The following is a 72,089-nucleotide window of genomic DNA, read 5'->3' on the forward strand; positions in this document are numbered from 1 at the left end:
ATAAATGATAGACGTCTATTAATGAGAGGTCTATAAGTGACTATTACTAATATTCATGTAAGATATTATTGGAGTTGATGCCCTAAATCTCGTGGGTTTCGTAGTTTGTAAATTATTTATACACAAATTATTTATTTAATAAAACAAATTGTTATTTTATTTAACATTTAGTCTACAATAACGTAATCTAATAAATTAAGATCTAATGTTATTTAATGTAACTTAAACATGTATGTTGAAGAGACTCCAAGTGGTGGTGTCCTGTTTGTTAAAGAGTTTTTCTAGTCGGGTTTTTTCAGTGTTCGTATAGAAGAGTTCGTGTATGGTTCCTTTAGAGAGGAAAATCAAGAAGAAGATTTCTACAAGGGTAAGTAATTGTACTTTTCTTCCTCTCATTAGAAAGCATGGTGTTTATCCTCTAAATACATCTTTAAATGTTTGCTTCGTTGTATTTTGAGTGTTTCAAAATTTAATTATGATTGTATAGTGTTCACGTGCTTCCACAAATGAATTATATTCCTTCAATTGGTAGCAGAGCTCAGTTGTGTATTTTGTCTTCTAATTTGAAAAGAAAATCAAAGAAATATGAGTGTACTACATTATGAATTTTTGGTTCGCAAAAATGGATGGTTTTTAATTTAGCACTTAGTTTACTGCTTTAGTTTTGATTAAAGATGTAAGGGCTCGTTGTTTTAGATATTTATTTTATGCAATTGAGTCTGTAAGCCCGTATCGATCGAGGAGCAAGTGTTGCTGTGAAGATCAGTGGAAAGCGAAGCAGAAATAGGCCAAGAATGAGGTAGAAAATTGCATTCTAGGCTAGAGTGTAAAGCGGGAGCATCGCAATGCTAGGCTTTACATTGCGACATAGAAGCCCAGTGCCGCGGAGCTATTGCTGAGCATTGCGACACCGAAAACAGTGTAGTAGTACGCTACGACACAAGCATTATAGTGCTCTCCAATAGCGTCATGACATTTTGAGCCCTGCACGCGCACGTTCTAGGTAGTTGAGATCGTGGGTACGAGGCTCTGGGCAGTTTTAGCTACAATTTTTTTGTAATTTCAAATTATATGTATCTTTTGTTATTTTAATTAATTAAACTGATAAAATATGATTAGATTTATTTAACTAATTTTTAAGGTGCCGAAATTTGGTCCATTTTTTGTTGTTTATTTTGTTAAAATTGGTGTCCTGAATCTCTTTGTTCTCGTAGTTTATGTAAACTTGTATAAACAAATTATTATTAATAAAATTTTAGTTATTCTATTTTGTGCATTAACTTCATCCAATAAACTAATGTCCAAGGTTATTTTATGTGGCTTGAACAATATGTGGTAGACATACAAGTGGATTATGTTCAAGTAATAACCTAAATAGTCTTTAGTATATGGATAAAGTTTGGTGCCTAATCCTTGTGACACTATGGATATGACCCACTATGTAAATGTTACAAATGATTTTGATCCAAATTCTTCATGTGGAGACATGCGAGTGGGGTATCCTGTACAAATAGTTTGTATAAGACTAGACCGCGAAATGATCAATCTCTCTTTTTAACACTATTGATTAAAGAGATTAACATTTCTTAGAATGACTATATGTAACTCGACTTTAATCTTGAGTGAGTTATATTTATAAGGGCAATCTTTAATCTGTATGGGTGAGAATGGTCAATTTCGTTGATTATACTTGTCTATAAATAATCGGGATATTTTGACTAATTTGTTGATACATGTAGTGTGTTTGTATGTTATTGATGAATATACGTATAGAATGATATCCTTTTACATTGATAGCTATTGTCAATGATATCTTTCTGTTGCTATCAATATAGAAGAATATCATAGAATGATATTATTTATGTATTATGTAATGTAATATTTGAGATGAATTGGCTCCTAGAGAGATTGTTTAATTGTGTTTAACATGTTATCAGTGATACAAGCTATCACTGATAGCATAATATCAGTGAGATATGATAACATGTTACTAGTGATAGATAGAAGTTATTACTGATATCATGCAATCATTGGTATAGTTGATAGTATATCCCTGATCACATACTATCAATGATAACTTCCACCACTGATAGTATGCTATCAATGGTATAACTAGTAGTGTCACTTGGCATACTATCATGTAATCATTTAGTCTTCAATAAAATTTGAAATTATTAACATTATGCTTATTTTTATTTGAAGGGTTATTTTTACTTTTTATCAAGTTTGATATATATATATATATATATATTTTAAATGTGATAAAAATTAACTTCAAACCAACAAAAATTTGGATATTTGAAAGAAAATATTAAAATTGAATGGGACCAAAATGATATTTTGATCAAACTATTATTATAAGTCAGGATAAAAAAAAATTAACTTCAAAGTTCAAACTAATAAGGATGATTACTTTTGATATTCACAGGTTGTACAAAATCTACATTTAATATTTACAAATATATGGATTGAAATGAAATTAGTCTAAAAGTATAATGATTAAAATGATATTTTTAAACTATATATTTATTTAAAAGATAAATACAAAGAATTAAGGAGTAGACTAATTTCACCAATGTTGCATAGTTATCAGATAAGACACCAATGACTATTTTAAAAAGTTGATAATCCGATTATTGTGTCTTCGCCATTATTGGACGAATAAAAGAGGAACAAGTAACTCCTAATAAGAAATCAAAGATTCTCTCTCTCCACGTGTTGTCAAACAAATAAATAATAAATAAATAAAGAGACATCAAATCACGACATAGCAACATCTATCTATGAGTTGATATTCAAGCGAGACATCATATACATATGGGCAATAGAATTATAGATTTGTGGACAAAAAGAAAACCCCAAAACAATGTCTTTTTGATGAAAAGCTTGAATGTCATCACAAAGTCTTGGACTTTAATAGTTGAAACAGTCTCGACCTGTAAAAAATTCCAAAGAATCATCAAATCAATTTCAACCGATAAATGATCAATCCCTGCTTTCTTAGATGTAATAATTTTGTCTAAGAGAGTAGCTACTTCGATAAGCTTAACAATATTAATGAACTTCATAGCTTTTTGCATTGAAATCATAGGTCCACTATTAGAATTACGAACGATGGCTCCAAAGCTCATTGCGCCCATAGTGAAAGAAGCATTAGAGTTAAGCTTATACAACTACAGGGACTTCCATGGTTGATACAAACATCATCAATAATAGAAAGAGAGGGTGTTCGAGGCTCTGAGAGACTCGAATACTCGATCTACTTGAGTATCATATGTATCCATCTCTTCAACAAATTCCTAAGCCTATTGGATAGGATCAAATTGAATCTTCATAGTCATATCAAACATCATCAAGTTATGTTGGTTCTAGATGGTAATAGCAATCAATGTGAAAATTTGCATTTCTATTGAACTCAAATCACTCGAGACCCCATAAAAAAGAGAAGCAAAATTAGCACATATTTTTGGTTCATAAGTTTTAAGTATACTTTCTATTTGACAATTCTATTTCCAAACGTTACGTTTTTACTCTTAATTTTGAAATTAGTTTCTATTTAATTTATAGATTTCTATATTTTAGATTTACCATGTAGTAAGTAATGTTTGCTTTGAGATTCAAGTGTTAACTTTCAATTAACTAATTTTAAATAATTAGGATGAAACTTTTCAATTAACGTTAGTAGTGATAGAAATTTATGAAAACTAATTTAATTACAGTTTATTTAATTGTTTTAAATTAATCAATAGAAAATTAACATAAATGACTAAAAGTGAATATAGGTGAAAATTAAAGGATAAAAATGTAATATCATTATGAACCAAAATCCAAATGAAAATCAAAATCTAAACTAAATAATAGGAATGCAATATTTAAAACTTAGACCCCTTTAAATAACTATTTTATTTTTGGATTTTGGTTTTTGAAAATTAAGCTTTAAAACTCTCATTTCACCAATAAATTTCTATATTGTGTACTCTACTTTCTAATTATGTTTTCAAAACGCCGAACCAAAATTTGAAAACTAAAAAAAATAATTTTTGAAAAACCTATTTTTATTTTTGCAACTTGACTAAAAATTTAAATATTTCTTTAAGAAAAGTGAAAATCATGGTAAGATACCTGGCTAAAAACAAACATAAATTTAAAAAGAATAGAAAATAAAAAATAGTCTTCGAAAACTTTTTTTTATTTTTTATTTTTAGATTTTCATTCTTTAAAAATGAAAATCTTGGTAAAAATTTAAGAAATTTAGATACAAACATACATTTCAAAACCAAAAATTAAAAACAAAATAGTCAAAAAAAAAAAAAAAAAAAAAATCAAACTAAACTCAAATTCACAATTTAAAGGGTAATATTTTAAAATCTAGGGGTCAAGCTATAAATATTCTAAACCTGAGGTACCAAAACCAAAAACTGGTTGAGTTCCTTCCATGGTCCGACGCCATATCTCATTTTAACCTTCCTCAAAGCACTCGTCTCCCATCTCTTTTCCCCCTCGCGCTTTCCCAATTCCATCTTCCATCTTCATCTTCCATCTTCTCGACCTCCATAGCTGCACAAACTGAACTTGATTTCCACAATCGACTCCAATACATATACTGTCGACCCGCGATCCCACCGTCGTCTTATTCACGGCGGTCGATTCTGGCCTGTCTAACCGATGCAATTTCTGGTATTCTACTAACTACCCTTTTCTTTTCTTGGTGTTTTCAATCGTGGGTTGGACTTAATGTGATGCCCAGCAATTTGATTTTTATTGGGTGAATCTATTTTGATGATCTTTATCGTTATCTTGATTGTTAGGGTTGAGAATAATTGAAAACTCTGAGGGGATTCAATGGCGTTGCAAGAACAACTAGATAGGTTTAAGAAACAGCAAGAAAGATGTCAGACTACTTTGTCTGGCATTGCTGCAGCCAAGTCTGCATCCAAGTCTACACCCAAGTTTACGCCTGCACCAGCTGCTTCCAGACCTCCGGCTCCTGCTGTAAAATTTTCAAATGATACTGAGAGACTTCAACACATTAACAGCATAAGGAAATCCCCAGTTGGGGCTCAGATCAAGAGGGTTATTGACCTGCTGCTGGAGGTTCACACCCATCACTTATTTTTCTTATTTTCCCCTTTTGTTTCTTCCTTTTACCTCATTTGAGTTACTTGGTTTCTTTTGTTTGATTGATTGGTTTCTTGTGTGTGTTTGAATTCTTCAATGTAAGGCTTTGTATAAGACAGGATTTGAACTGTGTAGAGCTTATGCTGAAATTTTATAAATTCAATTTGTGTTTTTTTAACTGGGAAATTTGGCTGGGATGAGGACTTTTTAAGGTATCGAGGCCTGTGATGGGCATTTGATGGCAAGAGGAGCTAGGATCTCCTTCAGTGGCTTTTGGGTGGTCGTTTTCCTTACTTTTTGTTGGTGAAAAAATGTATTTTTACAGGCAAATTACATATGTTAATTCCCTCCCCGTACTCTCCAGATTTTGAATTGGCTGTGAAAAAGCTAAATAAAAGGCATTCTGAAATGCATTTTTCTCTATTGATAGTAAAAACTGGAACCTTAGGGGTATGTTACAATCTTACACCTTGCTTATTGTGCATGTTAACAGACAAGGCAAGCCTTTACACCTGAGCAAATCAATGAAGCATGTTATGTTGATATAAATTCCAACAAGGCTGTCTTTGACAGTCTGCGGAATAACCCAAAGGTGCACTATGATGGCAGGCGTTTCTCATATAAGGTAATTTATATTCTCAAACACCTGTATAATTTGCATCAACTTGTACTTATTTGGTTTAAAAGTTTGAACCTTCAGAATGACATTCCCCCCCTCTGTTTTCTGTTTTTGGTGTACTCAGTCCAAGCATGACCTGAAGGATAAGAATCAACTTCTTTACTTGATTCGGAAATTTCCAGAAGGCATTGCTGTCATTGATCTCAAGGATGCTTATCCAAGCGTTATGGAGGACTTGCAAGTATGTATGTTAAAGAATTTTTTAATGTGCCTTTTCCATTTTTAATGCAAAAAAGTGCAAAATAACAAATGATTTTTGAATGCTATCCTTATTTGAACTGCTTGGGCAAAATAACCTTTGTGAAGTTCAATATATTGGCTACTTTGGACATCAAATTTCTTATATAATTCTTGAGCTTTGAAGGTTGTGTATTTTATTTGCACCTATACCGGAATTATAGTTCGTTTAGCATTCTAATTACCTTGGATATTAGTACAAGAATCTGTTTAGAGCAAGCTCATTCCTTTCTGCAGAAATTTGATTGATGCCTATATAACTTGCTCACTATACATGTTGACGTTCAGGGTTTTTGGTCATGCTATACCTCACAAGTCAGTCTGTTTAATTCTCTTCCTGGTTAAACTGCGGTGTCTCCTTGTAGACTAGAAGGATTTGATCATCCAACAATTCCTGTCCCAAAAGTTGTAGAGAATAGTGTTATTGATTAGCAGCTGAAATTTAAATTGAAGGATTTAACCCTATGATTTAAAGTCCTTGCCAAAACAAATTGTTTTTCTAACAAGGAGCAAAGCTTCCGTTGAGAAACATGCAATAATTCAGAAGAGGAAACATAAAGAAAATTCAACAACAGGAGCCAATCCGAGACTAATCATACGAAAAGGGTCAAATCTAAAACTATAAGTTATAACAAATGATTACAATTCTTGGATAGCAATGTTACACAAGGAATCATTGAACTTAGGGTTGTTGCATCTAAGTTAAGTTGTAGTTGAGAATTTGCAAAAATCTACAGGAAAAGTTTGGTTTTAGTATAAAACCTATACATTAAGCTTGAAAAAGAATGGGTTGTAGGGTCTAAACATCCAAGTCATCCACAACGTCAATTCCTCCAAGTAATCTTGGTAACCATGATAAAATAATTGAGGCCAGTCTGAAGATGGAGAACTTGAAGATAACATGTTATTGAGCATGAAGACCTTGATGAGACGACCTTACCTGAACAGGATCTGTTCTATAGGTTGTACATCTATGTCCTTGAGTTCCAATGAAGATGTTGATGGGGGATTCAGAGATTCATAATGACTTGAGTAATGTCAACTTCCCAGGTGTATCGTGAGATCTTGGGAGCTTTCAAGTCTACGAGTTATTCAATTTGTGATCTAAAATAGGGTTTGAAAAATCTACAACACAAGCATTCTTCATGCTATAAGTCAAAAAAGATGAACTTTCCTTTTGCTTGATGAGGAGTTTATCAGGTTTGGAGAGAATTATTTTATTTCACTAATAGATTACTTTAGGAGTTCTGTTAGAATTCGGTTCTTTTCATTATAAATATCTATGGCCATATGTAATATATAAAAGAATATAATATCTCATATGCTAGGAATTTTATCTATAATGCTTTTGGGTTGTGCATCTAATTTAATGAAGATGTGGGGAGTGATTCGTGGGAATTTTACATTGAACTTAGTACTCCTGTATTTTTTTGGGTAATGGCATGATATTCAGCTGCAGTAGGATGAACGGCTTGGAGGTTTGTTTCTTGTGAAGTTATGTCTATTTCTTTCCATATCGTGTTGATCGCCACTTCTTTTGGGCCTAAACTATTTAAAATTCTGTTTCGACGGAACCGTCCCTTATATTATTAACACTCCTTTGCTAAATATAATGAATGGAAAGCACATGGCTGTACTCTTCTTTGATTATATAATGAATGGAAAAAACAGTCCATTACCTTTTTACTTTTTAGCTTACATTATATTTCCCCCCTCTTGTTTAGGCCCTAAAAGCCTCAGGCCAGGTCTGGCTTCTCTCAAACTTTGATTCACAAGAAGATATCGCATACCCAAATGACCCTCGGATTCAAATCAAGGTAGACGATGATCTGAAGCAACTCTTTCGGGAGATCGAATTACCTCGTGACATGCTTGATGTCGAAAAGGATCTGCAGAAGAATGGGATGAAGCCTGCGACCAACACTGCAAAGAGGCGAGCCAATGCACAACATGTTGCATCCTCGAAACCGAAGCCGAAGAAAAAGAAGCAAGAGATCAGCAAGAGGACTAAGCTTACCAATGCACATCTTCCCGAGCTCTTCAAAAACTAGAGAACCATTTAGGTTGGGATGCAACAATATTGTTTTCATGGACTTTGTAGATAGGATTCAACCATACCTTCTGTTTGGTGTATTGCCTTTTCTTTTCCATGATATTATCATAGAATGAAATGCTCCTGTGGTTTACTTTGTATGTCTGCGCTTTTACATCAATTAATTGAACAAATGAAATGTAAGATATAGGTTCAATTAAACTGGATATATGATTTTAGAAGTTTAGCATATATACCAACTTTTGAATTCTATTATTTCAAGTTGATTTGATTTTAAAAGAAATTGATATCAGCAGCGCATCACTTCTATTCCCTACTTTGCCGCGAGTGTGTTTGCGTGAAGGAGGTTGTACCGCTGAATGCTGGTGCTTTCCTGTTTAGTCTGGTTTGGTTTTTGTGCTTCTAATTATCACATTGATATATATGTACTTTGGTTTGAAATGACTTAAAGAAAAAAAATATTTTTCAAAAATGTATTTTCATTTAAACACACGTATTTTTTGCAACTCTTTTAAATTATTTTTTTTATGTAAAAGTTTGTTTGATTTGTTGAATATTAAAAATGTTTTTATTAATTTTAAATTACCATAAAAGAATCTTTTGGTGGAAGTGATGGCTAATGTTGATCGGTGGGCGTCGAAAATGGTGGTTGGAAGCAGCGGTGATCGGTAGAGATGGTGGTTGGAGTTTGGCTGGTGGAGGTCACTAGAAGTGGTGGTCGGAGGTTGGTCTGTAGAAGTCATTGAAAGCGGTGACTGAAGGTGGTTGTGTAGGTTGTCGGAAATAGTGATAAGAGGTTGGTCACTGGCGGTCGAAAACAGTGATAAGATGTTGGTCATTGACGACAATTTTATCTAAAAGTTGGTTTCAATTGTTTATCTTAAACCAATTTATTTTATAAACTCATTTTTTTTCAAAATTCATTTTAGGTGTTTGTCAAACATAATTTTTTTTTCAAAGTAACTTATTTTTTAATTTAATTACTTAGAAATATATTCCAAATATACTCATAATCTTTCAAATTTTTACTCAAGAAAGTAATTACTTTCGATTTCTATTTTCTAAGTCAAGAAACATTAAAAACATCAAGACTGATAAAAAAAAAATCAAATTTGGATGAAATTCAAAGTTTAGATGGAAATTAATGCGACCTACCAAATTTAGAGTAGAATTTAATTTTCTTTCCAAAAAAAAAAAATCGAGATCTTTTCTTTTTGTTCATGTTTTATTTTTAGTAATATTCATACTTCTTAGGTTAATTTGCTATAATTTTAAGGCTTAATTTTAAAAAATGCATTTGAACTTACTCTTGAAATTTTTTAAAATTTCAAAAATACCTTTTGAATTTTCTAAAAGAGTTTATTGTTAGTTTTGGAGGTAAATTGTTAGTATTTTATTTTTACCGTACCTCTAAACTTTCAAAAGTATAAAAAATATCCTTAAACTTAAAAAAATTAAAAAAAAAACACCCTACTTAGTATATAAACAGAAACTCTTTGTAAAAATAACTCTATTTTTTTTTAAAAAAATTAAAAGTATAACAACTATTAGTATAGTGATGAATTTGTTCAGAGTTTTTTTTTTTTAATTTGAAAAAAATTCAATTTTATAGCAAATTATATATATATACACTCAAATATTCTCATTTTTCTCTCATTTATCCAATTATTTCATCAATTTTCTGAGCAACCAAAATAAAAACATAAAATCCCACAAAATTCTAAAATCAAAATCTTCTCCATAAAACATAAAAAAAAAAAAAATTGGAAAATAAAAAAAATCAAAGGGTCCTGATTTGATGAGCATTGTGTTGGGTTAGTGTCAAAAACTCAACTGAAGGCGCCAATTTGTTGTTGCGATGATTGATCTTCGTAGTCCACCCATTCTTGTGCTCCACAGCTTCTCATCAATGTCCATGAAATGAAATGGAGGAGGTTGATTCTTGAGGCTCAAACTCCAACTAATCCAACGAATTTCAGATACAGAGACTCCTAATTCACCATCGCAATGCTGATTCAAGCTCACTCCCAAAACCCCCATTTCTTCTTTCTTCCCCAAAACCCTTCAATTTCCCCCCACTTCTCCTTCCATGGTCAGATACATCCCTTCAACAATCATGGGTTTCTTTTTTCTTGCTCTGGGAATTAACTCTTCTGTATTGAATTTTCTGCTTCCTCCTGCAGTTTCTCATTCACGTGAACTCAAATCGCCGATGGGTCGACGAAATGAATCAATGTCTAGGATTTCAGCTTCCGGGGAGCACACTCCCACCATCATTTTGGGCAAAAAAAGGTTCAAGCTTTTCAAATTGCTCTTCCCCTAAATTTGATATCCCATTTTCATTCTTTGTGATGCATCGCCCTAGGATTTTAATATACAAATTTTTATATTTTTTCTTATTGTACGTAGAAAGGTTTTCGAACACATTTCTTTGCTCAAAGCGAAGGAAAATATTTCTGAAGAAGAAGAGAATGATATGCTTGATTATCTCTATACCACGCAGTATCAAATGAAGGGCATTGTTGCCGTTTCATTAGGCGAGTTTCTGCCCTTTCTGCTTTCTATAAATATGGAATGTTCAGAACTTCGTGTGAAGTTTACTTTCCTTTTAATTCTGCAGGACGTGCTTGTGATCAAAATAATGAAAGCTATACCCATGGTGTGTATATGCGTTTCCAAAGAAAGGAAGACCTTGAAAAATTCTATGTGAACCCTTTCTACTTGCGAGTACTAAATGAGCATGTGATGCCTTATTGTCATGTATGCCTCAACATGTAACTACCAATACTCTCAATCTAACTTTTTTTTTTTCCTTCCCACAACAGTCTCGCTATATCTGGCCAACTTATGGATGGGTTTTACTGTCTATGACAGGGACTGATTCATGTGGATTATGAATCAGAGGTGGAAGATGACATGCTCCCCATATTTCGGAAAGGAGAGGTTTGGACCCTATTTAACTTTCTTCCCATGATTTTTGGTAAAATGCAGATCTCTAGGTTCCATTGTGATGTATGTCATTATTTAGTTATTTGATGAATGTTGGTTAGGTTGGTATGATATCATATTTTTTTCTTTTAGCTTTTATTTCTTAAAAATCTGGATTTTTGGGGGCTTGAAATCACGTATTTTAGAGTGAGAATTTATTTTAGGGTTGGGGAAGGGGAGTATCATAATCTTTGGAGAGGGGAGAGCCTCAATCTTGAAATACCGAGCTGAATTGGGTTGCTGAGACTTCTTCAGGAAAAATGTATAATGAAGTTAGTTCGTTGATTTTTCTTTTCTTATTATTGTGTTCTTTGTCATATATCATACGCCAAATTTGGAATGGGTGTTTGAAGGAACTGCTAGTGTGGTAATGCCTGGCAGAATATCAAGTTGAGGTCTTGTAAAGTTGTTGTTTTGAGAAGTTGACTAAGTCAAGCTTATGGGTAATTTGGCTTCCTGGGCAACTTGGTGTTGAAAAGTTGACTCTGTTTCCCTATCAGTTCTAAGTCTTCTAATGATCTTTGGAAATTCGGACTTGGTAATATCTTAAAAAAAATTTGTAGTCACAAACAGCTTTGATGTCAGGAGTTCAACTACGGTGTGGAGTTTGTGCTTCTCATTAAATTTCTTCAAGATTCATTTGGCAAACCTTTAGAAGATGCACTAAATTCTCTCGAGAGACTAACAATTGATAATCCTTCCTTAATTGTCCAGGTTACACAAGGTATGCTTCTATATTGAATTATTCATTCTGAAACTTAGAGAGGTACATCAACGTGTATTATTATAGCTGTCGAGATTGAATTTGATGTAAATTACTAATGGCATGCATCCCAATATACGTGATGAGATCATCTTTGGCTCATCTGTATGAATAAGTTATTCTTTTCAGATACCAGGTAGTGGGGTTCTTATGTTTTGAATTCATATCAGGTTTAAATTTTAATCCCAGTTGTAAGGAGTTCACACATGGTGTAGTTATACGATTTCGGTCAAGTAAGCACTTGTATGACTTTGTGTTCTTTTATGTCCATTAACTGGTCCTTTAATGGCCTCACCTCAATGTAACTTCTTTTGCAGTCAAAGCCTTTGAGATATTTACAGGCAGCTCAGATTACAAAGATGTAAGAAACCCCATGGATTAAATCATCATATTTGCTGATTTAGTTTTCTGTTTAACTCAAAATGTTAGTGAAACCATCTGTTTATGCTTTTAAAATACATTCCTTCATTGTTGAATTCTAATACACCCGAAGGGTTTTATATCTGCTCCTGCCTCCTGATTCTACATACTAACAATTCTTTTATTTCAAATTTTTTTGAAAAATTTAGCTGTATTCACTGGAATTTATGAATGTTTTGACATCGAATTATGAATGTACATTTGCTATGTTTTTCTCTGAATCATCTGAGAAGTTTCTTGAATATGACAACGTAGCTATTGTATTTATAGTGGATATCCTAATCAGTTTTCATTTCGAAAGTAGATGTGGAAGTCGAAATTCCAACCAATCATCCAGAAAACAGTGTCTCTTCACTTCTCTGTTGACCCAGTAGGGACGGAGATCATGTAGCAAGGAGTATTCTTGGTTTGTTCCCTGTACATCATCCATCCCAAGTCACCTGTAGAAGATGGTAGGCTCAATATGATTTGAGTGAACTCTTTGTTGCAGGTTTTGGCACCAGAGTTGGTTTTATATCTTACAAGCGCAAGGCATGTATATTGTCTTGTATTTTTTACTTTTGAGATCTGATGTCATAGTCCACTCTATTTTACCTTTCTTCATCTCGCATTCAGTTAATTCTTATGCATTTCAATTTGATAGGGGTATTTGGATTTCTGAAATTGAATGGTAGCTTCCTCCCATAGAATGCATCCTAAAATTACTCGCTGGTTTGTTGAGTCTCTAAAAGAGTTTAGGATATTCTGATGATTCATATTCGGTCTGGAAAATAGGTTAGACTTTATGAAATTCTAAATATTTTTCTATGTTTGTGGAAACCTGAAATAGGTTCTGGACTTGGATTTGTCACTAACCAATATGACAACTTAGGTGAAAATAACGAATGATGAAAAACCTCCCTAATTGTTTGCATATAGACAATCAAATTTGAAGAGGAGCTTTTACTGATGTTGAATGCTTGGTAAAGTGCAATGAATGCAGAAGTGCAACTCATTTTGTTAACTACTTAACTATTTATCATCTTATTAACTCTTCTAAATCAACATTTAAATGACCTGAACTCCATCTTATTGTCCAGGCTTGGCTACCATTAATCTGACATGAATGCGGAATCAGGAGGTACAGATTCTTGCGTTTGATTTCTAGCTTGTAACGTTCTCTGCACCCACTCACTTGGATGGTGCGGCCATTTTATACATGTTCTGGATGCTATTTTTCTATTTTGTACAACTCATATGATAGGAACTTGAGATATTTAATTCGCATTGAGAAAAATCTGTATACCGAATCTTATGCAATCTGATATTTGTATTTATTCTTACTGTTACCTTTATTGGTACACATTTTCCCCGCTGAGTGAGAGCTAAGGCTTTCAACTTAATTTTTGTGCAAAGACAGAGAATCACCCAGGGAACATATGCTCTTAGTTATTGTCTGGACTAATGAGACGACCAAAGTAGCTGAAAGAGGCAGTTTCCTTCAATACTCAGGATGCTGCAAAATCTTGAATGGGTTCTATCAGTTTTCTTATCATTAAATGCAACTCTTTGAAGTAACTTCATGCAAATATGAAATATATTTCATATACCTGAAAGGAAATCACATGCTTTTGGATTTACCATTTTAGTTTAGTGCAGGATTGGTCGTCAATAACATTTCATTTTTTGTTCTGTTAAGATTTCCCTGAATCTGTAGGCTTAACTTCCAAAAATTGGCATCTACATGGTCATTGGTAAATGCTGTTACACAATTTCTTTTACTGCATCATTTATATGAAGACGTTTAGGATTTACCTGGGATCAAATAATGCTCAAAATCCAACAATCGAAAAACAAGACATTCCCAGCCTAAATCTCTATATTGTTTAAGCTCCTTCCGAAAATTGACTCGACTATCATTTTAATTGTGATTCTAAATTCAGGTTAGAATATAAACAGCTTAATGAGAACAACTTGCTATCAATTGGTCAAGAAACTTCAACTGCCCCACCCCCACAAACACTGAAAAACCTTTCCTTTTTCCATTAATTAACCACCCCATGCCCATATGGCTCTTGTCAGTCGTTTTCTCCTTCCTCTTCATCTAAAAAGCAGCGGATAAATTCCATTTTCCTACTGATTTTGTTCTTCTACACATGGTGCACGCCCAAAAAGTTTCTGCTACATTGAATTTCCTTGTTTCTTTTTGTTCAACTCCCGAAACAGATCCAACACCCATATGTTTTCTGCAGATTGATTATGAAATTTCGTTATGTTCCGAGTTATTCAGGAACCCTTTTTCTCTTTACATCCAAGAACAGGTAAAAAAAGTGTAAGGGGTGAAGTCTAAGATTTCATTGATTTCCACGTGAGAGATGTACACTTTTTGGCTGTCAAAGCATATGAATTCTTTATTTCATTGTTGTTATTTTCAGTAGATATTTTATCTTCTCTCTCTCTCTTATTGTTTTCTGTTTGGTCAGTATGATGTGTTATAATTTTCTTAGCTGGCATTTAGGATAAATCTCTCTCAACGTCTTTCTCTCTTTGGATGGAAGCAAAACAAAAAGGGCCTAAAACAAATCCAGATGGGAGTGTCTGAGGAAGCTCACAAGTAAGTTTCTTTGGGACCCTTTTCTCTGATCACTCTCTGTCTTTCAGTCTTTCTTCACATAGAACTTATTATGAGATGAGGGCCGACCATTTCCACACACATTGCCCACCTTCCACTGTCCCTTCCCTTCATCATCTTCTGTTGGCCCATTTTCCAGCTCTCTCTCGTCTGTCACCACTCAGTTCTGAGTAAGAAGATGAAATGAGAACAACGATAAAATAGTAAACCAAAGATAGAAAAAGACTATGAAAAAGAAAGATATGTTGTCTTTATCATCTTTTTAGATCAACAAGCTAACTAGTAAGACAGACTATATTTATGTTACTTTTTCATTTTTCATCAGTTATTAAGAAGGTCACGTTAAAGTGAAGAAAAGAAAAGAAAAAAATGTCTAAAGTGGCCATCGTCACGAGACTTTAATTATAGCAATAACTAGCATATTAACTAGATAAAGGTAGATGTAAGTTTTGGGTTGCCAAGTGTCCATATAAATCTGTAAAGTTCCTAGAGACAATAAATGGTTGAAGTTATTAAAATTTCTTGGTGTTCATAAAAGAACAAAGGAAAAACAATAAGAGTTTTCACATGTCACAGAATCAAGAGCAAATAAAGGGTTTTTCGTAAGGAATCTAAGGTTATTTTGATCTATAAGACGGCATGCATTTGCTTTCACACACCCTATATCTAAAATTCTAACCTTAAAAGAGGACTCAGCCCCAATATAGGTGCCATAACTAGTATCCACTATTTTTTATTGCATTCTTAACAATCTTCTCTAGAACAAAGAATTATTAGGCCTCCCCTTGACGATATTTCCATTAAATCATGTAACTTGTTGGGATGAATAAGCTCACCCTATTTGTTCAATGTTTGAAGGATTTCATCCAAACAATGAAATTGTCTAAGGCGGCTCATTTATCTCCTTGTTCATATAAAATTCCTTGAGACTCAGACTTCATAACCTAACCAATAGAGATGCAGCCTTTCCAATGAACTAAGGAGGTTCCTCACTTCGAATATTCAATATGGGCTCTAATAACCACATGATCCTTAATCTAAAATTTCTCCATTGATGTCAACAAAAACATCTTAATCTTTGTGAGTGAAAAAATGAAAAAATTCTTATTTGGTCAAAGAGTAAACAACATTATGAGATGAAATGTCTGCATTAATAAGATCTTCTCTCATGGTATCCAAGCTTTAACGTGAAGAAGAGACCACACAAAACAGATAGAGAACAGGGAAATGTAAAGAAAACTCCATATGTAACAGCCTGAATGGGACAGATGCAGTTGAAAAACACAGTCCCAAGCTACCAATAAACGTTCTGAACTTAATTTTAAAGTTTCAGTCTCTCCTCTTTTGACAAACAGAACTCCCAAGTAATAATTGAAGTTTGATCTGCCAAAAGGAGAGGAAAAAAAAAAGGCAAATTGCAATAACCACTTGAGTGGTAGTTGCAATTACATTCTTAAACTTTTAATTGTTAAAATTGAGTCCTCAAACGTAAAATAATGGTAGAATTTGGACTTCCGAATGATAAAAATTGAATCCTTAAATGGCTCAAACTTATATAATTGTTCCAATTTCTACTATTACGAGGGTTCAATATTAACACTTTTATAAGTTTGAGGGTTCGATTTTACAATTGAAAGTTTGAGGGTATAATTGCAATTACCATCCAATTGAGGATGGTTTTTGCAATTTGTCAAAAAAAAAAAAAAAAAAAAAAAAAAAAAAAAGAAAAAGTAAGAAAGAAAGAATAAAGGGGAAAAAACATTTGGTGGTATATCTTTTCTTTTGGGTTTTGCGAGCTGCTATCTACTTCCATTTTATGTCAAATTTTAGGTTATAATTTTAGTGGGTTTTGGTGTACCCGAAAAAGGCTGTAATAATCTTCATCTTTCAGATAAAGAGATCATCATCATTCTTTGAGTTTGATATATTAGCTTCATGATAAGAGCGTAGAAAGGGAGTTTTTTTTTTTTCCATCTTCTAACTTTGAACTTCATATAATTAAACTAATATTCTAATCCAATTGCAATGGGTCATATTTGGAAAAGTTAGTATTTGATTTTGAGAGAAAGTTTTGTTAAAGTGAAATGATAATAATTAATTGGTTTAAATCACCTTTTAATCCTTCAAGTTTCAAGTATCTTTTATTTTGATCCTTACTATATTATTTATTTAGCTAATATCTACTTGTTTAGTGAATGTTTTTACTCAAGGTTTGAAATTAACTAATTTTAAGATGCTAGTACCCGTATTCAAAACTATGTCATTATTTCATTAAAATAAATGAAAGGATGAAAATAGTTTTTATTATTATTATTTTTAAAATTTAGAGAAAATGAAACAAACTTGAAAGTTTAGAAACTAAAATGAAATTTCAAGCAGTTACGAATTGATTAAAGAACCATCTATCATGTCCCACAAAGTTCAATAGGCCCAAGTGCCAAAAGGGGAAGGAAAATGTCTCAAGACTTTCATAGTCGAGTTCAACTCAACCCTCAAAAGAAGTAATAAACCTTGCTATGTGCCCAATTGTACCATTTACCTCACTCCACTAACACGAACAAAGTTCACTTATGAATGCCAAGAGATCTCAAACAACTTTGCTCGATATTAACTAAAATTGAGCAAGTAGATATAGAACTTAGGACACATGTTATTGGAATCACGCATCAACAAAAGCTAATTTACAGATAGATAACATTACTTCGTCATCGATTTCACACTTCATTTAATATTATAAAGAAATGGTGTAGGGTTTTGGATGCATAGATTGAGTATTAATTAAGTTGTTGAAAGGGACCATGTAGCAATTGATAATGGGTATCATATCTTCCTTATGGTTCCCACTTAATCTTTCATGCAGATAGAGAGGCTGCATGAAACCAACCATCTTTCTCTTTCTCATCCATTTTCATTTATTCTTCTTAGCGTTTTCATGTAACTATTTATACCATATATAAATGTCATTCTTATTCATTACACCTTTTTCTCTTATTCATCTATTTATTACATTTATTCATTTAAATTAAATTAATACTGAATTCCTTTTAATTTTCTATCCCAGAAATTTATTGCAGGGCACATCTTTTTGTAATTTAAATGCAACATTTCTATCTCAAGGAAGGCAAAGTAATTAATTGGGAAACTGTGATTTTTTTTTTTTTTTAATTTTAATATCACATGCATAGGAGAAAATGTGTGTGATTTTTCTTTTTTTGCCATTTGATAACATGTAAGGTGGAGAATTTGAACATCTTACCTCTTGGTTGAGAGCATATACCTTAACTAGTTAAGTAATCCCTAGTTTTTTTAGAACAACAGTAACAAGAAAAAAATTAAAAATAGAAAGAATCAAAATGAATGGTAGAATCTGCTCAAGGAGGATGGTTTTCAAGCTAGATAAGCTGAGAAACCAACACTTCGAGCGTGAGAATTATTTAGAAAAGTAGCATCGAAGTTCAAAGTGATCACGAATAGACTCAACGAATGCTTGAATCTCATTAGCAGAACTGGATTTTCCAACCAAAAACTTCCAAAGAATAAAACAATCAATTTCCACACAAAGCAGAGTTATACCATCCTCAAGAGCTCTAAAAAGGTCCTTCAACATGACAATGGCTTCAGAGAGCTCAACAGAACCGCTATCAAATGAAAGTGATTCTCCAAGACCAACTTAACATCTCCATTCGAGTCGCGAACAATAGCGTCAATCCTAACATCATCATTTAGAAAAGTAGCATTGAAGTTCAACTTGAATGAGCATTGAGGAGGGGCCGACTAGCGAGAAACCTCATCAATAATCAGGAGAGGAAAAGGTAGTTGCATCGGGACTTGTCCCACAAGACGATCCATAGATTCCACCACGTTTACCACCCAACAAATGGATTAAGGTTAGGTGAGATATGGCCGTTAAAAACTAGAAGATTGTGCCTTTACCAGATGGCTGAAGCAATAAGTATGAAGATTCTAATGTCCAATGAGTTCAAAATTTCGTAACCCTGCAAAGAAGAGAAACAACATCAGAGTAGTGTATGTCAATAAGATGGACCATAACATGATAGATCGGCTAGCCAAGATAGAATAGGATGGAAGAGAGTTAAGACAAGTGAAAATTTGAACATATAACTCGATAAAAAAGTTGTGCTATTGTTGATAGCTAATAATGATGATTTTTTATTCCTATTATGTGAGTGTCCAAGCTAGTTTACGCGCACGTCGATTAATCTCAAGGGACAACTCATTTGATCCTACGACATTTGAGTGTCAAGAAAACTCATAGGATATTAAGTCCTAGATAGGTGGCCACCACGAATTGAACCTATAACCCTCTCAATTCTTTATCAAGATCATCCCTTTTACACCACTAGGTCAATCTTTGATTGTTGACTTTCAATGTTTTTTTAGTCTAAACGATTGTGAAGAAACATAAATGAATCAACTTTTGAGATGATAATTTGTATATTAAGGAAAAGAAATAATAATAATTTTTTTTTAACAAAAGTGAAAGGGTTAGGGGCAGCTATGTGTGGGGGCGTTTTGTATAGAATTATGAAAGTGAGAAGTGAGGGTGAGAGGGAGACATTGATTAAGTTTATTCAACTTTAATATTGCAACTCTCTCATTCATCAATGCATATTTATGTTTCTTATCTTTCTGCTACCCAAATCCCCAACAAGCATTCATAAATTAGGTTCATAATGTAATTCTAATAATACTAGTAACCTTTTTTTCTTTTTTTTTCTAAGAATTTTATATTACTTAGATTAAAAATTATGTTTAATTCATAATACTTTATTTTATAAACTTTAATCTGCAACGACTTAATTTCTACATTTTCAACTTTGCTACAATTTAAGTGAAGATTTGCATCAAAATCACATGCTATGTTTATATGTAATGAATTTGTTTATAAACACACTTGTTTTTTTAACCAATTTATTAATCTACTTAATTAGAAATTTCATTAAATCTTAATTACATTTTTTTTAAATTGTTACAAAATTCAAAATACAAAACTTTATTTTTATAAACAAAATTTCATAGATTAAATTGTTACTAAAATAAAATTTAGGGACGGACTTTTTTTTTTTATGTTACCTTGAAAAATTAAGGTCCACTTGGTAATATTATCATTCTTCATGTTTTTTAAAAAATTATTTTTTATTTAAAGAAAAACAGAAGTACATTTAGTTGGCAATCATTTGTTGATTATTGTTCTCTCACACTTTTACATTTTATTAAAAAAAATAATAAAGGTTTACATGAAAATTTTATTTCTTAAAACAAAAATAATCAAGTTCTTATATTATATGTTGTTAATATTCTTGTTAGGCAATGCCACTACAAAAAACCTTCTATCTAAATTTGGAAAGGAGCAAACCTCTAGATTTTAGAGTGACCAACTAAAGTAATATTGAGAATTGTCCACCAATAGTAAAATTACAACAATGTCAAAAAGAGTAAAAACATGAAATCCACTTCAACGAATCTAATCATAATCAACAAACGCAATCAAATATAGATAATTATAATTTATCATAGATAAAGTATAGCTAAAAAATAATTGACATAAGCTCCGTTTAGGATTATTGTAGCTTTTAAAATAATTGCGGTAAAATAGTATTTAAGTAAATTTTAGCTTAAACTTAGAAAGTAGATTAGAATGTTCTGTAAATAAATACAAAAAAAAAAAAAAAAAAATCTTATTTTAGATATAATAACTAAAATAGACTTATAATCAATTTTTAATTTTCTTTTTGTAATTTAAAATTTTAAATAATTGTTAGCATGATAAGTTTTGTTTGTTATAGATTAATTTTTAAATAGGGTAATTGCAATTAATAGCATTTTTAGGAATAATAACCAAGTGTATCATTTAAAAAAAAAATTGCAAATATAACCAAGTGTATCAATGATACAAGTCTATCGCTGATAGACTTCTATTGTTGATAGACTCTTACCGTCTATCACTGATAGACCAATAATACTGTTTATCACTGATAGACTATTCAAATTTGGTCATACTTGTAATTCTTTTTATATTATGTTATATCTGCTAATGCTTAGGATCTAATGTCTATATTTGCATATGTCCCGATTTTAGGAGAATCTAAAAAGTAGAATGATATTGTTGTTAAAGTAAGATGTGTTGCGAGTTAATTTAAATATGTTTTACCAAATCCAAAAAAGTAGCCTAACAAAAATGAGAGAGGAAATGAAAGGAGTTAGGTTTAAGAAATAAAGAAAGAGAAAGAATGGTTAAGGTTGAGGTTAAGGTCACACTTTAAAGCCAAGCAAAACTCTCCATTTGAGGTTGTTCTTGTTCTTGAAAGCAACTTCTTTGGCACTTAATTTGTATGGTAGTGTTATGGTACTCTCTAAATGCCACTGCAAGCTACCTTCTACCAAGTACCACCATTTACACCAACTTTGATGTCTTTTCTTTTCCATTTTAATTCATTTTCAAACCAACCATTTTATACCCATTCTCTTATTTTTGTTTCCTTAATCTACTACTTATTTCATTCAACAAGTGCTTGCTTTCTTACAAGTTTATTAGTGCATTAAATATTGTTTTAGAATGGTTAAAAATATTCTTTTCATTAGAGTCAACGATGGACTCATTTAAGAAAAAAATATTTTCTAAAAAATCATTTTTATTTTAAAATACACTCGAAAAGATATTTTGAGTGGTTGACAAACACTCCAATTTCTTTCAAAATAACTTATTTTTTTTAATTAAACACTTGAAAATATATTCCAAACACATTCGAATGACGTATTTCTAACTGAAAATTATCTTCCTTATAGTATATACTTCAAACACGATGCATAAGATATTGGTGAAAAAAAAAACATTTATAGCATAGTATTGAGTGAAATGTTTGTTTGATCCGAGTGCTTGACTAGAAAAATAAATAAAAATACTTTTACGATCTTTTAGAATTAAAATGGTTTTTTGATTTTGCTAAAAGCACTCATTTTGATTTTTTTTTTTTAAAAGAAAGTGTCTTCAAAACACACATTAAGTTTGTGTAGTTTATTTTTTTTCTTTCGAGTATTTGTTTAGTTTAATTTGAGGCTTAGACAGAGATCGAGTTTATTAAAATTTGGTATTAGATGGCAATTAATCGTATTAATTATTTCATTTTACTTATTATAATGTGAGATTTCCACTGACCGTTGAGGAGTTCGTTGGCTAGCTCTTTGTATTCTTGTGAAATCACAAAATGACCAAAATACCCTCGTTGGTATCTTTTAATTTACAAAAAATGACTCATATATCCTAAATTTCTATTCATAAAGCATTGCAAATCATTCATTTTTTTTTTTTTATATAAATGTGGAGATAATGATTCAAACTTTTTTTTTTAAATATTTTTTTTATCGATGATAATTCATATTTTAACCAATTAAGCATATTCCAATCTCAATTTTGTCAGAGTTGACAATATTAGATGTACGGTTGCTTTAAACTCTATATGTTGAGCTAGAAAAAGAAAAAGAAAAAAAAAGTTACGTATTTTCTTTTTGTAAAAGATATAGTAACTATTCTATTTCAGAATATTTCTTTTAATTTATAAAAATTTCAAATTATATTGTAGAGTTAGTTTAAAGTATTTATCTAATTATCACATCATTTGCAAGATGATGTTAAAAACAAATTAAATCAGTCTATTATACATTTGGAAATCATGTTAATAGTAAAAAAAAGAGGTTGTTTTCAAATATAGAAAAATAAACCAAAATATTTATAAATAATAACAAAATATCATAGTGTATCTATAATAAACCACGATAGATTATTATTTATGTCGCAGTTTATCGACCGATAGATGGTGATATTTTTTTATTATATGTAAATATTTTTAACAAAAAAACATGATGCCATTTTCTATTTAATAATTTCAAGTGTTGATATGTAAAATTGCATATAAATAAACTAAAAGCGGAAAAGAGAAAAGGAAAACGGAACATGGCACCAAAATGAAAATAAAAAAATAACAGGGGTATAAATGCAAAGAGACACTTTTACTGTTCCCTCTACCTAAGGCAAACTACCTCAATAATTTAATCACATATAGAATTCACCTAATTAATATTTAAAACAAAATTAATAATCACAATTAATCAGAACTTTATTCTCTAAATGCCTTTAATTAATTAATTTTTTTTTGCCCTTTTTCCATGTGTTCTCTCACCACTCTTTTCAAAAGCACACTGCTAAATAAAGTTCTTTAGATCTGCTCCTCTGTTTCTTTCCCTCGCCTTCTATTCTCTGTTTTCCTCTGCAACTCTTCCCGTCTTTCATGGCTTAATGATTCTTCTTCTTCTTCCTCGTAATTTGAGCCGCTGGTTGTTCTTAGTTGACTTTTCTTGTTTTGGAAATGAACCACTTACCCAAATTCCAACTCATTCCATTGAATTGAACTCAACCCATCTGGGGGTGGCTTGAATGTTGCTGTTTCCGGGGAATGGCTGGAGCTCCGGCGAGTGAAGTTTTCCGGTGGCGTTGAAGATTGGTGAAGATGTTCAAGTCGGCGAGGTGGAGGAGTGAGAAGAACAGGATCAAGGCCGAGTTCAAATTGCAATTCTGTGCGACTCAGGTTGTTTGGGAATTTTGTGATTGTATTGGGAATCCCATTTGATTTGTAGAGAAATGTAGGAAACGGGAAAACGTAACGATGTTTGAATGAACTGTTTGTGGTTTTCAGATATCGGAATTTGGTGGGGATTCATTGACGATATCTGTGATTCCTGGTGATGTGGGGAAGCCGACGCTGAGACTGGAAAAGGCCACAGTGCGAGGAGGAAAATGTCGGTGGGAGAATCCTGCTTATGTAACAGTTAAGTTTGATGTAGACCAGAAAACTGGAAAATTCACCGAGAAAATCTACCATTTTCGAGTCTCTACGGTATGAGGATTGTTTTTTCCTTCAATGTGTTTGTCGAAATGTTATGTTGTGTGAGAGATTTAATTTGTGGGTTTTATACAGGGATTGGCCAAAGCTGGTTTACTCGGTGAAGTTTCTATTGATTTTGCTAAATATGCTGAGACCACCAAGCCTTTCTCTGCTTCTCTTCCCCTCCAGAATGCAAATTCTGCAGTTTTGCATGTTAGTTTCTCTCTATCTCTCTCTCTATCTATGTACTTATTTGCATAAAGTTGTAAGTGTTACAAGTTTCTTGTTCTGTACAGATTTGGATACAGAGGATTCAGGAAGATGCCGATCAAAGGTATACAAGTTTCTTGTTCATAAGTTTTGTTGAGTGTTATATTTTAGAAAATGGGGATTGATCGCTCTGTTTGGGGAACGTTTTCAGAGATGTGGAAGAATATGAGGGTTTAAAAACTAGATCTCAAGATGAGAGCTTAAGCAGCTACTTGAACAACGAGGATGTAAACAAGAACAGTCGAACTGAAGTAAGATTGCTTCTCCAGTACGCCAAATATGTATTTTCACTTTTCTTTTCCATCTTTTACTTACATTCAGCTTAACTTTTACCCAAATTGATGAAATAATCAATTCTGACTTCTGTCTCACATCTTTGTAGGGAACATTTCACTAATTCACTATGAGTCAAATCTTTCCTCTCTTTATTTTGCAGGATGGGTTACGTGATGAAGCTGAAAGAAATGGTGAAATAAATGGTGATCCTAGAACATCAAGTGGATCTGACATTACTTTATTAAGTTATGAGAGCAGCTCTGGACTTGACAGTCCAATAGAAAATGGGATTAGGAATAACATCCATCAGCAACCTAATGGCTTTCTCTCGCCATTAAACCACACCCTAGTTTCTCACAAATCACCTGCTCGTGAAGAGAATCCGACATTGCCGTGGAAGTGGTCGATGCAATCTGATCATGTATCAACAACTGATGATTCAGGAGCCAATGGCCTTGTATTAGTAAGGTCCAAAAAGGAAGCTGACATTGAGATTGAGGAACTGAAGACTGAGCTTTCTGTTTTGACCAGACGGGCAGACATGTCAGATATGGAATTGCAGACGCTTCGGAAACAGATTGTGAAAGAAAATAAGAGGAGCCAGGACCTTATGGGTGAGATTTCTAGCTTGAAAGGAGAGAGAGACGAATGGAGAGCAGAATGTGAGAAGTTGAAGAGCTTTCAAAAGCACATGGATGATGCAAAAGTTAAAAGCAAGTCGCAGTTTGAAGGAGGAGATCTGCGGGCTCTATTAGAAGAAATGAGACAAGAGCTCAATTATGAGAAAGACTTGAATGCCAATCTTCGGTTACAGCTACAGAAAACGCAAGAATCAAATACTGAGTTAATTTTAGCGGTACAAGATCTTGAGGAGATGCTGGAACAGAAGAACTGTGAAAAATCAGATCTTTATACTGAGTCAGAGTCCAAGAAGGCTGAAGAGATGAAAATTACTTGTTCAAAATGTCAAATAGAAGAGGATGAGGAGCTAAAAGCGCTTGAAGATCTTGTGAATGATCAAAAGAATGATAGAAAAGCATATATGCTGGAGCAAAAAGTGATGGAATTCTACAATGAAATAGAATTGCATATGCGAGATAAGGATGAGCTTGCGATGCAAATGGAGCAGCTTGCACTTGATTACGAGATATTGAAACAGGGAAACCATGATCTATCCCGCAAACTGGAGCAAAATCAACTTCAGGATCAACTGGAGCTACAGCATGAGTTCTCTTCTTCCACTGCAACGATAAATGAGCTTGAAAAGAAGATTAAGGGTCTCGAAAATGAACTTAAGCAGCAGTCAACTGAATATTCTAATACTTTGGCTACAATCAGGGAACTTCAATCCCATGTCAGAAGTTTGGAGGAAGGACTTGAGAAGCAGGGGCAAGGTTTCGAAGCCGACTTGGAGGCAATGACGCTTTCGAAGGTTGAGCAAGAGCAAAGAGCTATACGAGCAGAAGAAGCTTTAAGAAAAATAAGGCTGAGAAATGCTCGTACTGCAGAAAAGCTTCAGGAGGAATTTGGAAGACTGTCCAAGCAGATGGCTTCTACATTTGAGGCAAATGAGAATGTGGCTTTGAAAGCACTAGCAGAAGCTAGTGAGCTTCGTTCACAGAGAAGTCACTTGGAAGAAGCTCTGCAGAAAGCAAATGAAGAGCTACGATCTGTGAGAGAAAATTATGAGGAAAAATTGCAGGAGCTTTCTCATCAAATCAAGAGCAACTCAAGTCAGATAGAACAAATGATATCAGAACTTGAGACTAAGTCCAAACAACTCGAACATCAGAAGAAGAATGAGGATCTGACGTCTAAATCTTTCTCTCAGGAAATCCAAATGCTCAAATCCGAGATCAACCGACTCACTGGAGAGAATACTAATCTTAAAGGACAAGCTGGACAGGTAGAGACTATGAGAGTAGAACTAGATCAAATGAAGACATTAGTTAGAGAAACTGAGAAGCTAATCCAAACAAGAGATACAGAAAGAAATGAGCTGGAGAGTACAGTTGTATTGGCGAAGAAACAATCGGATATGTTGCTGGACGAGTTGGAGAAATTGAGGAATGTGAAAGATGAAAAGGAAACTTTGCTAGAACTTCTACAATCAGAGTTGCAGAAGCTCAAAGTTGAATGCAATGACTTAAAGCATTCTTTGACTGAGGATGAGATAGCGAAAGAGAAACTTAGAAAACAGGTATTGCAACTGAAAGGTGAACTGAAGGAGGCATGTAATAATTCTGAGAAAAAGCTCAAGCATAACAATGGACGTGTGGCAACTATTGGTGGAAACAAAACTGCCCCAAAACCGAAGTTAAATCCAGTTCCTCATGGCTCTGCTGAAGTTGCAAATTTGAGGGAGAAAATCAAAATGCTTGAGGTAATGTGAGCTTCCGAGCAGAACGGAACTCGATTGGAGTTTTATATATGTGACAACATAGTAAAACTAATTGGCTTTCTTCTTGAATTCTCTGATGGTGTTACTTATCTAATTGATAACTTTATCGTCTTGCAGAGACAGATAAAATTAAACGAAAATGCCTTTGAAACATCAGAGAATTCATTTCTCCAAAAGGAAGAGGAATTTTGCAATAGAATCCTAGAGTTGGAGAACAAACTGGAAGAACTAAACCATTTGGAAACATCTCAAAAGGTTAACAAACGTTTCAGATATTAAGATATGTAAATGCATCTCAAAGTATTATGCATCAGATTAAACAGAGTCTACTGTTATGCATCATACAATTTCCATCTCATTTACAGGTAACTGACGCTAGAAACCCTGCTGCTTCACATGGGGGAATATCCGAGGAAACGAGTAAGACAGTGGACAACTTAAGCAATAAGTTATCAGTCAATAGGTACTAATTCAAAACAATAAAAGTTCAATTACTTTCATATGTTCCCTTTCTGCGTCTATTTGTTGGAATCCAATTTCCTCTCTTTCCCTGCAGCAACAAGAATTCATTTGAAACAGCACCGAAACTATCCACAGTTGGTGATAGCGATAGCGATGGCAACCTTGAAAAACTGTTGACAGAATTGTCAACATTAAAAGAGAAGAACCAATCAATGGAAAGTGAACTGAAGGATATGCAAGAGAGATATTCAGAGATAAGTCTCAAGTTTGCAGAGGTAGAAGGTGAAAGGCAGCAGCTAGTAATGACTGTGCGCAATCTCAAGAATGCAAAGAGGAATTAACTCTTTTTTAACACACTTGTACTTGAATACCCATATATAATGTATAGTTGAAGAGCTCCTTTTACTAAAGTGAATAAATTAATTGTATATTGTATTTGTTTTCACTCCAAAATTTACCCCTGCCTTGTTGGGTTACAGAAAAGATCCTTTGCTTAAATCCTTGTGAACTTGCTATGAAGAAAATGAGAGTTTAATGGTTAATGATTATTCTCATGGTTGAAAAGGAAAACAAAAAACATGTACATAAACAACTTTCTTCAGATGAATGAATTTGAAATTTTCTAGAAATTGTTTCCTACATACCCAGAAAAACAGTAGACCAGATCTTCATTTTTGTTCGATCAAGTTGTTAACTTGATCATACCATATTATAATGACTAATTATTCCATTAAGAGAGTTTGACCAAAGTTTAATATATAGGCAAATGAAAATTTGAAAAGTCCATGGTCCAATATTTGTATATATTTAGTCCATTACTCTTGTCTAACCTTAAAAAGTTATATTTTGTCGCTTTAGCCAAGCAGGCTGGCCGGTTAGTAGCGACTATATCTACTCATAAGAACTTTAAGGGTCCGTTTATTTAATATCTTTATTCATTTTATAGGACTTCACCTTTTTTAATTTAGGATATTATTATCGAAAGAACTTAAAATACATCTGTCGAGTTAATTTTACGTCGGTGAGATGAACAGTAAAAATATAACTTAACTAAATTAATAAATTAATATCAATTAACCATTACGATTAATTTTAGGGGATTTTCAAAAATAGAAAAATAAGGAAAACTATTTACACAAAATAACAAAATTTTAGTCAACAAGAGCGTAGCTCAATTGACATAATGTTCATATTATCAACCTCGTGGTTTGAGATTCGATTCTTCCACCCCACACTTTAATTACAATACCTCTTCAAAAAAATAATAATAACAAATTTTTAATCTTCTTTGATAGAGGTTTATAGAGACTGATAGAAGTCTATTTGTATCTATCAGTATTTTTTTGCTACTTTTGTAAATAGTTTGACATTTTTTCTATATGTATTTTTTTTAATTATGACTAATTATTAAATATAAATATATTATTTAGACCTAATAAATTTTAATTAATACATTTACTATTTATATTTTGTGTTATCTTAATTATTTAATATAAATAATTATGGGGGAGTTGCATGAATATTTATTTTATAATAAATATTAGAGTTTATGTAGGAAGATAAAAGTATTTATAAATATAGATTTTTTATATTAAAGATTTAGGCCCAGAAAAAAGAAAAGACTAAAATGGACATGGCCAATATAAAACTGTTTGGCCACCTTATTTCAACCCTTCATCTTCTTATGTGAAAAACAACGAAAAACGCTTCTTTTCGTAAAACGCTTCCAACCCTTATTTCGAGCTCCGACAGTGCCATCTTCTTACCCATCGATTTCGCTCCAAACTTCAAAAGGTACGTACTTCTTCGTTTCTTCTTTTTCTTTTCTTCATCTCTTCATCACTGATAGCAAAAATTCAAAAACGTAGGGCTTCGTTCTTCTTCCATTGACAGTTTATATAAGAAGATAAATAGTTATTTCAAATTAGGGCTACATGCATTCTCCATCTTTTTTAGGTGTTTCATTCAGTGTTTTATTATGCATTTTGGTCACAGTGTAGTCATCATAGACTAATATTCATCAAAATGTTGATTATGTGAAGATTATTTGTAATGTTGATTGTGATTTGCTGGTTTTTCGAGGAATATGTTGATAGTTTATTGTTGACTGTGTTTGATTGCTAATTATGTGAAGATTATTGTACTGTGTTTCATTGTGATTTGCTGATATTTCAATGAATATTATGCTAATTTAGTTATTTATTAGTGATAGAAGTTATCACTAATGCTTCAAGGAATATATTGATAATTCGTTGATAGTTTGTTGATAGAATATGAAGTTTATTTCTTGATATTTGTTGATATGCTGATTGGGATTTGCTAATTTTTCGGTGAATATATTGTTAGTTTATTGTTGGTTGTGTTTGATTGCTAATTATGTAAAGTTTATTGTACTGTGTTTGATTGTGATTTGCTGATGTTTCAGTGAATATTATGCTAATTTAGTTATTTATTAGTGATAGAAGTTATCACTGATGCTTCAGAGAATATGTTGACAGTTTATTGATAGTTTGTTGATGGATTTATCTATCAACAAACTATCACTAATGCTATCATTGATGCTAATTTAGTTTCCTATACTGTGATTTGATGATTGTTTATTCATAGGAAAAATATCTATCATTATTATTGCTATCAGTGATACACTTTTATTGCTATTACTAATAGTATCTATCACTGATAGTATCACTAGAGTATAACATTAAGAGAATGTAATTGATAGCATCTTTAAGTCTTCTTTTCCATCTCGCTTTCTCTCTCTCAGAGGTGACACCTCCCCACTAGGGTATTATCAATTATATGAATGTAATGGTTCCACATGTTTGTTTTTAGGATAAATGGAGAAAGGAAATAGAAAATCATTGGAAGGGTCAACATCTGGGAAAAAACACAAGAAGATTAAGGTCCACAATCTAATGATATTTTATAAATTTATATAGATTTGTGGTTGCTTTTTTCTTATATTTAGGTTATTGTTATATATACAGGAAAATGTATTAATTGTTCCAAAAGTGAATGGATAAACCTATTAAAAGTTAGCTTCTTCGTAAGTTTAGAAGTCCTGTCTAACATAGGAAAATTAGATGAGTCATCACTCCAACTATTTAGAGAATGTCCTTTTGGGCACTTCTTAGATGTGAAAATGAAAAGGGTGCCCAACCAACTCATATCACACCTAATTAGAAGGCAATGAACAACTACCAAACAAAATATCTTGGCCTTTAATTTAGAAGGACATATTTCAGAATTTGGCCTCAAGGATTTTTGTTTAGTAACAGGTTTAAATTGTGATGATTACCCTATAGATGGTATCTATAATGTACAGGAATCAATGGACAACACAATTAGGAACTTCTTTTTCAAGATAAATATGAAAATTATAAGAAGAGAGCTCCAACCTACTTTTAATTTGTTAGGTTCTGATGCCAGCATACCCATTGATATGAAAGTCAAACTTGCACACTTGTATTTTCTAGAAAGCTTCCTAATTCCTACACAAGGACTTAACAAAGTAAGTTGGAAGCATCTAAAAATGTTGGATGATGAAGAAAAGTTTAGATCTTATCCATAGGGGGCAGGGTTTCCTTTGAACTAACTGTAGAGTTTTTAAGAAGGCTGTCATCAATAAGCCATCTTCCATTTTCCTCCAAGGATTTCCACTTGCTTTGGTATATTGGGTTTTTGAAATTATACCAAGATTATCCAAACCCATATTGGATTTGCACGAAGAATAAAAGTGATTGACCTACACTTACTCAATGGGAATCTCAAGAACCTAATGATTGGCAACACATCAACAACAATATTTTCAAAGCCACTGGTATAAGTCTTTTATCACTGTTATTTCCTTTATTTATATATATTATTAGCATGGTATCAAATGATAGAAACTATAACTGATGTTTCAGCTTTTATGACATAAAAGATACCACTATCAGTGATAGCTTCTATCAGTCATTTGGAACTATTGTGATATCTTCTATCATTGATAGCATGTTATTGTAGATAGAAACAATCAATGATAGCTTGAAATTAGTGATTGTTTCTATAAATTAGCTGTATCACTAACATATTTATTAAACTTTTAGTTTACTATTGCTTCATTGGTTCCAACTGAACAAGAATTGCAATCCAACTATTATGCCTATTTTGCAGAGCTAGAAACTAGGGAGATGGATATTGAAAAAGAAAAAGAAGGAAAACAAATGTCAACTGGGAGAAGAATTGCATCATTACAAGAAACAATTGAAGAATTAAAAAGAGGACAAGAAGATATTAAGAAGGACATAAATGAAAAGCACACGGAGATTCTTGATATATTGGGCCACATAAAAGAAGCTATCAGTGATAAACTTCCACAAAAAGAAGAAGGTGGTGAAAAGCAATCTCAAGAATCTCTTGAGAAGAACAAAGCGCCATCATCTAGTTTGGAACTTTTAGAAGCAAGTTTGGAAGTTCTAGAGGTAAAACTTGTGATTTTTTTTTCTGTAAAGAAGTACAATAACAAAAATGATATATGCATGCAGGCTGAAGTTGAAACTTTTAAGGACAAAGAGGCTCAAGAAAAGGGTGTTCAAGAGATTGACTAGCAAGAACAATTGCAAGATGATCCTAAAGATGAAGAGGAAGATCAAGGAAAAAAAGATAAAGAAGATATGACGAAAAAGAATGTAAATATTGGTTGATTGATGATCTTAATTATAAGATTAACATGCTATCAGTGATATCTGAAATCACTAATAACCAACTATCAGCAATAACACGCTACCATTGATAGTTTGTTATCAGTGATAGTATAAATAATAAGAAGCTTTATTTACTTGATTGATACTGATAGCACATTGATAGATGTCATGTTATATTTGATTCCATGATTTCAGGTTATTGAAAAGACTCTTAAAAAGAGTCCAAAAAAATATAGACTAAAGGTTGTTGTCGAAAATATGAAGGACAATAAGAGACTAAAAAGATAAACAAAACCAACCAAGAAAATTTTGGAGAACGCAAAAAAACAAAAGAAAGATAAAAAGAAGGTCTCTCCAAATGTGTCTACCAAGGTGTCTCCAAGTAATGCTACAAGGAATTCTCCAAGGTGGAATGACGACGCTCCAAGCTTTGATCTTAAAATATCACAACTTTGATTGACAATAGATAGAGTTGTTTATTGACAATAGATAGACTTCTGTTTGACAATAGTTAGATTCGAAATTAGATTGGAAATTATTTTGGACAATAGACAGTGATTGTTATGATTTTGGAAATTACATTGTTATTTTACAAGATCAATGATAGTTAGATTGAATCAATATGAATCCTTCATAAATGTGATTGATATAGTTGCAACTTTCAATTTATTTTAGGGGCTGTTTGGTTGGAGGGAAAATAGGGCGATCGTATAGTATAAATGTGACTGATTCATAAATGTGATTGATATAGTTGTAACTTCATATAGTATTTTGTTACTCAGTGATTGTATAGCAGAGTTAAGCGATCGTTTAGCCGAGCTCGGCGATTGTGTAACATTTGGTAGGCGATCGTATAGCATTTTGTTACTCAGCGATCATGTAGATAATTTAAGCGATCGTATAGTATTTTGTTACTCAGTGATCGTATAACATTTGGTAGGCAATCGTATAGCATTGGGTAGGATCGTATAGCATTTTGTTACTCAGCATTCATATAGCCGTGCTCAGTGATCATGTAGTCGAGCTCAGCGATCGTGTAGCATTTGGTAGGCAATCGTATAGCATTGGGTAGGCGATCGTATAGTATTTTGTTACTCATTGTTTGTGTAGTAGAGCTAAACGATCGTTTAGTCGAGCTTAGTGATCGTGTAGCCGAGCTCAGCGATCGTCTAGCATTAGGTAGGCGATCGTATAACATTTTGTTAATCAACAAACGTGTAGCGGAGCTCAGCGATCGTGTAGATAACTTAAGCGATCGTATAGCATTTTGTTACTCAACGATTGTGTAGCAGAGCTAAGCAATCGTGTAGCCGAGCTCAGCGATCGTGTAGCATTTAGTAGGCGATCATATAGCATTGTGTAGGCGATCGTATAGCATTTTGTTACTCATCGTTCATGTAGCAGAGCTAAGCGATCGTTTAGCCGAGCTCAGCGATCGTGTAGTATTTGGTAGGCGATCGTCTAGCATTGGGTAGGCGATCATATAGAATTTTGTTACTCAACGATCGTGTACATAATTTAAGCGATCGTATAGTATTTTGTAAATGATCGTTTGGACTTATTAAGCGATCATCTAGTCTCTGGGTCGGTTCTTCAACAGGTTATTCAGTGTTCTTCAATAAGGTTGTTGCGTTGATCAAAATTTAAACACAAGCTACACAACTTCTATCAATGATAGTATGGAATCAGTAATAGACATGCTATCAATGATAGAATCTATCATTGATGGATTTTCTGCAAAAATGCTTATCTATTAGTATAGTTATTTAACAAAAGAAGTTTTGATGATTTTGAATTCATCGTATTAATTGCTGACAGAAGCTATTTTAGAGCTATTTAACAACAGGTTGTTAGGTTGATCAAACTTTAAACACAAGCTGCACAGCTTCTATCACTGATAGTATGGTATCAGTAATAGACATGCTATCAGTGATAGAATCTATCATTGATGGATTTTCTACAAAAAAATGCTTATCTTTTAATATAGTTATTTAACAAAAGAAGTTTTGATGCTTTTGAATTCATTGTATTAATTGCTGACATAAGCTATTACAGATAGCTTGATATCATTTCTTTCAATTATTGTGGCTAAAGGAAAACGAAAGCTTTATAAATAAAAGCATCATATAGACTAAAGAATGGATATATCAACAACAAAGTCTGTTCCACTAACAAAATATTAGTAACAAGGTTTCTAATATATTTATGACAAACATCAATAACAAATTGTCTTACTCTCTAATGGTTAAATTGATGACAACAAGCAACAACTACAATCTAATTGATAAATTGGTGAAAAACATAGGCTGTCTTACTATCATTGATAAATTGATGACAAACATCAATTACAAAACAAGCTTCTTCATTACAAACATCAATTACAAATCAAGCTTCTTCATTAAACAACTGGTGGCAATTTGCATGTCCTACAATTATGGCCACGGCGATGATATCGATTGCACTTCGAGCTCCTTTTTCTTTTCACCAATTGATAATATTCCTTGTTTACGTGGTCGTCCAGCCAGATGTTTAACTATTGGAGGTAATATATTCACACCAACATCAACAGATCTCCAATAAGAATGATTTCCAATAGGATAAACTGATCCTTTATAGGTTGATAACAATGTACTGAAAAAATAGTAGTTCGACACAAAAGTATATATATCTAAATTTAGCTCACGAATAATAGCACAAGCATGAGCACATGGAATCTCCACCAAATCCCAAACACGACAACTGCACGATCTATAGGCCAAATTTATCAAAAAGTGATTGTCCCCATCAACTACTTTATATTCTTCATTGTTAATAGGATCAACCTGAAAAATAAAACAGTCAACGAAATGTAATCAACTAGGTGAACTAATGGAATATCAATTAAAACTAAAATACAAACGAAAATGTAAGTGATACTATCCCTACCTGATTAAATATTTTCAAGCTATCAGTGAAAACAAAAATATCAGTGAAAACAAAAACTATCAGTGATAGAAATGTTATCAATGACAGAAGCTATCACTGATAACATGTTATTAATGATATTTTTTAATAGTTAAGGTATTTATACCTTGAAGCTTCTTGACTAACTGTGTTGCTCTCGCAACTCAGACTCTGCCCAACTAGTCAAAACAGTCTTCATGGATAATGTTGTTTGACCTTTTTCATAAAACCAATTTTGAAGTATTTCTCTAATATAATCAAGTAATGATGCAACGGGGAACTCCCTAGGCTCTTTCAAAATATTATTCAAGCACTCTGAAATATTAGTAGTCATCATATTATACCTTCTTCTCCTAGAATGTGCACGTGTCTACTTCTCAAAACCAACTTTACTGAGATATTCCCGAATTGTAGGATACATTGATTCCATCCATTTCATATAAAACTCGAACTTATCAATTGTATAAGCTTTTGCACAACTATAATATATGTCATCAATTAAAGAATCTTTATAAATCAACTTCATATTTTGCAAAAGGTGTAGTAGACAAACACAACACTCAACATTTGGAAAAGCATTCATAACACCTTTCGGAATGCTAAAATGCCCATAAGAAATAATGACTAATCCTTCTCATTCACCAAAACTTTTCTTTAAAATCTCAAAAAATCATCTCCAGGATGCATCATTTTCAAAGTCAACAATACTAAAAGCAAGAGGAAAAATCTTATTGTTACCGTCAATTATTGAAGCCATCAAAAGAGTCCCAGCGTATTTACATTCCAAGAACATCCCATCAACTGATATATTAGGCCTACAATGCTTCCAACCCTCAATTGATGCTCCAATAGCCATATAACAATACTTAAAATGCCCATTTATGTCAGCTTCATAGGCAGTGAATGTACTTAAAAGAAGAAAATAAACAATTAAGCCAGATTACAAAAGTATATAATTGATTGATGCCTAGCACCAATAGCTTTTATCAATGGTTGCGGTCCATCACCAATAGCTTCCATTATTTTCATGTTATCAGTGATATACTCCAATTAGTGATAGGAGCTACCATTAATAGCTCATATAATATGTTAGAAACAAGAAACCTAGATTCTTTTCTTCTAACTTCATCAAAAACTTCAGAATCAAAGCATATGATTCACGTGCATTGCCTTTCAAAGACTTCATTATTTGCTCTTTTGCCCTTCATGCTTTATAATAACTAATAGTTACTCCAAATTCCTTACGGACTTTATTCACAATATCACTAGGAGTTGAGGTATGAGAAGAACTAAATCTAAAATAATTTCTCAAACATTCAGCTATTAAGGACGAAGAAGCTTGCCTATGACAAGTTTGAATACTTTTTATAGAATAATCGTGAATATCAATAAACTTCCTAAGCATCCATAAAACACTCCGCTTGTAACGGGATTCCCTCACATACCATTGACAACCATCTTGAACACATCGAAACAAAATTGCTCTTGAATTTGATGTTATAGTCTTAAATTCAAAATTCTTCTTAATTGCTATCAAGTAAAAACAATTTGATAAAATCTCTTTACTAGCAAACACATATTTTTCTTTCAAATCACGAGCAATATGTATATCCATAATCACTTGGAAATCACCATCATCAATCATAGGTTTAGAAGAAGAAACAGTAGACAAATAATTCTCAGCTCAACTAGAAACGACAATAGAAGACACTTTCAAACATGAACTACTAGCATGAGCAACCAAAGGATGTCGTGAATTGTGTTCCTTAACTAAAGCAAAAAATCAAGCTATATCCTTATCTTCACAAATTTGAACGACATTTTGAATCTCATTCATAACAAAATCTAATAAAATTGAAAGTTCTATAGAAGAAGTAGACACATCCAAACAAATCTCCTTAACTATTAAACCCATAAAATCTTCAAAAACCATTATATCATCTACTAAAACTCCAGTAGATTTGTAATTCACATAACAGTGTTTTTCATTCCATATTCCACTATGAAAAACAACTATCGGAATAACCATGTTTTAAGATTAGTAAAACAAAAACTCTTGAATAACAATATCAATAGGTTGTAATAGCTATCAAAAGCAAATATAAATCTATTAATATCATTGATACCAATCTAAAACTAGGCATGTCTTTCAATGGATATCAATAAAAAATAATGAACAAATAAAAAATGATAGCAATAACATATATTCTATTAGTGATAGACATTATCAATGATAGCCACTGATATCCTCCAATTGATGACAATAGCTTCTAAACCCTAAGTTAATACATTGTAGCAGAAAATCATAAATGACAAAAAAAGTCAAAGTAGCTATAATATCAAACATCAAAATACACTGATATGTTTATAGAAAGAATATACAGTATCAAATGAAACAATGAAGAATGCAAGCCCTAACTTAATTAATCAATCAAAACTCAAAATATCAAAGAAAAAGTAAACAACACAATGAACAAAGCAAAATTTCATGAAAGCACACAAACTCCGCTCACAATCCAGTATGTTCACAGTGAGCTGAAGAAATCATTAGGTTCTTGAGAAAAAGAGAAAGAAAAGACTAAATGACCTGAAGAAATGAGGAAAAATTTGAAAAACAGAATCGAAAAAACAAGAACGCTAAAAAAAAAAAAAAAAAACTCCTAATCAAAGATGAAATCAAAAAAAGAAAAACGAACTCACGAATTGGAATTGATCGAAGTATCACGGAGCTTCACAAATTGGAATTGATCAAAGTATCACGGAGCTTCACGAATGGGATTTCATGAAGACTCATCGATATTTCACCGTGAAAGAAAAGGAAAGCAGCCACGAACGACAATGTGACAAAGGAAAGTTAATAAATGGAAAGAAAGGGTAAATTTGGAATTCCAAAAAAATGATAGCTTGACCGATCAATGTTTGCTATAATGTCAAATATTTAAAATGTGGTATATATGATCAAATTTTTTTCTCATTTATATTATTCAATACAAATTTCCAATAATTATTATAAATTATTAATATTCTGATTAATTTATATTATATAATTTAATTATGTTTGTTCAATATAGAAATATTCATTTATTTTTATTTATTGATTAATTAATTAATTAATATAATAATATATTAAATGATGCTAAGTGCAATTGATGAATACATTAATTATTCTCTTCTATTTAATCGAATAATTATTAATTTTTATTTCTATATACAAAGTTGGTAAATCAAACACAAACATTAGATGATTTGAATAATTTCTTATTTCAATCAAGTTTGATAAAACGTCAATTTTTAGTTGAATTTTTTTGAATTTATTTAACATGAATGGGAGAGGCTGATTTACTAATGAAACTTAATGCAATTAAACTAACATTCATTTATTTTTGTGTTAACTCAAATAAACAAATACACATGGGACAAGCATATACTTTTTGATGACTTAAGCTATGTATGTGATGGCTTTCATATTTGAATATTTCATGACATAAGAGAGAAGTGAGGAATAAATTATATTAGATTCAAAGTCTAAATTGGCTTGCTACAAATTTGCATTAGTTTAGGGATTTGGCATATGCCATAAGAATCTGCTCGAGAAAAAAACAAACTTTTTATATTGATAGCCCATTGAAAAAAGGAACTTCTTTTAATTTCACATATTGCTCTCTAATTAATAAGAAATTTCTAAAGTTTTACTCAAATTATTAGTTGAAATCATAAGGTTATGAGACTCCAAAAGCTCATCTATTGTTAAATGAATTTATATTCCAACCCTAAAAGGTATATTTTGTCTTCTAAGCAATAGCATATATTCAAATCAACAACCACGTATTCATATGACATTATCAACTATCCCACTAATAAATTAATATAATTGATGTACAATATCGTTCAAATCCGAGTCAGAATTAGAGATGACTATTTAATCTCTAGAATTAAAGTTCCGTCCTAAACGAGGTAGAAAATTCTCGATTAGACGAAGAATGGAAAAGGGAATGAAGGGTACGAGGATGGGGATGTGTTTATAAAACAAATATTAATGCACATTGTGTATTATCATAGTAGATAGTGAATTTAGAATTATAATTTTTATATATACCGTTCAAATTAGGATATTTTTTTATAAAAAGTTGATATTAGGATATTTGGTTGTAATATTTAAATTTTAATTTTTAGAAATTATGAACAAACATTTTTTAGTTATATATTTGTAACATATGAGCGAGAAATTTAACTATGTAATTAAAAAGAATTTCATAGTAGTGATTTAAGTGAATTAATTTTTTTCTTTTAGGAAAAATCAAATGGAAAAAAATTAGTTTCTGAGGTCCCATTTGATAATCACTTAGTTTTTGGAAACTAAGTTTATTTCCTTCCAATTTCTTACACGATTTTCATTTTTCTTGAGTAAAATAGTTAAATTCTTAACCAAATTCCAAAAACAAAACAAGTTTTCTAAAACTATTTTTTAAGTTTCAAAACTTAGCTTGGTTTTTCTAAACATAGGTAGAAATTGTATAACTAATCAAGAAATTTAAGGGGCAAGATGTGTTTGTAGGCTTAATTTTCAAAAACTAAAAATTAAGTACCAAATGTTTACCACGATGTTTAAACTTTTGGCTTTCTTCAAATTCATATATTTACAAGAGAGTGTTTGGGACCAGAAGTGAAATTGTTAAGTTTTGGCAATTGCGAAGTCTTAGGTCTCCTAATGAATTAGGGTTCCACTAGACATCAAATTTTACTTTTTGTGATTAATTGAATTTGAAATTTGTCCAAAAAAATATTATATTGAAATTTTTGGAAATTGGACGAAGTAAATAAAAATCGTACAGTTCAATAAGACCACATTTACCCCATTGAAAACGTAATAGATCAATGAGAATAAGAAAAAGTGGGTCTCATTTGATTATTTTAGTATTATTTACTTGTGTTTTGCATTTGTACTAACACATAGCCCTCACATCTAAATCTGTAATGAAATAATGCAATCTGGTTGATTAATAAAGATTACTCAATCCGATTGTGCTTGAGAATTACGTCCTATAGATATCATTATAGTTATCGTTATGACTACCATTGTTGTTACTGTTACAACTGAAAAATTATCCATTTTGACATATTTACTGTTACTGCTACCGTTACTACTTGACCCTCAGAGGTAGAAGTAACAATAACGGTAAATTTGACAAAATTCATAATTTTAAGTAAATACGATCAAAATCAATCTAATTACTTTTACGATTCAAATTAATTACAATTGATCCATCAATGAAATTATATTACGATTACACTAATTTTCATTATGATTTGGTATTTGGTAAACATGGCCCAAATATATAATTTAAACAAATTCAAAGAGTAAGTTGAATGATTAATATATGAGAGTAACATCATCCAAAAGGTATAATTTGTTTTAACCAACAAAAACAAATATTTAAATTAAAACCAATAACAATAACGACGGCTAATATGTGTTTAAACATTAAAAAAATTACAAGTTTGATGCAATTAATAGCCTATTCTTAAATATAAAAAAAATAAAAAAAATATTTATAAATATAGCAAAATTTCACTATCTATCTACAATCGATCATGATAAACTACCATTTATATATATCTATGTTATAATAGAAATAAATAGTAGCCTATCGCAAATAAATTATGATATTTTACTTTTTGTCATTTAAAATATTTTTCGTAATTAATTATCATAAACCATCCCCTAATCATGAGAAAAGGGAAAGAAAAATAGTGTCAATTGGACTTAGTAACCTTAATCGGAGCAGGCTGGCCGGCCGCAGCAGCATCCCACAGCGCCTATAAATTCACACCTCCATCCAGAAAGCTTTCTCAGATTGAATTGAACCGAATAATCTCTGTTTCCGATCAAAAGCAGAGGGCGGAGGAACATTCCGATGAGGCAAGCGGGAGCATATTCCGGTGTGATGTACTGGAAGACAGGGCCGCACTCGCTGCCGTTGGCGAGGATAAAGAAGATCATGAAGAAATCCGGAGAAGAGGTGAAGATGATCTCTGGCGAGGCTCCGATCGTGTTCTCGAAGGCGTGTGAACTGTTCATCGAAGAATTGACGAAGAGATCGTGGATGATTGCGATGCAGAGCAAGAAGAGGATGCTTCACAAAGAGGATGTCGCTTCCGCCATTTTGGCTACTGATGTTTTCGATTTTCTGATCGGATTGATCTTCAATGAAACCGCCACCGCCACCGCCGCCGCTGCCGCCGGCGGAGACCTTGCTGAAAGTGAAAATATGTCCATACCTTGCTGAAATGATCGAACTCTTTTCCATTTCTTTTTTCTCTGTTATAATGAATTCTCAATTCGTTTCTCTATAATAATGTAAAGAATGATTCTGAAACCTGTGGTTCCATTTATATAGCAAACATCTTCAAATATGTTTTCATAAATTTGTCGATTGTAAATTATAAAAAATTATTGAAAAGTTTCGTTTTAATTCTTGAAATTTGTTTGAATACAACCATAGATTAGTTTTTATTGTGTTAAATTTATGGACCGCAAAGTTTGTATTTACTTTTTTGAATAAATATAAACATATACATTTAAACAAAAGTAAATATATAATGACTAACTATACATGTTGTTCTTTCAATTTTCTTTTTATTCATTTACGTGATGTTTTTATAACTCTAAGTTTTGACACCCAAAATTTCTTCTCATGTGTGTTTAGAATTTTGTTCACTTAGCAACACATGCAAACACAAATTTTTTTATCTATAAATTTAATGGCAAAAGCCTTCTTGAGTGAAATTTTAAAGTTAAAACTTTATGGGTAAAAATGAAACTTTTCCAAAAGTTTGGGTATATAATTGAAAACAAACTCATAATTAAAGAGTATTTTTTAATAATTTAACTTAAAAAATACCCTCAACTTTGTCTTTTAAAAAAAAATACTTCTGATGTCAAAATCTGGGTAGGAGAAACTCAAGTGACAACGACCATAGAGTTTTAATTTGGGAGAAGAGATTATCTGCACAATCAAAATGGAATACCGACGTGGTATCTGCATACAATAATTGTGATACTTAAGTTAGCATCTACTAAAGGGCCAGAGTAAACTTTTAGGAGGAAGAACCACTTATATTTCATGGTGTTATAACTCCTTATTTATAGGAGAGTTAACCTTAGGTTCCTCTATACTTATTTCTAGGGGTGATCATTGAAATCACTAAAACCGAACTGAATGCTAAACCGAATCAGAATCGAACCGAACCGAATTAATGTGGTTCAGTTTGGTTTGATATATTTTCAAATTGAATTATTGCGGTTCGATTTGATTTCAAATTTGAAAATCGATTTGAAACCAAACCGAACCGCTTTTTTAATAAATATATTAAAAAACTATATATAATTTAAAATATAGGAAAAAACATAAAAAGTAAAAAAAAAAAAATAATAAATCGTGAAACAAACCGAACCAAACCACTTATAATTTAGAAAATATGAAAAATATAAAAAATAAAAAACTATGAAACTGAACCGAATTTGCAGTTCGGTTCAGTTTCAGGAAATACACTTTTTAAAATTTGTAGTTTGGTTCGGTTTGAACTCCAAACCAAATCGTACATGAACACTTCTGCTTATTTTAAGTAGGATTCAGTGAGGTTGGTTCGAGCTTCGCTAGGTAGGTCAAGGTTGTGAGCCATAGAAATTGCACTTTTGATCCTCACGTGACTGAAGTATTACAAATTTTCCTTTAGCATTATGCACTTTTTAGGACCTGCGACTCTTGGTCCAACTCTACTCATATCTTTGAAACTACCATAAAATTTTTTAGATAAAAATTGATCTAAAACAAAACGTAAATTTAAATCGTTGTACCATTTTATGCTCGATTAATTTTTTTTAAAAGATTTCTACTCTAAAAATACTTTTCAAAACATCTGACTAAATATTGATACTTTTGAAAAAAAATGGTATTTTGAAACAAACGATGAATAAGGTAAAATCTTGTCAATATTTAAAGGTAATTCCTCAAAAGTATGTTCCTCGGAAAATGAATAATCTAATAGTGGGTACTTATCTTTATTAACTATGACCAAAATTAACACTTTGTTGATAGAGATTTTTCACAAAAGACTACTACATATTTGATAGTAATTTAAACCATTTTAAAATAACTTTCAAACATGCTATAAAATAAATTAACTCGTTGTAAATTTTAGAATTAGAATCTAAATTGTTATTTCAATTATAGGCTCTTTGTTTCACGAACATCTTAGATTCCTATATGGTGGATATCTAGATTATCATATTTGTTTTGCGGTAGTGTAAGATGCTATCTCACACTTTGAGATTCTTGAGCATCCTAAGAGTAGGTAAGACATCTCGAAAGTTTTGGATGCTCTCTTAAAACTTTGATTTTTTGGATTCTCATATTGAGGACATCTTTATTTTACGTTTTTACCCTTCTTTTTTTTCTTATATATGTCATTTTTCTTTTTTTTGCATTATATAATTGAAATAATTATTGTCAACCATATATGTCACTCTTTTTTTTTTTTGGTTATATCGTAGTTGTTTTTATTTTTTAGCCAGATATTCAATTTTAAATTTAAAATAATACTTATTTTATAACAATATTAAATTATAAATATTATTTAGTTGAGAAAAATAATATATAAAAAATAATATAAATTCTATTAATTTAAAAATAAATTTAAATTGATAAAAACAAATATATTATAAAAATTCAAACTATACTAAATTAATTATAAATGAATGAATACTCACATATTATAAATGAATGAATGCTCGCATTCTTGGAACATTAAGTAAATTTTAGATATTTCTAAGTAGAAATCCTATTAAACAAACGCAAAATTATTCCTAGATATCTACAAAAATATTCCTATAAAATAAACATAGTTATCTAAAGATGTCGGTCATCTATAATTTCAGACATCTAAAAATTCTAATTATCTGCATTTCCAAATATTCTTTAAGCTGCCTGATACTTTTTAAGTTCGATTTTTTTTTTTATCCTCCAGTTTTGAGTAGGTTTTTAACTCAACTACATGGAACCTAAGATATCTTAAGTCAGTTTACCATTTAATTCTTAAATAATACAACAAATACATGAGTATTATAAATATCACAAATTATGTGTAAAATAGATACACATTCTTAGTGTTAAAAGCCAAATGTCACTCCCTCTACACTTCATAACCATGTTTCTTGTGAATATTCATTCTTAGTGTCCATGTGATTCATATATATAACCATGCGTCTTGTCAATTGCCTATAAATAGTGACATTTGATGAGTTTTGAAAGACACACATTAAGCAAAATCCATGAATTGGAGAAAGTGGAGATTTTAGAGAAATTTCTTATTTCTTATTTTGTTATTTTATTTATTTATATATTATGTTTAATTTATTTTATTATTACATTACATTACATTATATTTATTTTAATATTATATTTTATTGGTATTCGTGTACAACTTCAAGTTCACAACACGTCATCAACAGAAGCTCCTATCATTTTCCTCGTTAAAGGTAGGTCCTAAAGGTCGTATAAAAAAAATATTGTGACATTTTAGTTCTAACAGTATTTTCAAATTTCTCATTTTCTATGTATCGAAATGGATGTCGATTTTTCTTTCTTCGTTATAATTAATAAATTAAATGTTGTTTTACATATTTAATGTATATTAAATTTCTAATATAAATATAATATTTTGTAATAATGTTACTATGAAAATATTATAAAATTAAAATTTGTATCATTTGATATTAATTGTAATAATGATTTGTCATTAGTGCTTGATGCCAAAATATACTGGATGTTATAAAAATGTGATCATCAGAAAACAAATTTTCTTCTTAAAACTCGTCGTAAATGGATGCACTTGAGGCTCCAAAATTTTAAATCAATATATTATAGAAAATATTTTTCTACATTTTGGATATGCTCCTGCAGTAGCAACATCGAGAGAAAGGTTTTAAACAGTATTCTAAATTAATTTCATGTTTTCTCATGGTCGAACAAAATAACGAGTTATTGATGAAAAATCATGAATATTGACCAACTAAAACAACACTATTCCTTGAAGTGAATGCTGTGAATGTTAATAATTGTGGTCGAGGTCGTGGTCACGGTTGAGGTCGTGACTGTGGTAGAGGAAATTATTATTTTCGTGGTGGTCGTTCTAATCATTCAAATTTAAAAAGAACCACAAAAAATGATTATCACAAAGGAAAAACTCCACAAGATAAGGTTCAAAAGGTGTTGAAAATAAATGCTTTCGATGCAGAATGACTGGGCATTTGTCACGTACCTATCGTATGTCAAAACACTTAGTTGATCTCTATCCAGCCTTCCTGAAGGAAAAAGAAAAAAATGTGGAAACAAATTTTGCATACCAGGATAATGACATATTTGATCAATCCCATATGAAAAATTTGAATGTGGCGGATTTCTTTGAATCTCCTGAAGAAAAAATCAGTAGAATTGATGGAACATCAAGTGTTTCCTTTGACTTTGAAAATATCTAGATTTATTGTTTTTGTTTTTTTTTAATTCATCTCCACGTTTTTTTTCTTCTTTTAGTAGATGTTAACCTTTGTATATTCCAAATGTTGTTTTTCTTATTGTAATTATTTTCTTTTAATGAAGAAACATGGACTATTTCATATGTTGGGTGAATAAAAAATGAGTAAAGAAGATTTATGTCTAGCAAACAGTGCAACTACACATATAATAGTTACAAGTAGAAAATATTTTTCCAAACTGACAATGCTGAAAGCAAAAGTTAATACGATATTAGATTCTGTAAACCTGATTAAAGGCTTTGGAAAAGCAAATATTATTTTGCCTATAGGAATAAAATTTAAAATTGACAATGCATTGTTCTCTAGTCAATCAAAGAGAAATATACTTAGTTTTAAAGATATACGTTGCAATGGTTATCATATTGAGACTGATAGAAAGAATAATATGGAGTATCTTTATATCATATCTATTGTTTCATATGAAAAATGTATAATTAGAAGAGTTGCAAGCGTTGCTTGCTTTATCTTCTAGATTATATTATACTCATATACGAGTAATTGAAACATATGCAACAATGAATCTGAAGTTCATGAATCCAGACATATTTACAATTTGGCATGATAGATTAGGTCATCCAAGGTCTATAATGATGAGAAAAATTATTGAAAATTCAAATGGACAACCATTGAAGAGCCAAGAGATTCTTGAATCTAATGAATTATTATGTGATACTTGCTCTCAAGAAAATTGATAATTAGACCATTACCAGCTGAAGTGGGGATTGAATCATCTGCATTTTTAGAACGAATTCATGGTGATATATGTGGTCCTATTAATCTACCAAGTGGACCATTTAGATATTTTATAGTATTAATAGACACATCCAACAGATGGTCACATGGGTGCTTATTATCAAGTCGAAATCTTGCATTTGCAAAATTACTTGCTCAAACAATTAAGTTAAGAGCACAATTTCCTGATTATACAATTAAGACCATTCGTCTTGATAATGCTGGTGAATTTACATCCCAAGCTTTTGATAATTATTGTATGTCAATTGGGATAAGTGTTGAACATCTTGTAACTCATGTTCAAACACAAAATGGTTTAGCAGAATCATTCATAAAACGTTTGCAGTTAATTGCTAGACCATTGTTTATGAGAGCTAAGCTTTCTATATCTGTATGGGGACATGCGATTTTGCATACAATATCACTCGTACGCATTAGGACTGCATCTTATCATAAGTATTCACCATTATAATTAGCTTATGGTCATGAGTCAAATATTTTCTATATAAGAATTTTTGGATGTGCAATATGTGTTCCAATTGCTCCACCACAACGTACTAAAATGGGTCCTCAAAGAAGGTTAGGAATATATATTGGATATGATTCTCCATCAATTATCAAATATCTTGAACCCCTGACGGGTGACGTATTTACTACATAATTTGTTGATTGTCATTTTGATGAGACAAATTGGAATTAAGAAGTTGGAAAAAGAAATTACATGGAATATTTCATTATTGTCTCATTTAAATCCCGTACAAATCAATGCGAACTTGAAGTTCAGAAGATAATTTATTTGCAAAATATAACAAGTCAGTTACCAGATGCATTTATACATGTAAAGAAAGTAACTAAGTCACATATACCAGCTGCAAATGTTCCATCGAAAATTGATATCCCAACACAATAAATTGTCACTAATGAGCCTGGAACATGTTAAGATAAAAATCCTAAAGAAATTCTCGATAAAAATCCTCGAAAAAGAAAAATAATTAATAGTCAAAAAGACTTGGTTGAGGATGTAAATACCCATGAAAAAAATTCATGACATGACTAATGAGGAAGGTAGAATATATAAAGATAATAATGAAATTTCAATAAACTATGTCATTACAGGAAAAAGATGGAACCAAACTAATATAATTATTGACAATATTTTTGCATATAATATTGCTCTTGACATCATATCTGAAAGTTAGGATCCTGAATCAAAATCTGTTGAAGAATGTCGACATAGAAAAGATTGGTTTCAGTGGAAAGGAACAATTAGGGCACAATTAAACTCACTTTTAAAACATCAAGTCTTGGACCAATAGTCCAAACATTAGAAGGTGTCAAACCTATGGGATACAAATGGGTATTTGTGAGGAAAAAAAATGAAAATAATGTTGTTCGCACAAGATTTCAATAGAAATTTATTTCGTGGAACTTGAATTTTGTATTTTTATTAATTTTGTGGAAAATGAATACAATCTCTAATACATAGTATTTTGATGCTTTCAAAATAAATTATAATCTTTAAGCTGGTTGATCTTCTTGAACGATCGACCTTTGGGCTTGTTGATCTCCTTGGATGATCGGCCTTTGGGCTTGTTGATCTTCTTGGATGATTGACCTTGGGCTTGTTGATCTTGTTGGATGATTGACCTTTGGGCTTGTTGATCTTCTTGGATGATCGACTTTTAGGCTTGATGATTTTCTTGGACGATTGACCTTTAGGCTTGTTGATTTTCTTGGACGAATGATCGGCCTTTGGGCTTGTTGATCTTCTTGGAGGATTATTGTTCGCATGAGACTTCCGGAGAAACTTGTTTCGTGGAGTTGAACTTGAGTTGGTGTTGATGTTGAGGTTGATTTGATGCGATGTGGTTCAATCTCTAGTACTTGATCCCCTGATTCTCTCTTGGTTGGGTGGATATGCTTGTCTTGAAGAAGAAAAACACTGAACATTCTTGAAGTAGAAGTCTTGGAAGACTGTTTGTGTCTTCAAAGGTCTTTTGTCTTCTAAGAGTGCAACTTCAGGAGTCTTCTGCTTGTTGATGAATTCTCTTTGGACTCTCTAAATATAGAATTACTTGTATCTTTAAAGGACTTCAGTCTTCAGAATACTTATATCTTCAAAGGACTTCAGTCTTCAAAATACTTGCATCTTCAAAGGACTCCGGTCTTCAGAATGCTTGAATCTTCGAAGGACTTCAGTCTTCAGGTGTGGTCAGCTTCAGGAGCTTCAGAAGCTTCAGGAGTCTTTTAATTGTAGAGAATTCCCTATAAGCTTTCTAGAGTATAGAATTGCTGACCTCTCCAAATGAGAAGAGCTTCTCTATTTATAGGGTTCATAGGTGAGCTTCGTGGGCTTGGGCTTGGTTAGTCAATGTACCTGGCCTTTGAGTCCAATTAGTTGGATTTGGGCTTGATTTGACATTTTGGTTAAATTCAGCTATTTTTTTTTTTTTTGCTACTTTAACCCATACAATAATATCAAATTAGGTCAAATTAATCTTATATAATTCAACGGTCATGATGGAACCATGTTGCATCATCGAAATTTATTTCGACTTCAATTTGGGACACATGGCGACTTCTAATTAGTCCAAAATTCAATTATTTGGAGTTTTGTCATTAATTTAGTAAATGACGTGGCAATTTATGATTGATCCCAAATTTCTCGTTCAAAAAATGTGGTCACAAGATATAAAAGTAAAACTAGTTGCACAAGGTTTTTCATAAAGACCTGGTATTGATTATGACGAGATGTATTCTTTGGTGGTGGATGTAATTACATTAAGATATTTAATTGGTTTAACTGTGTATAAAAATCTGGACATGCATCTTATGGATGTAGTCCCAATATATTTATATGGATCTCTTGATAATGATATTTATATGAGAATTGCAGAAGAATTTAAGGTACCTGTAACATATAAATTAAATTCCTGGGAATTCTATTCAATAAAGTTACAGAGATCGCTATATGGATTGAAACAATCAGGGCGAATGAGTACATGAATGTGGTACAATCACTTGAGTGGATATTTATTGAAAGAAGGATATCAAAACAATTCAATATGTCCATGTGCTTTTATAAAGAAATCATAGTCGGGATTTGCTATTATAACTTATATGATGATGATTTAAATATAATTGGGACTCCTGAAGAGCTTTCAAAGGCAATAGAATATCTTAAGAAAGAATTTTAGATGAAAGATCTCGGAAGAACAAAATTTTTCTTTGACTTACAAATTGAGCATTTAGCATATGAAATATTTGTTCATCCATCAACTTATACAAGAAAAGTTTTGAAAATGTTTTATATGGACAAAGCACATCCATTGAACATTCCAATGGAAGTTCTTTCACTAGATGTGAAGAAAGATATATTTCAACCTCAAGATGATAATAAAGAACTTCTTAGTCCTGAAGTACTATATCTTAGTGCAATTGGTGCACTTATATATCTTACTAATAATACAAGCCAAATATTGTATTTTCAATAAATTTATTAGCAAAATAAAGTTCTTCTCCAACAAAAAGATATTGGAACATAATTAAGCATATACTTCGTTATCTCTAAGGAACAATGGATATGGGGTTTGTTTTTTCAAATAAATCGAATTTTGATCTGGTTGGTTATGCAGATTCTGGATATTTATCTGATCCACACAAAGCTAGATCTCAAATAGGTTATCTATTTACATGTGGAGGACCTACTGTATCGTGGCGATCAATGAAACAGACCACAACGACTACTTGCTCAAATCATGCTGAAATTCTTACAATTCACGAGGCTGGTCAAGAATGTGTATGGCTAAGATCAATGACTCATCACATTCATGGAACATGTGGTTTGTCTTTTAGTAAAAATCTTCCGATGATATTATATGAAGACAACACAACATGCATATCCCAAATCAAAGGAGGATATATTAAAGGAGATAGAACAAAACATATTTCACCAAAGTTTTTTTACACTCATGATCTTGAAGAAATGGTGACATCACTGTACAACAAATTTGTTCGAAGGATAACCTAACAAACTTATTTAGAAAATCATTACCAATCACAACCTTTGAGAAATTGGTGCACATTATTGGAATGTGACGACTCATAGAACTCAAGTGATGTTTCCATGAGGGGGAGTGAATATACTGTATTCTTTTTAAGAGTATTAGATTATATGAAATATATGCTTTTTGTCCTTCATTAGGATTTTTTCCTGGTAAGGTTTTAACGAGGCATATTTCATATATATGATGGGTAGATAAGGGGAGTATTATAAATATCACAAATTATGTGTAAAATAGATACCTATTCTTAGTGTCAAAAAGCCAAGTGTCACTCCCTCTACACTTCATATATATAACCATGTGTCTTGTAAATACTCATTCTTAGTGGCCATGAAATCCACATCCTACCTGCCAAATTACCTATAAATAATGTCATTTGATGGGTTTTGAAAGACAAATACATTGGACAAAATCCATGAAAGTTGGAGAAAGTTATTTATTTTATTATTATATTAATTACATTTATTTAACAAATCCATGATGTAACCCATCTCCTATTTATTTATTTTATTATTATATTATATTTATTTTAATATTATATTTTATTAATATTCGTGTTCCTGTTGTGTTTCTCAAGTTCATAAGAGACCACTAAACTAAAAATTTGATATTTGATATTTTTGTTTTCTTCTCAGAATGTAGGTTATAAGGCTGCTAAATGTGGGAAAAAAAGAGAAAATAAGAAAAAAAACACCCAAACTGTTGATTGGTCTCTGCATCTGTACCCAATATTGGGGAAGGTTAGTTCACATTGAATTGATTAATATTAGTTTGATTATATTTGTTTTAACACATTAATTTGAATAGTTGATGAGGTCAGGAATGGCAAAATAATGGCCGGTCTTTTTCCAAATAATAATCCATATCAATTAACAAGCAACATCCAGTTTTCAACTTGTTCATTTTTGTCACATCAGAATAAATTTACTCATGCTTTGACAATTTTGGCCTTCCCTCGAAGTTGTTGATTACTTTAAAAAGATGTTTTTCCAAATTGTATTATCTCAATCATGGGTGACAGGGAGATAGGGTCTTAGATGATTCTCATGGTTGTGTTAAATTATACAAAATACCTATAAATTTTTTATATTGTGTCAGAACCAACTTTCAAAAGCTTCAAAAGTATTATTCAACTTCCAAAATGAGTTAAAAAAAACACTTTTATCGTTAGTTTTGGATGAAAACGTTAGTATTCTGTATCAAAAATATCTTTGAACTTTCAAAATTGTCAAAAGTACCCTTAAACTTTTAAAAAGTTAAAAAAAAAAATACACCACTGTTATATGAATAAAAATCGTTAACACCGTCTTACTTCTCTATTTTCCATCTGTTTTCCCCCATCCCTTCTTCAGTGCCATCTTACTCATTTTTATTAATTTTTTGACATTTGTTTGTCTAAAATAGTTAAGGTATATGGATTATAATAAAAAGAAAGAGAATAAAGGAAATACTAAGGAATTTTAAGACTTAAATGTTTTAAGAAAGGTATACATTAGTAGTTGAGTGTGTGTTAATAATCAAATATATTTTTTATTCAACTATTTATCATTTTGTATGTTTTAAAGGGGGTTTTGATTTTTGACTTTTGTGAGATTTTATGTTTTGAATTAAAATTTTGGTTTTTATTTTGGTTATGAGAAATTTGTGTAAGATAAGAATAGGAAAAAATAGGTGAAAAATGAGAGTATTAATATGGAAAAAAAATGAGGTTATCTATATAATTTGTTTTAAAATTTGTTTTTTTCAAAGTTAAGAAGACTTCAAACAAATTGATCATCATATTAATGGTAGGAGCATTTTTAAACTTTTTTTTTTAATTCTAAAGTTATTTTTACAGTGAGGTATTAATAGTTTCTAATCATATATTAACACAGTGAAGGTTGTTCACACGAAGTTTTCGGAGAAACTTGTTTCGTGGAGTTGAATTTGAGTTGGTGTTGATGTTGGAGTTGATTTGATGCGATGTGGTTCGATCTCTAATATTTGATCCTCTGATTCTCTCTCAGTTAAGTGAATATGCTTGACTTGGAGAAGGAAAACACTAAACGTTCTTGAAGTAGAAGTCTTGGAAGGTTGGAGTAGAAGTCTTGGAAGAGTATTTGTGTCTTTAAAGGTTTTCTGCCTTATAGGAGTGTAGCTTCAGGAGTCTTGGAAGCTTGAAGTAGAAGTCTTGGAAGAGTATTTATGTCTTCAAAGGTCTTCTGCCTTATAGGAGTGCAGCTTCAAGAGTCTTGGAAGCTTGAAGTAGAAGTCTTGGAAGAGTATTTGTGTCTTTAAAGGTCTTCTGCCTTATAGGAATGCAGCTTCAGGAGTCTTGGAAGCTTGAAGTAGAAGTCTTAGAAGAGTATTTGTGTCTTCAAAAGTCTTCTGCCTTATAGGAGTGCAGCTTCGAGAGTCTTGGAAGCTTGGAGTAGAAGTCTTGGATGAGTATTTGTGTCTTTAAAAGTCTTCTACCTTATAGGAGTGCAGCTTCAGGAGTCTTGGAAGCTTGAAATAGAAGTCTTGGAAGAGTATTTGTGTCTTCAAAGATTTGCTGCCTTATAGGAGTCTTGGAAGCTTGAAGTAGAAGTCTTGGAAGAGTATTTGTGTCTTCAAAGGTCTTCTGCCTTATAGGAGTGCAGCTTCAGGAGTCTTGGAAGCTTGAAGTAGAAGTCTTGGAAGAGTATTTGTGTCTTCAAAGGTCTTCTGCCTTATAGGAGTGCAGCTTCAGGAGTCTTGGAAGCTTGAAGTAGAAGTCTTGGAAGAGTATTTGTGTCTTCAAAGGTCTTCTGCCTTATAGGAGTGCAGCTTCAGGAGTCTTGGAAGCTTGAAGTAGAAGTCTTGGAAGAGTATTTGTGTCTTCAAAGGTCTTCTGCCTTATAGGAGTGCAGCTTCAGGAGTCTTGGAAGCTTGAGTAGAAGTCTTGGAAGAGTATTTGTGTCTTCAAAGGTCTTCTGCCTTATAGGAGTGCAGCTTCAGGAGTCCTCTGCTTGTTAGTGAATTCTCTCTGGGTCTTCTGAGTGTAGAAAATGTTGCCCTTACAAATGAAGAGAACTTCTCTATTTATAGAGTTCTCAGGTGGGCTTCGTGGCTTGGTTGGTCCATGGGCCTGACCCTTGGCCCAATTAGTTGGTTTTGGGCCTGATCTGGAATTTGGGTCCAATTCAACTTTTTTTGTAGTTTGGACTTTAAGCCCAAATAGTAATATCAAATTGGACCAATTTAATCTCATCTGATTCATCCACGTGACGTCATCGAAACTTGTCTTCAATTCAATTCGGGACATGTGTCAACTTCTAATTGGACCCAAAGTCAATGATTTAGAAATTCGTCGTTAATTTAGCAAACGACGTGGTGACTTGTGATTGGTCCAAAATTTCTCATTCAACAAATGCCCCCTTTTCGAGATTTATGCACGTATATGGGTGGATGAATCTCGAAAAAAAATGTAATTTGAGATCAAAGTATGATTTTTTGACTCTTTTAATTTGATGCATCATCATGATCAAAATATGAGAATTTAGCTCAAAATTTTGATTTGAAATCTTGTTCGTTTGACACACTTTCGCTAAGTAAACTTTAATTTGAACTAAAGTAGAATTTATGTTCCACTTTAATTGCAAATTTAATTTAATTCGAATTCGGAATAGAATTTGGGTTGAAATTGAATCTTGATCAATTTTGGTTTGAGATAAAAATTTGGGATATGCTCAATTTTACTTGGAAATGAGTATAGAAACTAAGGTTGATTTAAATTTGAGATAAAATTTGGAATATAGCCAAATTTTGACTCGGCATTTTATTCATAACTCAATATCAAGGTTAACCATTCGAATATTGATAAAATTTGGGATATGGCCAAATTTTAATTTGGGATGGATTTGACATTTATCTCACCCGATTTGGCTGGCTTGAATTTAGAATAAAAATTTGGATTAGAAGCTTTAGACTGAGATTTGGAATAACAGTTGATTTTAATTCCAATTTGAATGGAATATGAATTTGAACTTAAATGGAAGAGATTTTGGAGAGCCAACGTATTGGAAGACAGCCTTACTAGCGAGATCAGGCCATTACCAGCGATACCAAGCCATTATCAGCAAGATCAGGCCATTACTAGTGATACCAAACCATTACCAGCGAGATCGTGGGAGAGAGCGAGATCAGCGAGAGCATTTCGAGCGAGATTGTGGAGAGAGCGACACCAGCGAGAGCGAGATCGTGGGAGAGAGCGAGATTTTGGAGAGAGCGACACTGGAGAGAGAGCGAGATTGTGAGCGAGAAAGTGGAGAGAGAGTGGAGAGAGCGACATTGGAGAGAGCGAGATCGTGGGAGAGAGCGAGATCGCGCAGCGAGAGGAGTTCAAGCGAGATTCTCCCTTTTTATTATTATTATTATTATTATAATTTTTTTCTTTCTTTTTTTTTTAATCTCAGGCAGTCGTCTGCTTTGTGGCTAGCGATACCAGCCTTAGCGAGATTTCCTTCTCCATACTGTTGGCTTATGCCAGATTCTCTCAAGTCTTAAGCTCAAAACTCCTCGCCGTTGAATCTGGGGATTCAAAACTCCACCGTGACCCCTAATTCCGGCAGCCTCCAATCGAGCATGATCTTTTTTGTTGACTCTTAACTAATTTCAGCAAGAATCGGAGTTCCACAACAAAATAAACAGTATTCAGTTCGAGTAACCCGTGATTTTATCAGATTTCAACTGATTAGTAGAAAAAAATCCCATCGAACTTAGCTATATAAATACTGGCAGGACGCATGCTCTTCTTCATCTTGTAGTGTGATCTCCTTCGTTCTTACGTCCTTTGCAGTTTGAATTGTGATTCTCTTTCGATCTTACGTTCTTTACATCCTTTGTCAATCGGACTCGGATTGCAAATCAACCTTGAATTGCAGTAGGAAGCTGTAAGTGAGGAGAAGGGAGAAAGAAGGAAAGATGGGGAATTAGGGCTTCCTTTCCTTTTTTTTGTTTTCATATATATTTTTTTCTCTTTTTTTTGTTAAATTTTTTTCTCTCTTTTTTTTATTATTTGTTTTTTTTACTAACTTTCCCCCATACTATTTTTTTTTTTTTGTAGGAGTTACAATGCAACCAAAGGAGTACAACAAAAAAAAAAAAAAATTTAATCTCATCGACTCTGTCTTTAGTGCGCTCGTGTATTCTAATCATCATGGGAGGGGCCCCGCAAAGGCTTACAACTCTCTTATTCGATCACCCTAGGGAGGATCTCGGAAAGGTCTACCTTGTAGCGCTGCTTATGTATCCTGATCGTCATGGGAGGGGCCCCGCAAAGGCTTAAAACTCTCCCACTCGATCATCCTAGGGAGGATCTCGGGAAGGTCTACCTTGTAGCACCTCTCGTGTATCCTAATTGTCATGGGAAGGGGCCCCGCTAAGGCATACAACTCTCCCATTTGATCACCCTAGGGAAGATCCTCGAAAGGTTTGCCTTGTTATGTTACTCCTTAATCAAAATTTGAAGATTAGGGAAATATGCCATTGAGTATTTGAAGATGAGGCGGATATGCCATCAAACCTTGAAAATGAGAAGAATGTGCCATCAAGATTTTGAATGGAGTTAGGTTGGCTAAAGTCGATCTCGCGTACAAGGCGGAGCCAGACGAACTGGAGTTGTCCTCGTATATGAGTGGAGCCAGATGGACAAGAGTCGTCTTCGCATATGAGGTAGAGCTAGACAAACCAAACTTGATCTCGCACATGAGGTGGAACCACACCCACATTTTTGGAGAGGAAGCGACGCTACACAAATTTTGGAGAAGAGGTGAAGTTGTACCAATATTTTGGAGAGGAAACGAAACCGCACCACGACTTTAAAGATGAAGCGAAGTCGCGTCATCAGTTTGGAGATGAAATGAAACCACGCCACGACTTGGAGATGAAGCGAAGCCGCGTCATTAGTTCAGAGATGAAGCGAAGCCACGCCACGACTTGGAGATGAAACGAAGCCGCGTCATTAGTTTGGAGATGAAATAAAGCCACACCACGACTTGGAGATGAAGCGAAGCCGCATCATTAGTTTGGAGATGAAACGAAGTCACGCCACGACTTTGAAGATGAAGTGAAGCCACGTCATTAGTTTGGAGATGAAACGAAGCAACGCCACGACTTTGAAGATGAAGTGAAGCTGCGTCATTAGTTTGGAGATGAAGCGAAGCCACGCCACGACTTTGAAGATGAAGTGAAGCCGTATCATTACTTTGGAGATGAAGTGAAGCCACGCCACGACTTTGAAGATGAAGTGAAGCCACGTCATTAGTTTGGAGATGAAACGAATCCACGCCACGATTTGGAGATGAAGTGAAGCCGCGTCATTAGTTTGGAGATGAAATGAAGCCATGCCACGACTTTGAAGATGAAGTGAAGCTGCGTCATTAATTTGGAGATGAAGCAAAACTGCGTCATGATTTTATAGACCGAGTCATTGAAGATGGAGCCGAGCCATGTACACTGACCTTGAACTTGAAGATGGAGTGGAGTCATGCACACTAACCTTTAACTTGAAGATGAAAGTGGGGCCATGCATGCCAATCTTGAACTTAAAGATGGAGAGGCATCAACGAAGACCTTCGCACTTGAGTTTGACAAAGCATCGATAAATTCTTCACATTTGAGTTTGACGAAACATCAGCCAATGCTTCGCATTTGAGTTTGATAAAGCATCGATAAATCATCGACATCTGAGCTTGAAAAAGCATCGACCAATCCTCTGTACTTGAGCTTGAAGTATCGGCGAATCCTTCACATTTAAGTTTGAAATATCGGCGAATCTTCTGCATTTGAGTTTGTTGAAGCATCAATGAATCTTTGGCAGTAGGCTTGACTTTGTGACTTTGAGCATGAAGATGGCATCACAAAACCTCCAGACTTGAGCATGAAGATGAAGCATCAATGAAGCCTCTAAACTTGAAGATGGAGGAGCATCGATGAAGCCTCTAAACTTGAAGATGGAGGAGCATCGATGAAGCCTCTGAACTTGAAGATTGAAGAGCATCGACGAAGCCTCTGAGATTGAAGATGAAGAAGCATCTAAGTTTGATTTTAAAGAGGAAAAGAAGCGCATTCCAAGTGTGTGCTTTTTATTTACTGTGCTGGCTCCTTACGAGGGATGAACATCTTCAATCCATTGTGTTGCCCCCAATAGGGATGAACATCTTCAATCTGGAGTGTCATTCTTTAACAGGGATGATCAACATCAATCTTGTAGTATTATACTTAGGTGGTTGTGGTACCTTTTCTGATGGACTAAACTTAAATTTCTTTAAGTTTCCTTCGTACCTTTAAAGAAAGGGATCAAATCATGACGTAGTTTAAGCTTTTTTTTTTCTCTTTTTTTTTTCTTTTAACTGGACTGAACTTGAAGTTTCTTTCAAGCTGGCTACATACCCTTCTTAATGATAGGGATCAAGTCATAATGTAGTTCGAAAAGATTTTTTTTTTCTTTTTATGTGCGACTGATCTTAAATTTCTTTAAGTTGTCTACGTACCCTTTATAATGAAAGAGATCAATTCGTAACGTAGTTCATACAATTTTTTTTGTTGGTTCGTTCACATTTTAAGCTCATGTGGGCTAGAAGCATCATGCAGTTTAGGCTCGTGCGATGAGGAGCTTCTTCATTTAAACTTCAGAAGCTCTTATTTCATCATGGTTTTGATTATCCTCTTCATTTGTAGGATTCGTCAATATGATGAGTTTTGGCTTCACTATCAAGGAACCTTCTATACTTATGTCAATAGAAAATTTCCTCTTCATGCGTGAAGGGACACGACTGTGAATCTTTTCGTCATTGTTTTCTTCATGGAATGACGTTGGCTTCAAGATTTTCATCCTTCCTTTACGTTGATCGCTTGTTGTCTTGAGACGATCAAAAGCAGATGCTGGAGGTTAATCTTTCTTTGATGTGGATATACTTAGCCTTTTGAAGGTTGAAGTTCGAGCAAAAGTAGTCGTTGGACATTGGTCTTCTTCTCCTACCATGGCCATACTCAATCTTTGAAAAACTAAAGATCAAGCACTTGAAGGCTCAATACGATCGAAGACAGAAGTTCTTTGCTTCATTTCTTCTAAGTCTTTGACTTCTTCAGCAGTCACATGATTGTTGTCGACTTCCACTATGCCGACAGTGTGACATGCAATAACTTCTGATACTTTCTTTGGATGATTATTGAGAAAGCTTCTTGGGAGAAATTCTACCGAAGTTGCCAGCCGTCGGAATTGAGGGAAGTCTTTGTCTTCTTTCTTAGCAGGCTTAGGCTTCCATGTCATCTTTTTGCCTTTCTTTTTATGAATCTTGTTTCTTTTTCTATAGCTTCGATAGGAACGCGATTCTTTTTGGGTGGAGTTTGGTTGTCTTCTCTTTCGATGAGTCACTATTATCCATCATTCGTTGTCGTCTTTAAAAAGCTCATCTTTCTTTTTGGAATTTTCTGTTTGAATCTCTTATTGGAACCGAACAACTATAGGCTCGAATTCTCCAAACTAGATCGGACTTTGTCTTTGTGCATGAGACACAGACAGTATTGGAACATTTGAAGTCATCGCTACTGTAGCGTGATTTGTTTGAGCTAATTCATCCAAATCTAGCTCAATCTTTTTTTCACGAGCCAACTTCATAATTCGTTCCTTCAGCACGAAGTACCTTTCAACTGGATGACTAATGACCTGATGATACTTGCAGTAGTTAGGATCATCTATTTTTCCTTCTTGTTCCGGTTGCTTGCATTCCGGTAGCTGAATAAGTTGTTTCTCTAGCAGTTGCTCCAACATATCTGCCACATAAGAGTCAAGGAATGGATAAACCTTCTCTTGTCATTCATTAAGAGTTGGATGACGCTTCTTACCTTCATTAGCCTTCTTTCAAATTTTGTTTGTTTTCCTTTGGAGGAAAATTTCAGCAGGGTCACATGAACGATCATAGATTCTTTTGTGGCACTACCCACAATCTATTCAATGCCCTTGGCATCATTTTTGTATTTTCTCCCTTCAGAGACTAGGAAATCTTTAGTTCCACTATTGGCAATGCTCGGCTCCATATCATGAGCGCGTGTTGCCAGCTCCTCAAACGTACGAGGTTTTATCTCTTGTAGGATGTAGAGGAGTTCCCAGTGCAGACCCTGCGTGCACATTTCTGCAGCAGAAGACTCGGTGAGTCAATCTTTGCAATCCAGACTCAGAGCTCTCCATCGATTGATGTAGTTGACAACTGGTTCCCCTTTCCGTTGTTTGGAGTTTGTCGGCTCCATCATGCTGACGGTGCGACTAGTGCTGTAGAAGCGATTCAAGAATTCTCTTTCAAGTTACTCCCAGCTGTCAATCACCTTAGGCTCTAAGTCTGTGTACCAGTCAAAAGCGTTCCCTTTGAGGGTTCTGACGAACTGTTTGACCTGTAGACCTCGTCTTGTTCCCACATTTTCGCATGTTTCTACGAAGTGGGCGATGTGTTATTTTGGGTTGCCCTTGCCGTCGAATTGTTAGAACTTTGGGGGCTGATATCCAGTAGGCATTCTCAGATTGTCGATCCTCTAAGTGTATGGCTTGGAATACATGAAGGAGGTTTAGGCCGGCCCTCCATATTGAGCTCTTATGGAGGTCATGATCATGTCTTGTAGTTGTTGGACCAACAAAGAGGCCACTGAGGCTGACTGTTGCGATTGGCTTTCTTGTAGCACGGTCTTCCCCTTGTCGATTGCTTTCATTGTGAGTGCTAGGCTTGATTGAGCAGCCTCTCGAGACTACATTTGTTCCTTCAGGGTAGCGATCTCGTGGTCTCGCTCCTCGACGGCTTTCATCAGGAAGTTAATCTTCCTTTCCATTTTAGCCATGCCCGCATCCGCCATCACATCCGCCATCATGACAGAAATCACATCTGGCGGTGAATCTCTTTCCGGTCCATCGGGCGTGAAAGTAGAGTTTTCGAACAAGGGGTTTTCCTTGATGACAACCCCACTTTGTGGGGATTCTATCATTTGTTTCAAGATGTCGTGGGCGATGGGGGAGCTCTTTTCTTGCTCTTGCATGATTTCTTTTGAGCGGTCGTGGGTGACCGGTCCCTTATATGAGTCGTTTGTGGAGGAAGCTTTGGATGTTATCTTCTTAGGAGATTTGGATACCACCTTCTTAGGTGCCATTTGGCTTGTTTGAATGCTGAGAAAGAGATAAGAGGTAGAGAGGTCCCACCAGGCGTGCCAATTTGTTCACACGAGGTTTTCGGTGAAATGTGCTTCGTGGAGTTGAACTTGAGTTGGTGTTGATGTTGGAGTTGATTTGATGCGATGTGGTTTGATCTCTAATATTTGATCCTCTGATTCTCTCTCAGTTGGGTGAATATGCTTGACTTGGAGAAGGAAAGCATCGAACGTTCTTGAAGTTGAAGTCTTAGAAGCTTGAAGTAGAAGTCTTGGAAGAGTATTTGTGTCTTCAAAGGTCTTTTGCCTTATAGGAGTGCAGCTTCAAGAGTCTTGGAAGCTTGAAGTAGAAGTCTTGGAAGAGTATTTGTGTCTTCAAAGGTCTTCTTCCTTACAGGAGTGCAGCTTTAGGAGTCTTGGAAGCTTGAAGTAAAAGTCTTGGAAGAGTATTTGTATCTTCAAAGGTCTTCTGCCTTACAGGAGTGCAGCTTCAGGAGTCTTGGAAGCTTGAAGTAGAAGTCTTGGAAGAGTATTTGTGTCTTCAAAGGTCTTCTGCCTTACAGGAGTGCAGCTTCAGGAGTCTTGGAAGCTTGAAGTAGAAGTCTTGGAAGAGAATTTTTTTGTCTTCAAAGGTCTTCTGCCTTACAGGAGTGTAGCTTCAGGAGTCTTGAAAGCTTGAAGTAGAAGTCTTGGAAGAGTATTTGTGTCTTCAAAGGTCTTCTGCCTTATAGGAGTGCAGCTTCAGGAGTCTTGGAAGCTTGAAGTAGAAGTCTTGGAAGAGTATTGTGTCTTCAAAGGTCTTTTGCCTTATAGGAGTGCAGCTTCAGGAGTCTTGGAAGCGTGAAGTAGAAGTCTTGGAAGAGTATTTGTATCTTCAAAGGTCTTCTGCTTTACAGGAGTGCAGCTTCAGGAGTCTTGGAAGCTTGAAGTAGAAGTCTTGGAAGAGTATTTGTGACTTCAAAGGTCTTCTGCCTTACAGGAGCGCAGCTTCAGGAGTCTTCAAGAGTCCTCTGCTTGTTAGTGAATTCTCTCTGGGTCTTTTGAGTGTAGAAAATGCTGCCCTTACAAATGAAGAGAACTTCTCTATTTATAGAGTTCTCAGGTGGGCTTCGTGGGCTTGGTTGATCTTCAGGAGTCCTCTGCTTGTTAGTGCATTCTACTTGGACTACGTTTGTGTACCTGATGTAATTAAATCATGTAAACCTTAAGTGCGCATAAATAAATTATTTCAATCATAGATTTTTCTTTAGTTCAAACTGGTCCATCCCTGTATTAGCACGAAATCAAGGTGGCTTTTATCACTATCCTTATAACTAAACCTTTCTTGATCACCAGTACCAATACATTCAGTGACATAGATTAAGTATGGATAGATAACATAGAAGCTACATGCAAAGTGATCTAGATCATGCCTGGTTCCATCTAGTCTAAATTCCTTAATGAGATTATTATTCAAATCTTTATACTAACCACATTTGCAAAACCACATACATGATAAATAAGGTTCAGATAATAAAACATAAACTATCAACTTTATTCTATATAGAAAATAAACAAATAAGGTCAAAGAACATTCTTAATAACAAATTCCTACTAAACCATTGGATCAGAAAAGTGACTAACACCCATGTGAGCAATATGCTCATAAAAACCTTAAGTTAATTAAGGTTTCCATTAAACCTTAATTAACTAGGAATGAACTTCTACCCATTGAGTCCATACTTAATTAGAAATCTAGGTCCTTAATTAATCAGATCACGTAATAGAGCTCAAACAAATAAAATAACTCAATGTGACAAAATACTAACTTACATACATAGTCCATACTTTAATTATACATATTAAAATAAAACACGTCTAATATTATATACTTATGATCACCTTCATATCAAGCTAATTTGAGACTTTGGTCGCACTCTAACACAACTAAATAGTACAACATGTTAGGTTATGTCAATATTTGATGTGTTTAGGTCAATGTAGTGCTTACATGCAAGGATTAAAATATTGATGTCAACATCGATATTAATTTTTCAACTGTACGAATATATCGATAATATTTTTGTAAGTCAAAAGTTTATAAAATTTATTTAAATTAATAATTAAGTTGTTTTACTCCCAAACTAAGATATAGATAAGATTATTCATATTTTCATTCATATTGTACAAAATAGATGACTTTAAAAAAAATTACAAAGCATTTATAAAAGATATTAGACATATCAATAGATATTTAATATCAATGTCAAATCTTTCAATTTACATATATAGACATGTCATGAATATTTTCATCCTAACTTAGATGTCATAGTTGCAAATCACAAAATCTTTAAATGATTTTGGTATGAACATGATCTCATTGAGCATTGCATCTATTATTTCACAGGTTTGTATGGTTGTGATTAATCAATGAATTGCATCTATTTTGCAAGATTCTAAAACTATTTTGAAAATTCTTAGCTTTATATATCCCCAAATTCTAGAAAACTAGAAGGGGAAAAAAGGGCAGTTTCTTTGGTACAACCTTTTGGGCTGTATCTTTGAGTGGTAGCCTCAAAACATTTTGGGCTGCTTTATCTTCAAATCTATGGCCTAAAAAACGCTGCACAAGGAATTCCCCCAAGCTAGTTTATAAGAATTATGAAAAAAGAAAGGATTAATAATAGAAAATAATTACAAATTTGTGTAAATCTTAAAAATCTTCTTTCTTCCTTACTTCTACTATTTATGATACATAATAATGACAAGAAATTTAATAGAAATACTTCCACCTATAGCTCCCACCATAACACCTATTATTTATTGTTATTATTTTTTTAATGGTGAGGTTTTTATATAACTTCTGTTTGGTAGTTAAAAGGTTACGTGTTGTTGTTTAATTGTGTATTCAATCTTTATTTGGTTCTTCATTTTTTTAAATTGATCTCTAAATTCTAAATTTTCAATTTCCAATTTTTATCTTTGATTTTTCTATATTCACTTTTAGTCATTATTGTTAATTTAAAAAAATTAAATTAATTTTCATTAATTTTTCATCACTATTATAATTAATTATAATTTTTCATATTGTAGAGTGAGTAGCGGTAAAATTTCAAGGTAAAAATATAAAATATTTTGGACTAAATTAAAATTTAATCCAAAATTCATGAATAAAAAATGTAAAATTTTGAAATATAGAGACTAAATTAAAATGAAACTCGAAACTTAAGGGTAGAGTGTATTATTCTAAAAATTATAAACCAAAAGGAAATTAGACTCAAAACTTAGAGATTAAAAGAGAAAATTTTCCACTTATACGTATATACATATATACATATATATATAGATACACGTGTTATTCTCTTTTCTTCTTTGATATTTTTAGGATATGACATACTTTGCACCAAATCTATTACATGTAATGAAACTTACTACTGCTTTAGATTTAGAATGGTTCTAAATGTGTTCCATCTCCATGTCCTTAATTTTTTTTTTTTTTCAAGATAATAGGTGAAAGCTTAATTAAAAGCATAGTAACTACTGAAAATTTCAGCATTTAATTTAGAATCTACTTAATCTTTTTTGTTTGGAGTTTTACTATATGGTGAAATAATAAAATTGGACAATTGTTTATGACAAGTTCATGTGTAAGAATTTTATATAGGTAAGTATATTCATAAATCTAATTAATATAAAGTAAAGTTAGTCAATTCACCAAACATTTGAAAATTGCTTGCTTTTGAATATTACTTTGAGGAATTGATTGTGAAGAAGACAGCTTACCTTGAAAACCACCCACAGGCTCACAACTCAAAAGTTGACATTATCTGTCTCATATGCTTCTAATTCTAAAATATTAAATTTATCAAAAATGCAACAACATGCCATCATTTTTTTTTTAAAAAAAAAGGTTGGAGTTTTCACTCCATATTATTGTAAAATTAAAAAAAAGAACTCACAATATTTTTTTTTTTTAAAAAAAAAACTAAAATAAATAAAAATTTTGACAAAAAAAGTGGTATTTTTAAAAAAATAAAAAATTATGTTAAAAATATATATATATTTTTTTCATTGAACTTCCATGGAAGCAACAATTTAGTCCATGAAATTTAATAGTAACAATTTGTCTTTTTACTTTATAACTTGATACCATTAAGTTCATATTGCAAAATATATTATTAAGATTGAATGAAACTTCGAATACATATAGATTGATAGATTGATCATGGATCAAATCGATATATAAACTATAAATATTAAAATCCAATCTAGAAAATGCCTTTGACGTGTCCCTTCCACGTATCTAGAAGGAGATATGCGTGTCTGAGAATTTAAAGAAAAAAAATTAGATACTTCATTCCACGTATATGACACATATATCCCACGTATCTAGACATATCAATATCAGATATGTACTGATACCAATTCTCTGCACATTTTGAAGTATCTGTGTTTCATAATTATAAACAATGTAATAAAAATCTACGATTAGTTATGATGAGGTTTATCACAATAAAGACTAAATTATTTAAAATTTAAAATTTATGGACTAAATTATACACGTAACAATTTTAGGATTAAATTTTTGTGAATTTGATGTTCCCATATTAATAGATAAAAGAGTGTTCTTAATCTAGAAGGAAATAAAGATGTGTTTCAAATCAATTACAAATTAGGGATATTTATATTTATATATATATATATATATATAATAAGAACAAAAGCAAGGCCTTTTATAAAATGAACAAAAGCAAGGCTTGGTGGCTCTTTTTGAAATACAAATGGCCTACCACCTCCCAATTTCACATCACATTCCTTCCAATATGTTTTGTAATTTATTCCCCAAAAATAAAATAAAATAAAATAATCTTTTGACTTTTCTTCCCCTCTGGCCCAATGAGACATTAAGAATCCATGAAACTTTATAATATAAAGTATTTATTCCTATTTCAAATCATTTCTTCTCAAACTATTCGCTAGTACTATTATGCACTAAATTTCTATTTTTAAATCCAACAATGTCATCTCTCTATTTATCACTATTTTTAATAGTTTTGTCTATCCAATCCTCTCATTTCAAATGCTTGTTACTGTTCAGAATTTTATTTTTATTTAAGAAAAAATAAATTATATTAACGGTTATTTGAAATATAGAAAAAATAAGCTAACTTATTTATAAATATAGTAAAATATCACTAATGATAAACGTTAATAAACAATGATATTTTGTTATATTTAGAAATATTTTTAGCAGTTTTGTCATTTAAAACAATTATCCTTATATTAAAGTTTTTAAAAAAAATTTTAGAATATTATATTAAAGTAAAATTGGTGAGTTAGTATATGTGAAATAAAGATGATTTTGATACTTAGATCTAATGAATCTATCAAAATAAATGAAATTTAACATTAGTGGGAAAAAAAAGAGAAGAGAGAAATAAAAAAGCTAGGGAAGCAAAGTAGGGTGAATTTTTTATTTTTAATTATGGTGGCTGCCTTTTTTTATTATTATTATTAATTTTTTAGAAAACTTTGTTGCTTGGAAGCAAGCATTATCATTGAGAGGGTTGCTTCATGTTTGGGCAAGCAATCACTCTGTCTTCTCTTATTCCTAAAAATTTTATTAACAAATAATGCTTTTTGTATATGCTAAGCTAAATCATACCAAATATTCTTCATCTAAATAATGTTTTAAGACTTTCAATTCCCACCCCCCCCCCCCCCCCAAAAAAACAAAACAAAACAAAATTTTCTTATGATTCAAACTTTTAAAAACGATCATGTTTGATAGATTTCTCACATTTAGTTTCTTGTTTTTAAATTTATTGAATGAAACGAGTTACTAAACTTCCTTTTGAAAACGTTCTTGTTTCTAGTTCGTTTGTATCAAAGTACAGACTTGGTTAGCTGATAAGAAATCATGCCCAAAACACTCCTCGACTTTATTGTCTTATAATCAAATCTTAGGTGAAATTTTGTTATTTTTCTTTCTTTCTTTTCCCTTTTTTCTATATTTTTTTATATCTCTTTTATAATTATTTATTTATTTTATTTATATTGATTTTTTTATATCTATATGTTAATTTAATTTTGAATTTGAATTTTCAAATATTTAGATTTATATATTATTTTGATTTTTAATTTCAAACTTTCAATAAGGTTATTTTCAAATAAAGGAAAATGAATCAAAATATTTACAAATATAATAAATCTAATTTTGAACTTTGAATTTTCAAATATTTAAGATTTATATATTATTTTGATTTTCAAATTTTAAATTTTTAATAGCGTTATTTTCAAATATAGAAAAATGAACCAAAATATTTACAAATATGGTAAAATTTCACTGTATGTGATAGACTACGATAGCCTATTATCTATGTCGTGGTCTATCGCAGATCGACAATGATATTTTGTTATTTTTTGTAACATTTTTAATAGTTTTGTCAGTTAAAATAATTTTCCTTTTCAATATGTATAAATAAATATATTTTGAATTTTAAATTTTGCATTTTGCATTATGCATTTTTATATATTTTTTAGAACTTATTATTTTTATTTTTCTTACATACAAAACCAATTATAATTTTACAATATACAAATTTTGTTTACTAAGACATTCATTTAGGTTCATTTTAATATTTTTGCAACCACAACATTTACATAATAATATAATTGAGTTATTTTCGAGTTTACATCATTTAAAACTTAAAAAAAAGAATGACTTGAGTGAGAAATAATATTATAAATCAAATTTTAACAATGTACGAATGATAGAAACAATTGTATTATTGTTATTAATTTTACATTAGAACTTATGTCCATTTGATAATTTAAATGTTTGATAATTATTTTTTATATTTTAATGCATGCTATATATTTTTTTATATATTAAATAATTAGATTATATTTAAACTATAAAATATGGAAAAATGTAAGGGAAAAAAATAAGAAACGAGAAATAAAAAATAGTTATCGAACGACGAACAAATTTATGTTCTTATTTCTTTTTTTTTTTTTTTTTCAAGAAATAAGAAACATGGATATTTAACAAACATATACTTATTTCTTGTTCTCAAAAAAGAACAAAAATGAAACAATACATGAGAAACGAGAAATAGGAAATAAGAAACAGCCCTAAATTTCTATTTAATAGATTTATTCTTTTTACTAAAAAATGGAAAGGTATTTGAATTGGGTAAGAAATTTCATATTGTAAAAATCGTAACTTATTACTATTATTATTATTAAATCTATCGTCTATGGTTTTCAAATTCTTGTTTTGAAGGACACCATCGTAAATCAAATTCTTATTTTTATATATGGTATATACATAGTATGTTAATATAATTTTCATATTTTTATTAGTTTAATATCGACGAAAAAGGTGAATCGACATTTCTATCATATCATTAAAAGATACGAAACATACATAATAATATTTCTAATGTGAATATAATATAAATAATATAAATTTTAATTGTTTAAGATAAAAAAAAAAATATTATTTATCAATGATTTTTTTTGAATTTTTTATTTTTATAGTTTTCTTTTTCTAAAAATTTTCATCGATATCGCATTCTATCGATATCTTTATCAACCTTTTCATGGTAGATGGTGTTTGATTTATGCAAAAGAGGACCAAACCGTTGTAGATGTTTATGAGTGGGTCATATCATATGCTAAGTTATTATTATAAATTCCATCAAACAACAACCATACATTTAAATATTGTACTTGATAATTGATATGATGTTTCTTTTATATATATATTTTTTATCATCTTCTTTGTTTCCTATATTTATATTTATATTTATGTATTATATATTATTCTCTTCTCTCCATCACAACTCAATATATATATATATCAACTTGTAAAATTTTTAATATATTCAAGATTGAATTCAAATAATTAGATATTGGTAAACTTCTATACATGTAAAAATTTTATTATTTGAATTCAAATAACATGTCAGAAATGGAAAGATTTAAGACTATTATCTATCGATTAAAAGTATTTAAAATGAATGTTAATATTACTATAATTTATATATGCAATTATTAAAACCATCTCGGATGCTATTCAATCAATAATTCACTAACAAAATATAATCCATCAATAACCAAATTTTTTTATTTAAAAAAATCCCTATTTATTCCTAAAATATACCCCATGTTACCAAATATTGGACAATAATCTACTGATATATTGACCTACAAATTTTAACAATTTTTTTCTAATAAAATAACTTGTAGAAAATTTTTAATACATTCAATATGGAATCGAGAATTTTTTTTAACCAACAAAAATAAATATGCACATACCAGATTTAATTAAAATACCATCATTTTTCTTTCTATTTATTTTTCTAATAAATTTTTAAAATATAGTTAAACAATACCTAATTCAATTATGTAGTTTAAAGTCCATATAGTTCCAACTTTGTAACAATTTAGTCTCTATAAAAATTATATTTTTTAAGTTTAATTAAATTTTTATATGTGTTGATTGATAAACTATTTGAAGATCTAATTTATTTATGAACTATAAAGATTAAATTGCTGTATAATAAAATTTGATACTTAATTTGAAAAAAAAAATACTAATTTAATATAAATTTGAAAAATATAAAAACTAAATCGTAACATGTTATGGGATGTTTGGGGTAAGAACTATCTTAAAGGTTATAATGATCACCTCTTACTATTTGTCACCGTTTGTACTATTTTACATTCATAATTTTTTTTTGTATTTATTATTTCTTTTTCAAACTAAAATAGTTTACGTCTCAAACACATACTATTATAACCAAAACTAAAATAATATACACCTCAAACACAAATTATTATAGTCCAACTATGATAACCTAGAACTATAATAACTAACTAAAATAATATACACCTCAAACACAAATTATTATAGTCCAACTATGATAACTTAGAACTATAATAACTAACTCTTTGCCTCAAACGCTCTCTAATTCATGGACATAGGGAAATTGTCAGAAATAGCACATTCAACTTTCAATCTTTCAAAACTAGCACGTTTTTTGAAATGTCATTAAACTAGTTTTTCTCTATGGATCTCGAGCGAGATTGACCACAAAGATTTAGTTAAAAATTTTAATATTTTTCTAATTTATCCATTGGTTTGGTCTTTCTGGCCTTTCTCGATAGAGATTAAACGTCAAAATTTTAGTCATTTTTTCAAATATTTGATAATCTATCCAAATCTTATACAAAATCTTATATATTTTCAAGTTTTCTATGAATATTTTTATCGAATATTATATTCAATTCTTATGTAATTTTAGGTCAATTTCTATTTCTATGATTATATGAATTTCTAAATTTCCAAATGAATTTACCCATTATATTTTTCAGATGGATGATTGCATTTTGATTTTAAATTTTGTGAAAGATTAGATTTTACAAAAAAGAAAAAAAGTAGGAAATATATAAAATCTCGGTATTAATCTGCTCGAGATTCATACCAAGATTTTATATATTTTCCATATTTTACCTTTTTTTTTGAAAAAAAATTAATCTTTCAAAAAAATTTAAAAATCAAAATTAATCACCTGAAATCCATCTAAAAAATTCATTTGGATAATTGATAAATGGATTTGAAAATTAGAAATTTGACTAAAGATTTAAAAAATGATGTAAGATTTTGATATAATATTTGGTAATTATAATCGAATTTGGAGAAAATTTGAAAATATATAAAATTTGGTATAAGATTTAGGAACATCACATAATATTTGGGAAAAATTACTCTAATCAAGGTGTAGTATGTCCGAGATGCACCTAGAAAGACCGAAAAGGACCAAAATAATTTATAAATTAGAAAAAACTATTTTTTTTAACTAAATCTCGGTGGTGCGCGAGATCAATTGAAGGAAACTATTTGGACGAGTTTTAATAAAAGTACTAGTTCGTTAAATTGAAAACTTAATATTATTTCTGATAATTTCCACTAAAATGTTATAAATTTATAAGTATAAGAACCATACTACCTAATATTTAAAATGTCAATCTTTAAAAAAACATGTCAGATCCTAATTTACAGAAATATCATAAAATGTTTGTGCCAATAGAAATTGGTAGAAAAATCATAAAAACAAAAAAACTCAAAAAATGGTTTAAATTAATACATAAACATTTTATATCCTTTAAACTAGTTAATATATCTATTATTTATATTATATCAATATTAGTGATATTTTGTTATATATATTTCATGTCCATAAATTTTTTTATGAAATGATAAGAATGTCACGGTACCTTTCATGTCTTTTTTTTTTAATTTCTTTTTTAATATGTGAGGTGTGAAATTGAAATTTTGATCAGATTGCGTTTAACCAAATCATACTAAAAATTAGTGTAATTGTAATAGATTTGATAGATCAATCATAATGAGCATGAATCCAAAACATAATTGGATTGTTTTTATTGTGTTTATTAAAAATTGTGAATTTTGACTGTTATCATTAGGTCAAATTGTAACGGTAATAGTAACTGTGTCAAAATTCATAATTATTTCTTTGGAAGATCAATAATAAAGATAACGATAACAATATAGATAATTTTTAAATGCAATTAGATTAAAAATGCTCTACCTCAATCAGTTTACATTGTTTGATTACATATTTTTAACTGGGCTTTACTTGTCTATCCATTGAACACTAGAAAACCTTAAAAAAAAACATAAAAATTGGATTTAGCTGGATGCCGAAGAATGAAAATATTCACTGAAAATTTAATACCAAGCCCAATGAATCACATCATGAGAACGTGAAAAGAAAATTCCAAAAGAGTTAATTAAGGGAAGAAAAATTAAACAAATCTCACTTGCAATGCAATCATTAGCAGAATAGTTAAAAGAAGAAGATGATGTCTGTGGAGTCGTCTATGCCATCCAATTACAATAACAAACCAACCACTGTCTCTGCAAGAAGAAGAAGAAGAAGAAGAAGAAGAAGAAGAAGAAGAATCAGTGTGATGGTTTGATTTTAAAGAAAAAGCAAATGGGAACCGCCAAATCAAAGTGAGGAGCTGCAGAAACCTCCAGATTTGGCACCGAAAAGTTCATTCCCACTTCAAATCCATCGCTTTCAGCAAACCCTTTTCATTTTTTTTTTCTTCAACAACCCTTCTCTCTGTTTTACTATTCCCCAAAACCTCTCTTCTAATCCAAGTTTCACTTCTCTCTGCTGCTTAACTTAAGGCTTCTTCATATTCAAAACTTCCCTTCTTTTATTTTTTTTCTTTGGTTTGCTAGTTTTTGCGAGTAATGAAGTCTTCCCTGTTCTGGGTTTCATCTCATTTACTTTTAATGTACTGATTCAGTCTCTGTATTGAACTTGAACCCACTTCTCGAATTAGTAGATTACAGTTTTAGTAGGATGCAGAGTTATTTTCTCGATTTCCTTTGGCTGTTTCTCTCTTCTTCTTCATTTTGTTTGGGGGCTCTTTCGTTTCTCTGGGCAATGCGGGTTCATTGAGCTTTCTGAGTTTTGTTCTTCCTTGGGAAAATTGAGAGAGAATGGGATATTTTTCTTCTGTCCAGATTTTCTGTCTGATCTCTGCAGTTCTGATTGTGACCAGTGATTCCTTTGCGTTGAATGAAGGTAGATGAACTTCTCTGCCAGATCTTGATCCTTCGTTGGTATATTTTCTAAATTTCTTTAGAAGGGCAAATTCAAGAGATGATATGTATAGTTTTGTTTTAGAATTGGCTTCATAAAGACAGTCGGTTCAATAATGGTAAGTGAAAGTAA

General features: G+C 31.8%; 5 protein-coding genes and 1 long non-coding RNA gene across 11 annotated transcripts in view; all 6 read left to right on the forward strand.

Annotated features, from left to right (window-relative positions):
* The first annotated feature begins 4,368 nt into the window (after window positions 1–4,368).
* Window positions 4,369–8,342, forward strand: LOC120092275 (transcription initiation factor IIE subunit beta-like). The gene is made up of 5 exons (XM_039050503.2): window positions 4,369–4,677; window positions 4,809–5,094; window positions 5,612–5,743; window positions 5,862–5,978; window positions 7,759–8,342. The coding sequence occupies exons 2-5, from the start codon at window positions 4,843–4,845 to the stop codon at window positions 8,083–8,085; spliced, it is 828 nt and encodes a 275-aa protein (XP_038906431.2). The 5' UTR covers window positions 4,369–4,677; window positions 4,809–4,842; the 3' UTR covers window positions 8,086–8,342.
* A 1,549-nt stretch (window positions 8,343–9,891) lies between these two features.
* On the forward strand, window positions 9,892–13,598 carry LOC120084751 (Stress responsive alpha-beta barrel domain protein). 6 transcript variants are annotated; one of them, XM_090306154.1, is made up of 12 exons: window positions 9,900–10,179; window positions 10,271–10,379; window positions 10,497–10,624; window positions 10,708–10,847; window positions 10,962–11,030; window positions 11,661–11,799; window positions 12,009–12,071; window positions 12,156–12,199; window positions 12,563–12,664; window positions 12,749–12,789; window positions 13,088–13,220; window positions 13,338–13,598. In XM_090306154.1, the coding sequence occupies exons 1-9, from the start codon at window positions 10,095–10,097 to the stop codon at window positions 12,647–12,649; spliced, it is 864 nt and encodes a 287-aa protein (XP_090162280.1). In that variant the 5' UTR covers window positions 9,900–10,094; the 3' UTR covers window positions 12,650–12,664; window positions 12,749–12,789; window positions 13,088–13,220; window positions 13,338–13,598. The 6 variants fall into 6 exon arrangements, with proteins under 6 accessions (XP_090162275.1, XP_090162280.1, XP_090162282.1 ...); XM_090306156.1 differs by having other exon boundaries at window positions 13,130–13,220; XM_090306153.1 differs by adding an exon at window positions 12,902–13,032 and having other exon boundaries at window positions 9,931–10,179; window positions 12,563–12,789; window positions 13,130–13,220.
* Window positions 13,599–14,712: 1,114 nt separating this feature from the next.
* LOC150038590 (uncharacterized) lies at window positions 14,713–18,163 on the forward strand. The gene is made up of 2 exons (XR_016524036.1): window positions 14,713–14,851; window positions 17,931–18,163. It is a non-coding gene; the product is annotated as an uncharacterized LOC150038590 (long non-coding RNA).
* A 4,835-nt stretch (window positions 18,164–22,998) lies between these two features.
* LOC120085989 (uncharacterized) lies at window positions 22,999–27,623 on the forward strand. The gene is made up of 9 exons (XM_039042361.2): window positions 22,999–23,472; window positions 23,581–23,781; window positions 23,863–23,982; window positions 24,066–24,103; window positions 24,191–24,290; window positions 24,476–26,698; window positions 26,834–26,971; window positions 27,082–27,179; window positions 27,273–27,623. The coding sequence occupies exons 1-9, from the start codon at window positions 23,395–23,397 to the stop codon at window positions 27,517–27,519; spliced, it is 3,243 nt and encodes a 1,080-aa protein (XP_038898289.1). The 5' UTR covers window positions 22,999–23,394; the 3' UTR covers window positions 27,520–27,623.
* A 12,845-nt stretch (window positions 27,624–40,468) lies between these two features.
* LOC120069713 (nuclear transcription factor Y subunit C-1-like) lies at window positions 40,469–41,288 on the forward strand. Its single transcript, XM_039021504.2, has one exon. It carries the CDS (start codon window positions 40,722–40,724, stop codon window positions 41,091–41,093), a length of 372 nt encoding a protein of 123 aa, XP_038877432.1. The 5' UTR covers window positions 40,469–40,721; the 3' UTR covers window positions 41,094–41,288.
* A 29,737-nt stretch (window positions 41,289–71,025) lies between these two features.
* Window positions 71,026–72,089, forward strand: part of LOC120088070 (putative LRR receptor-like serine/threonine-protein kinase At1g63430) — a 5,989-nt gene continuing 4,925 nt past the window's right edge. Inside the window, exon 1 of the mRNA XM_039045114.2 lies at window positions 71,026–71,939. Coding sequence (XP_038901042.1) covers window positions 71,855–71,939 — 85 coding nt within the window. The 5' untranslated portion in view covers window positions 71,026–71,854. The remainder of the gene's footprint in view (window positions 71,940–72,089) is intronic.

The sequence above is a fragment of the Benincasa hispida genome, chromosome 1 (assembly GCF_027475165.1).
Source record: "Benincasa hispida cultivar pf3 chromosome 1, pf3_genome.v1.1, whole genome shotgun sequence".
NCBI lineage: Eukaryota > Viridiplantae > Streptophyta > Magnoliopsida > Cucurbitales > Cucurbitaceae > Benincasa > Benincasa hispida.

Excerpts from the sequence above, each read along its gene's own strand:
- LOC120092275 (XM_039050503.2), top strand. The coding sequence starts at position 4,843 with ATGGCGTTGCAAGAACAACTAGATAGGTTTAAGAAACAGCAAGAAAGA. Across the intron at positions 5,095-5,611 it reads TTATTGACCTGCTGCTGGAG|ACAAGGCAAGCCTTTACACC; the intron begins GTTCACACCCAT and ends GCATGTTAACAG. Across the intron at positions 5,744-5,861 it reads GCAGGCGTTTCTCATATAAG|TCCAAGCATGACCTGAAGGA; the intron begins GTAATTTATATT and ends TGGTGTACTCAG.
- LOC120084751 (XM_090306149.1), top strand. The coding sequence starts at position 10,095 with ATGCTGATTCAAGCTCACTCCCAAAACCCCCATTTCTTCTTTCTTCCC. Across the intron at positions 10,848-10,961 it reads ATGTGATGCCTTATTGTCAT|GGACTGATTCATGTGGATTA; the intron begins GTATGCCTCAAC and ends TGTCTATGACAG. Across the intron at positions 12,072-12,155 it reads AGTTATACGATTTCGGTCAA|TCAAAGCCTTTGAGATATTT; the intron begins GTAAGCACTTGT and ends CTTCTTTTGCAG.
- LOC120085989 (XM_039042361.2), top strand. The coding sequence starts at position 23,395 with ATGTTCAAGTCGGCGAGGTGGAGGAGTGAGAAGAACAGGATCAAGGCC. Across the intron at positions 23,473-23,580 it reads TGCAATTCTGTGCGACTCAG|ATATCGGAATTTGGTGGGGA; the intron begins GTTGTTTGGGAA and ends TGTGGTTTTCAG. Across the intron at positions 24,104-24,190 it reads CAGGAAGATGCCGATCAAAG|AGATGTGGAAGAATATGAGG; the intron begins GTATACAAGTTT and ends GAACGTTTTCAG.
- LOC120069713 (XM_039021504.2), top strand. The coding sequence starts at position 40,722 with ATGAGGCAAGCGGGAGCATATTCCGGTGTGATGTACTGGAAGACAGGG.